General features: G+C 31.8%; 5 protein-coding genes across 8 annotated transcripts in view; 4 read left to right on the top strand and 1 right to left on the bottom strand.

Annotated features, from left to right (window-relative positions):
• The window catches only part of LOC144568484 (U-box domain-containing protein 45-like), a 1817-nt gene extending 1378 nt beyond the window's left edge, over positions 1-439 (bottom strand). Inside the window, exon 1 of the mRNA XM_078318847.1 lies at positions 128-439. Within this exon, the coding sequence (XP_078174973.1) occupies positions 128-357 (230 nt within the window). The 5' untranslated portion in view covers positions 358-439. The remainder of the gene's footprint in view (positions 1-127) is intronic.
• An 8302-nt stretch (positions 440-8741) lies between these two features.
• LOC144568406 (amino-acid permease BAT1 homolog) lies at positions 8742-14749 on the top strand. Its single transcript, XM_078318754.1, has 8 exons — positions 8742-8950; positions 9068-9328; positions 10743-10761; positions 10902-11121; positions 11602-11783; positions 12305-12594; positions 13317-13446; positions 13721-14749. The coding sequence occupies exons 1-8, from the start codon at positions 8865-8867 to the stop codon at positions 14066-14068; spliced, it is 1536 nt and encodes a 511-aa protein (XP_078174880.1). The 5' UTR covers positions 8742-8864; the 3' UTR covers positions 14069-14749.
• A 7401-nt stretch (positions 14750-22150) lies between these two features.
• On the top strand, positions 22151-25230 carry LOC144568594 (WAT1-related protein At3g18200-like). The gene is made up of 7 exons (XM_078318968.1): positions 22151-22442; positions 22765-22827; positions 22940-23056; positions 23341-23587; positions 24028-24186; positions 24465-24616; positions 24940-25230. The coding sequence occupies exons 1-7, from the start codon at positions 22246-22248 to the stop codon at positions 25112-25114; spliced, it is 1110 nt and encodes a 369-aa protein (XP_078175094.1). The 5' UTR covers positions 22151-22245; the 3' UTR covers positions 25115-25230.
• Positions 25231-37862: 12632 nt separating this feature from the next.
• On the top strand, positions 37863-49513 carry LOC144567914 (DExH-box ATP-dependent RNA helicase DExH3-like). 2 transcript variants are annotated; one of them, XM_078318101.1, is made up of 20 exons: positions 37863-38240; positions 38702-38856; positions 39316-39403; positions 39721-39963; positions 40927-41022; positions 41126-41314; positions 41766-41925; positions 42009-42139; positions 42230-42403; positions 42957-43229; positions 43990-44184; positions 44764-44967; positions 45305-45374; positions 45466-45614; positions 46160-46471; positions 47008-47067; positions 47166-47318; positions 47495-47605; positions 48000-48298; positions 48978-49513. In XM_078318101.1, the coding sequence occupies exons 1-20, from the start codon at positions 37875-37877 to the stop codon at positions 49183-49185; spliced, it is 3636 nt and encodes a 1211-aa protein (XP_078174227.1). In that variant the 5' UTR covers positions 37863-37874; the 3' UTR covers positions 49186-49513. The 2 variants fall into 2 exon arrangements, with proteins under 2 accessions (XP_078174227.1, XP_078174228.1); XM_078318102.1 differs by lacking the exon at positions 37863-38240 and adding an exon at positions 39113-39229 and having other exon boundaries at positions 38719-38856.
• A 16935-nt stretch (positions 49514-66448) lies between these two features.
• Positions 66449-72089, top strand: part of PSS1 (phosphatidyl serine synthase family protein) — a 6316-nt gene continuing 675 nt past the window's right edge. Inside the window, exons 1-12 of one of the 3 annotated variants that reach the window (XM_078318183.1) lie at positions 66449-66662; positions 67705-67901; positions 68374-68436; positions 68556-68615; positions 68768-68858; positions 68946-69000; positions 69092-69171; positions 69698-69814; positions 70077-70161; positions 70374-70465; positions 71059-71312; positions 71358-71481. In XM_078318183.1, the coding sequence (XP_078174309.1) occupies positions 67735-67901; positions 68374-68436; positions 68556-68615; positions 68768-68858; positions 68946-69000; positions 69092-69171; positions 69698-69814; positions 70077-70161; positions 70374-70465; positions 71059-71312; positions 71358-71415 (1122 nt within the window). In that variant the 5' untranslated portion in view covers positions 66449-66662; positions 67705-67734 and the 3' untranslated portion in view covers positions 71416-71481. Of the gene's footprint in view, positions 66663-67688; positions 67902-68373; positions 68437-68555; positions 68616-68767; positions 68859-68945; positions 69001-69091; positions 69172-69697; positions 69815-70076; positions 70162-70373; positions 70466-71058; positions 71313-71357; positions 71482-72063 lie in introns of those variants that run through there. The other 2 variants (XM_078318180.1, XM_078318182.1) reach the window with 2 other exon arrangements.

The raw sequence follows: 72089 nt of genomic DNA, 5'->3' as shown, positions 1-72089 counted from the left end.
TCCCGTCACTCGGATCAAATCCCTCTCTACAATTAAACCCATTTCGTTTTCTACTCTCTATTTCTCCTAAACAGATGATAACGAACAATAAAACAAAAAAAAGGAGAATTAAAATACAAATTCATACTTCTCATCTTTAACAGCGAGATTGAGGAGAGCTAGCATAACGGCCAATGCTTCTTCCTCTTCGTCTTCTCTGGAGGAGGCGCAGGATAGCAACTGCACGAGGGGACCCACGGCGCAGGATAGAGCGCGCCTGTGGTCCGACGAGACCCTCGTAAGTCGTCGTATCTCCTTCGCCGCGCCCATCCTCTCCGCCACGTCATCCGACTGTAACCTCTCTGCTAATGTCTCCATTTGATATTTATTTGTTTTCTTGTCCTTTCTGCGCTCTGTGTGTGTGTCTCTCTCTCTCGCTGTGTCTTGAGTGACGCTGAGAGGCGCGGGGTTTTATTGGAGAAAGATTGGGGGAGCGTGGCGGGAGCTGTTTAACTCTGGTCTAGCTGAATTTAGATTCCCTAAAGTAAAACAAATTTTGAGTTTGTATCTGGACTGTTCGATCTTCTCTGGCACGATATTAAAGGGCCGTGCTTTCTATTTCGGATCTGATCGGACGGCCCAAATCAAAACTCAAAATTCGTGTCACTTTAGGGGATCCGTACCCATCTTAGCTTGGGATCGGCGCGCTTAAACTTGGTTCTTCTTTCTCAATTTGTAATTCCTGGAGTAGTCCGTTTACGTACGATTTGGATTTTAGACTGGTATTTTGGTGCTCGAGTTGTGGACAAACCCATAGAAAAGGAATCTTCTTGTTTGATGGAAATGGAGAGGAGTGAGGGAGAGAAAAATACGACCTCGCTTGACCGTGAAGCAACGGCGTCAAAAGGGAACTCTGCCTTGTCTTTACAGTTAGTCCAACACACATATTCTGATATTCTCCCTTCCGTTGCTCCCACACAGTTTCGTATAAGACTTGGCCTACTATTGGAATCTGTACACCATATTCATATTCATGCTTTGACTAGTACAATTATCCCATGTAATTTTTAATATTTATAATTCTTTTTATATTTTGAGGTATATGTATTTTGGATTTATATGTATCATAGGATTAACCTAAGTTTTGACGAGTTTATGTATGTCGATATTTTAACAAACTTAGTAAGTGCATTAATTTTAGATCTGAAAATTATGATTAAAAAAATATCATCTTATGAGTTGAACAATGAAGATGTTTTTTATCCTTGTCAAATGAAAATTGAACAGAGTCCATAAAACCTTACTTTATTTTATGAATGAAATGCTTGAAAGGATATTTTATTTAGCTATTTGCAAAAAAATGCGATTCGTTCAAGTTAATTTTTGTAGCGTTATTTTATGTAGCTCATATGTCAGCAATACACCTGGTCTATTAGATAGTAGAAATCTCTTCATCCACGTCTGTGTATATTTAAGGACCTAGAGAAAAATAATTAAAATGAAAAGAAAAAAAAGGTAAAAGGATAAGAAAAAATAAAAAGAAAAAGAAAGCCGTTACGTATGAGGTCCGTGACTATCATTCAATACTTTGCTTATTTGGCACAAATGCTACATTCCTCTTTTTCATAGCACGTGTCACCTCAATAATTTGATCAAGCGATGTCCGATTTGCCTCGAAAGTTTGCAGAGATGACCTTCAAAATTTAATTAAATTTTTGATCTAGTGGTATGTTTAATGGATAATTTTGTCCCTCCGTATGTAAATGAGGAATTCAATTACACCATTTTTGGTGACATCAGATTACACCCTATATTTACAAAGTTCAGACAGTCGATTTAAACCGTTTAACTTAATGGATATGTTAAAATGTGCTTGCAGATCAAATTTTACATTTTTCTGAATTTTTTTACTATTTATTAAGATGGGTACAAAAATTCAACAGTCTGAATATAGCGATTTTGTTAAATACTTAATAAATAGTAAAAAAATTCCAAAAAATGTAAAATTTGATATGCAAGCACATTTTAACATATCCATCAAGTTGAACGGTTTGGATTGATTGTAATTGGATGGGATAAAAGTATTCTGTATGTCGATACACATTTTTTGTAATTGGATGGAGAATGTAATTAGGTGTCACCAAAAAAGGGTGTAATTGAATCTCTCCTCTACTTGAGGAGGGTTCAAATGTCTCCATTTTGTGTGCCTTCATCATGCCTTCATTTTTAAAAACTTAAAAAACTCAAAGTTTAAAAATTAAACGCCAAAATAAAACCGTTAGATGTGATCTATGTTATTTTCTCTGTGTCTATAAAAAATTATCACATTTTAATTTTGCTTTTATATGAATTAATAAGTTGAAAAATCAACGTCTAGAAATTATTCACATTAGTATACATTTGTATAAACTCAAGATGACAATACCAAAGTTGAAATGTCATAATTTTTTATACGTGCATAGATAAAATGATGTAGTTTATATCCAACGGTTTTATTTTGAATTTTAAGATTTAAATTTTGAGTTATTAAAATTTTTAAAAATAGAGATATGATGGAGGCACAAATAATGGAGGCATCTGAACTCTCTTCATTATACTTTGCTACAATTTAGAACTGAAAAAATAAATAGCGGCTTAGTGTACTGCTTGTGTGGCATAATCTCAGCCGCTTATGATTTTCGCATATGGTGGGGATGTATTAATAGGTACATGTTCTATATGCAAACAAAAATTTACTAAAATTACGCATGATATTTAAATTAAAGGAATTAAATATTAATGGTAATATACGATCATAAATATTAGAAAATTCAACAATCATACATAGGATAATTTCAAAAATCTATATACAAATACGACGGTAAAAATAATTAATTGTCCTTTGGATTATCCTCTAGCAACTAAGAACAAGCTATTTGTGTTTGGTTGTGTTAGAATAGCAAAAGTAGAGAACCAAACTTGCTTATCTTATTAGAACAAACTATTATCACAAAATATTGAAACAAACTATTATAATAAGACAAATGTCAATTTCACTATTCTTACTATTTTAAGATTGCAACCAAACATACTAGGCATTCAAACCCGATTAAATTACAAAAAAACAAATAAGAGAAAAAGTTTCAAACTAAGAAATTAAATCGTGAAATAAAGAGATCACTGATTCAAAAATTGTCTGTAGCTCCCGGTCTCATTTTTCAACTTGCAACGGAGACCTCCGACAACCAAATATTCTGGTCAAAAATCAATCAAAGAAAAAAAGTTTAAATATAAGTACGGTGTGCGGTCTTGAGAAATATTCTTTCCATATGCATGCTTTCCTTGTGCAAAATTACCTCGTGGCTTTAATTTGTTAATTGAGCCTTGTTAATCATATATATATTTTTTTGAGAAAAAATGTGGATCAAGTCCACATTTAATTTCATATATATATTTATTTTCTTTCTTTCTTGATATCACTTGGGTGAATTATATGATATTGGTGGGTTAATTTACTGTTAGGATAGAGTTGTTGGGTACTTTGGCTTAAGAAAATTTCAATAAATAAACTTGAAACAGGACAAGATTTTGTATAATAATTGCTACTTGCAACACCCGTTTTAATCCCTAATTAATAAACATTGCTAAAATATTTCATCAAAGCACAAACTCCCTAACCTGCTTGTAAATAAATGTATTCAGTATTATTATACCTGGCTATTCTAAATGTTGATTAGTGGCGGCTCAGTCACCCTTATAAATTAAAAATTAACAATTTTATCCTTTATATATATTTTATCATGTTTATACTTACTTGTACCTTTTATCTCCTTATAAAATAAAATTACGTAGCAATAATTTATTATGTCACCTCAATCTCAATTTTCTAGTTTTGTTCTTTCCATTATGCGTAAAAGATGTGATTGTATTGTTACGTACATTTAATTGTAAATATATTCATTTAACTTTTAGGTAGCTATTCTACAAATATTAAATAAAATAGTTTAAATCACAATGCAAAATATTTAATGTGTCTTATGTAGTTATACCTTATCCTCGTGTTATAAAAAGGGGAATAATGATATTGTAAATATTTTTCATTAAACTTTTAGGTAGCTATTCTAAAGACAAAATATTAATAAAATAGTTTAAAGCACAATGCAGAATATTTAAATGTAAATGTGTTATACCTTATCCTCGTGCTATAAAAAGGGGAATAATGACGAAGAAAACACATGCAAAATTTATTATTCATGAGAAACTTGTTTGGTAGGTTTGTTGGTGGCTCTTTCTAACTACCGATAACAAAATAGGGGCTTAAATGCAAAACTTGTGGTGCTCTTTCCTCACGAGTGCATATCCTCTGAGATATCTCAACTTTTGCGTGACTGACGTGTCCGGTGCCTATTCGGGGGTGATGTAGGGGGTCAGTATTCTCTGCTTTGAGATTCGTGCTGAACGTAGTTAAACGGTTGGGATTTTCCATAAAGTCACGCAAAGTTTGACATATCTCAGAGGATATGAATTCCTTTCCTCACAACCTCCCTTTCGGATTTCACTAGAATTTCATTCCCGAAATTTCAGTCGACCTTGGTTTAAGCAACGGTAATTACTAAATGTCAAGTTATGAAAGTAGTGAAATGAAGCCTAATTTGCATCCAGCTGAAATTAAAGAAGAATTATAATAAATCAAATTTATGTTATCGTAAATATGTGAAACTGTTGTAGTTATTGGCAGATTTGAAAAAAAAAAAAAAATATTAGTCTGGTCCAGTGCCTACCTCTTTGTTTATCTCTGACTCAATATTGTGCATAACCCTAGTTCAGAAGAAAAAAAAAATAATAACAAGGCTCTAATTGTAGCCTGATATTTTATGTCCCTGGTTCAACTAATCTCTTGAACTGCTTCGCTAATTGCTGGAGAGGAACTCAGACAAAAAAATATTATTATATATTAAAAAAATATTTTGCACTCTTATTAGCATTTTGTGTCTATTTCTGACTGAAGTTCTAGATCCGCCCCTACATATTTACTACTCTTTAAGCGAAATTTCAGTGGTTTCGCACCCAAAACCGAAAAAAGGTAAAGAAATTGGTGAACTTTTTGTAGCTCAGTTAGGAGCAATGCAAGTTATCTACCAACCTAATTATAACACACACTTTCATCTTTTTGTTTCTTCCCACATTTATATTGGTATCTTGGAACTGTATTGCACCTTTTTCTCTCATCATTAAATCATGAGCTACACATTTGTTTAGCTATTCATGTGATTTTGTAAAACAAATAAATGCATAAATGAATAAATGAGAAAAAAGAATTAAGTTTGGGTTGGCCTAGACAAGCCCAAATCATTTGGTAGATGGTGAATTAAAGAATATTTTGCTGAAGCCCAATCCATGAAAAATGTATAATTTGTATTGACCATTAGGCATTAGTTGGTTGGTTTTGACAGAAAATGAAATGCTGATATTTGGAAGTTGGAAGAAAAGGCAATGTATAATTTCTTGTTTGGTTGGTATTCACCATGTTATGAATTGACAGTTTGAATTATTTGCCTATGTAACATTGACAGCTTGAATTTTCGTGCACAAAAACACCAATAAATCACTCCTAACAGTCAACAGAATAATTAATAGAACCAATTATTACCCTGTTCATTCATTACTCGTATTAATTTGAAAAGTTTTATCAAAAACATTAAAATCGGAAATAGGTTTGAACTACGTTCATAATTATATGCCTCATTATGCTTTTATTTTAAAACTTTAATATGTATAATTTAAAATTAAATATCAAAATAAAATTATTAAATATGATCTATATCATTTATTCACGTACATATAAAAAATTATAACATTTTAACTTTGTTTTAATTGTTATTAAGAACTTGTAAAATACATTGATGTATATAATTTCTGAATGTTAATTAATTTTGTAACTTATTGATTCATATAAAGATAGAATTGAAAAGTAATTATATTTTTATGCTTGTAGAAAAATGATATAGATTATATTTAACGATTTAACATATAAATTGTGAAGATTATGTAATTAAAAAAATAATAATAAATATAATGAAATAAAGATATTTTAACCCTCTCAGTCTAAAAACATAGTTTATATATTTAAGAAATAAATTGTAGTTTATAACAAGGGAGCCGCCTGTATATTTGGGGCCGACTTCAATATTTTATATTTATAAGCATTCATTTCACATGCTGACAACTATGACATATATTATTATAATCGTGTATATATATATGAGTGTGACTATCTGTCGGTGAGATTTCAACTTTACTATTACTAACTCTAAAAAATTATCAAATTAATTAAAAATATTCAAATTGTTTAAATCAATCAACTTTATAAGTAGTGTACTTACATGCAAAGTTTCTAAGTTTTTTAATTAATTTAGTATTAAATCGAACGGTCAAATATATGAATTTTTTAATTAATTTTAATATATTTATTTATTAGTTTTTAACTGCTTTAATTTTACATGTAAATACATTTACAAAGTAAATTAATTTAAACGGTTTGAATGTATTGTATGAATTATATCTGATAAATTTTGAAGTTGATTAAATAGTACTGATATCACGCTAAACTGAGTCTATATAAGTAGTATATAATTAGTCTAGAGTATGGCTACGGTGCTATGGGTTGCATAGAGAGCTACGGTGTTACGGCTCAATATTTGAGTTTTCAAAATCTTAACGGTCGATCCGAACCGTTCATCTTGTTCTCCATATTAATATGTGTTTGAAGACCAAATTTTACATTTTTTGAAAATTTTTTACTATTTGTTTAGATAGGTAGAAAATCACTTGATCTAAAAAATTCTGCACCATTTAGATATTTGATTTTCTACCTATCTAAAAAAATAGTAAATTTTTTTTCAAAAAATGTAAAATTTGGTCTCCAAACACATATTAATATAGAGAACAAGATAAACGGTTCGGATTGACTGTTAAAATTTAAAAAACTCAAATATTAAGCCGTAGCACCGTAACCCTCTATGCAACCCATAGCACCGTAGCCTTACTCATTAGCCTGTGCATATACTTGTGGCTAAGGGTGCAAACAGATCGGATACGGATCGGATAGTGGTAAAACCATATCTGTATCCGTTTTTATTTTCCGGATACGGATACAGATCGGATATTAACCGGATACGGATACAGATATCCTCTTTTTATAATAGTGAATAACATAATTTTTTTTCATAATTCATATTAAATTATATAATATATATCTACTATTCGGATACGGATAATTAAAATTCAAAACCATATCCGTATCCGCACGGATATTCAGATATCGGATGTCAGTATTAAATTTTCAGATTCGGTCGGATAATATCCAACCCGTTTGCACCCCTACTTGTGGCAGACAAGCGGAGATATGATAACACGATTCACCATACATATATTATTATAAATCATATAAATAATAGTTGTTGCTCATTTTGGTTCGAAGATTTTATATAAAACCTGTCTTAAAAAATCCAAAAAGTTAACCTCCATTCATATTCATTTATAATTGTATTTCGAATTGTTTGCTGACACGGACAAAGTAAGAGAAAACCTCTGAAATCCTTTTCTACCTTTTTTTTGTCTTATAGCCTACTGATCCGAGACAAGTCATCGCATGCTGCACAGACTCCCAACTAAAATGCAATTAATATTCAAAAGATCCTCCTCCTTTCCATCAAAATCAAAAATAATATTTCAAAGGACAGAAATGCTGCTGCGTGTAACTTACGGAATTTTAATTTTGAGATTAGTCACTTATTAGGGAATCTTTGAAAAATCTTTTACTTTTACCATTCTAACAAAGAATCCCGACTAAAATAGAATGTCATCTGATGCATCTGATCTTGGTTTTTAGAATTGTAGCTGTAATGACCAAAAAACAAATCAATTGTTACATTGTAGCTGCATGATTTGTGAAATAAAAAAACAGAGATGCTGGTAACATATGCAAAGTCAAGATGTAGCTGTCAGAGCTACTAGCCGTTAGCACACCAATCTAGACTTGGAAACATGAATATTTATTATACCCAATCGGAATTGGAAATAAATGTGCTGTGATTCTTTATCACAGAGTCCTGTTATTCTGTTATTCCAAATCCAGCCCTCTATTTTTTTGAATGCACCAATCTCAAAGACAGTTATTTTTTATGCACAAATCATAAAACATAAGAAGAGATGGATGTGGAATAACAGGACCCTGTGATTCTTTGAGAATCACAGCAGATTTGTTTCCATCCGAATTCGAACAGGAGTGTCAATAACTACGGAACAGAATGGAAGTATTTTTATATTCTTATTCGTTAAGTTAACAAAAAAAGGTTTTACTTTTATCTTTATCTGATAAACTAAGAAAAAACATTTATTCATATTTATTTTATTGAATACGATACAAACCAGATAAATACATAAAAAAAGTGCCATTGAATAAATCTATACATGATATAAATAAAATTATATTATATTATACATCATCTTCATATAAATAATATAAATATATATTTATTTAATTAATTTATAGTTTTTATTTTCAACAATTACTTTATAGCAAACAAATACGAAATAATCTTTATCTTTACTTTTAATAAAAAGAAACTTAATTTTTACTTATACCCAATAAACTAATAAAAAAAAGCTTATTCGTACTCATCTTATCAAATACAACACTGATTGAATAAACTGATAAAAGGATGCCATTGACGCCTCTATCTTTGAACCGATTACCTCTTAACCTAATTAACTATGCTATCCACGTCAATAACAACTATATTATAAAAAATTATTCCTAGTTCCTCATGTATCCATATAAAACCGGTTCAATCACACCTGATGCCACTGCTTGAGCAGTGAAGAATTAATGCCAAATTGTGATAATGACTATATTGCCCATATCAGAAGATGCTGATCAGCGCCGGCTCCATGAATTGGGCTACAAGCAGGAGCTCAAGCGCGGCCTCTCGTAAGTTTTTTTTTTTTTTTTTCTTTTTCTTTTTCTTTTTTAGCAAAAGACTTGTGAATTTATTTTTTATCTCGAGTCTCAGTTAGTAATTAACATGTACCGATTTGGTTTCCACAGGGTTGTATCTAATTTTGCATTCTCTTTTGCAATCATATCCGTATTAACGGGTGTCACCACGACATACAACACGGGACTCCGGTATGGCGGTCCCATGTCAGCCACAATTGGATGGATTGTGGTGGCACTGTTCAATGCTTGCGTTGCACTGTCAATGGCCGAGATCTGCTCGGCATATCCTACTTCCGGTGGTCTCTACTATTGGAGCGCCATGTTGGCCGGCAAGGATTGGGCGCCGCTTGCTTCCTGGATTACTGGCTGGTAAATAAACATTTTTATTATATTCTCTATCAACAATTCAACATCCATTCATGGGTAATCTATTAAATTGAGGTTTCATAGTTTAATTGTTTTTTGCTGAGCTCGATTAATTAGAATTGTACATATTCTGTAGGAGGCCAATACAACACTGGATGAAATTTTAATTTTCTTTTTACATTTTTTTTTCCTTTTTCTTTTGCGTTGAAGTATTGCCAATATTTAGTTTTTATCAGTACTAGTACATGATCTTGATCTTAAGTTCTTAACCACTGTTTTAAAATGCGGCCGCATATGCGTATGCGGTCGGCAGCCGTGCTCAGAATGCCCATGCGGTTTTTTCATGCGGTTTTTCTATGCGGCCGCATATGCGGTCCGAATATGCGGTCATGCGGATTAAAAATGTGGCCATGCGGTCTGAATATGCGGACATGCAGTTTTGATAATTTGATTTTATTTTAATTAAAATTTATATTAAAAAAATCAAAAATTTATTGTTGGTTATGTTAATATGTTAAAATAAATTCAAATATATGAATATGAATATATATATACATGAATTTTTATTTTAAAATCCGCATATATAAATACACATATGCGTCCGCATACCGCATATGCGGTATGCAGTGGCCTTCCGCATGCATGAACAAAACCGCATTTTAAAACACTGTTCTTAACAGAGGACAAGCATAATAAGTACACACACGTGTCAAACTAATATTTAAGCGTGCACAGCTAGACACTTTTATTGTAGTTTCTAGAGTGAGTCTATGGTGCTTTGCAATGTACACCTAATTAGTGTGCTAGATATAGCATCGAATTTGTGATGCGCGCTGGAAAAAAATCGAAGCACATCCAACGATTGTTGTATCGAAGCACACTAGGTAGGTGTGCAAGCACCATATCTTCACTTTAGTTTCTGTTGAATATAAATATAAATATGAATGTTGGAGAAGCAACTCTTGGGGGATACCTAGCATAGTGTGTGGGAAATTTACGGATTACACCCTCATGCGCTTTTTCCTTCCTCTTAAGATAGTTACCATTTACAGATAATTTTCTCAACGGCTCTACATATTTTTTGTTATTAATTCTAACAGCTATATATCCTCAATATGTATAAATCGAATAGAATTGTACATTGTAATTCCTGACAAATAATCAATAAAGCAATTATTCTATCAAATTTGTCAATTTTATTAGTTTTCCTTGGTTAAAATCCTTTTCCATTTGTTTTGGGGATTAAAGTGGAGTACAGTATAAAACTTCTGGCTCCTATACTTGGATTCATGCTAAATTAATAGTTGAAGTACCAAATCACTTGGTAACAGTTTATCATTGTAATTAAATGGATAATTGATTCTACCATATTTTCTCTTTCAAATTATTATATATAACTATTTTGTTTATTTTTCAGGTTCAACATCGTCGGATTGGTACCCTTGCTCTCTCAATGATGTTTTTCTATCATTATTCAGAGTTAAAATTTCAAATTACAATAAGTGATCCATCAATGTGGCAAAAATACTCAAAAGTCTTTCTATTTACTTTTGTTTTTCATAATTTATGCACATAGTGGGCATGCACAACGAGTGTCGATTTTTCATTAGCACAGCTACTTCAGGTGATAATCTTACTTAGCACCGGAGGAGTCAATGGCGGCGGCTACTCGGCCTCCAAGTACGTTGTTCTTGGATTTCATGCTGCCATTTTGGTCTCCCATGGAATTATCAACAGCCTTCCTATTCAACTGCTAGCATTTTTCGGAAAGCTCGGAGCGCTCTGGAACGTCTTAGGTGAGTCTCTAGCTACTGGTAACATGCTATTTTGCGAGCCTAACTAGTAACAATGAAGAATGAGGCTATGGTACTATGCATAGTGCAGATTGGTCCGTACTATGTATCAAAATCTTTATTTTCAAAGTCAAAACAGTTCAACGTGATCTTCATATTAAAATGTACTTTCAATTTTTTTAACTTTGCTATTTTTTTAGATATGTATCACTACTTTTGAATGGTCTAAAATCTTTAGAAAATAGCAAAAATATTCTAAAAAATATATAATTTGATCTCCAATTAAATTTTTATATGGAGATCATGTTGAACGGTTCACATCGACTGTTTAAACTTTAAAACCGAAGATATTGATTCATAGTTCAAATCAATATGCGGTATGCATAATACCATGCCTCACTCAACTATGAATCATATAAGATTATTATTTTTGTCGGTACATGCTAGTACTTGCATTAATTGATTATTCTGTTGTGCTTTTAGGGGTTTTTGTGTTGATGGCGTTGATTCCTGCTGTAGCGACTGAACGAGCGAGCGCAAAATTTGTGTTCACGCACTTCAACACCGACAATGGCGAGGGGATCCACAGCACTGTTTATATTTTAGTCGTGGGGCTTCTTATGAGCACTTACTCCATGGTGGGCTACGATGCATCTGCTCATCTGGTATCTTCTCCTTTCTCTGTACTTGATTCAAGAGTAGGGTTAAAATAGCTCATTGTTTTCATGCTCCAATCATGCCTCACATTCTTAATTCCATTTTTAAAGTCCAAACAATCGATCTGAACCGCTTAACACAATGTTTATATTAAAATGTGCTTGGAGACAAAATTTTATATTTTTTTTAGAATTCTTTTTTTTTTTACTAAATTTTAAATAGTTACAAAATCACGTTTTTTTTTTTTGGTCCAGAATCTTTTGAAAACAGTGATTTTGCACCTACTAAAAAATAGAAAAATTTTGCAAAAATATAAATTTTGGTCGCCAAGCACATTATAATATGAATGTCGGAGATAAAGATGTGAGGAATGATTGGGGCACAAAAATAATGAGGCATTTTAACCCAATAATCCAGTGATTTCCTGACATGTAAAGATGTTATTTGAGAATCAACATCAGATTTCTCAGTGTAACAGAACTACCAAAGAGCTATTTATTTTTACTATTAACTATGAAATTTTATACAGACAGAGGAGACGAAAAAAGCAGACAAAAGTGGCCCGATGGGGATATTATCGTCCGTTTTTCTCTCAAATTTATTCGGATGGGCATATCTAGTGGCTGTTACATTTGCAGTGACTGACATAGGATATCTTTTAGATGCAAACAATGATGCCGGTGGGTATGCAATTGCCGAGGTGTTCTATCTAGTCTTCAAAAGGAGATATGGAACCGGGACTGGTGGCATCATCTGCCTTGGTGTTGTGGCTGGTGCTGTCTATCTCTGTGGAATCAGTGTTGTTACCAGCAATTCTAGGTGAGTTGATGGGAATTTATCTTTTCTTCCCCTGTTTGATCTTACATAACCTATGGCTTTGTAGTTCTTATCTAAATCTTCTTACACTTTATTATTGTTTCTTGAGTGAGTCTATGGTAATTTTCATAGCGCATATTGGTCCGTACTGTGGATCAATATCTCAGTTTTTTAAGTCCAAACAGTTGATCTGAACAATTCAGCACGATCTTCATATAAAAATGTATCAATTTTTACACTTTTTAGAATTTGTTTACTATTTATTTAGATTGAAAATTACCAGATCTAAAATTTTTATACCATTCAAAATAGCGATTTTCTATCAATCTAAAAAAATGTAAATTTAGTCAATCAATCATATCACATCTTAACTGGGTATATATATATTTTTAGGTTTTCCCAGTTGCAAGTACATTCTTATGTTGAACTGTTCAGATCAAAAGTTTGTACATTGAAAACGATATTTTTTTTCATAGAACGGACCAATTATCCATAGCACCATAGCCTCACTCTTTATTTTTTTCCTTTTAATCTGACATAACCTCTGGTTTTGTAGTTATTAATTACATCTGCTTAATTATCATTTATTATTGTTTCTTTGCATACTGTTTTCTTTTTTCAATTTAAGATGGCGTATGCTTTCTCAAGAGATGGCGCCATGCCATCTGCTTAATTATCATTTATTATTGTTTCTTTGCATACTGTTTTTTTTTTTTTCAATTTAGGATGGCATATGCTTTCTCAAGAGATGGCGCCATGCCATTTTCAAATGTCTGGCACAAAGTTAACAAACAGGAGGTCCCAGTCAATGCGGTTTGGCTTGCTGTGGTGATAGCATTTTGCATGGCTCTCACGGTATATATATTAATTTACACTAGTACGGCATAATGATTAATTTTCCATTAACTTACAAAATTAAGAATGATATCACAAGACCCTGTACCAAATTAGGAAGTAAAACTGTAAAAGTCAAGCAAGAAAGTAAATTCAAAATGCATCGGAGGATAACAGATCTAAGAGATTTACTAAAGAATTATTCAAATGTAACATTGTTCAGTTAATTATTTTCTCTATATTACAGTTAATTACTAAAATGTCATATATAATTTTTAATTTTGTTGTTGTGCAGTCGTTGGGTAGCGAAGTAGCTTTCCAAGCCATGGTCTCGATTGCAACAATCGGGCTCTACATCTCCTATGCATTACCCATCTTCTTCAGAGTAACACTTGGCAGGAAATCGTTTGTGCCAGGCCCGTTCCATCTCGGTAAATTCAGCTTTCTCGTTGGATGGATTGCTGTTCTCTGGGTGGCAACAATCACTGTTCTCTTTTCTCTGCCAGTGGCATATCCAGTAAACAAGAACACTCTCAATTACACTCCCGTTGCGGTTGGAGGTTTGCTGGTTCTTTGCCTCGGCTCGTGGGCAGTAAATGCACGGTTTTGGTTTCGTGGTCCCATAACTAATATTGAGAAATGAACTATATAAATAGGCCATGGTACTTTGCAAAGCGCACATTGATCCGTACGATGGATTTATATCTTTGCTTTCACAATTCATATAGTTGATCCAAACCATTCAACATGATCTTTATATGAAAATGTATTTGCATACTATATTTTTTTATTTTTTAGATAGGTAGAAAATCAGTACTTTTGAGTGGTCTAGGATTTTTAGATCAAGTGATTTCTCCTATCTAAAAAATAGAAAAAAATTGTAAAATTTGATCTACAAGTACATTTTCACGTGGATATCATATTGAACAGTTTAGATTTACGGCTTGAACGTTACAAATAGAGATATTGATATATAGTACAGACCAATCAGCGCTATGCATAGTACCATAGCATCACTCATATAAATATATGGTACAAAGTTGATATGCATTGATATATACTCTGGCTGTGCACAAAGTTTGTCACACTTATAAACCCTTCAAAAAGAGTTCTTACAAGGTTGAATATCAAGGAATCTGTTATACTTTTACTGTCCTGTGTTTTGAAGGGTGTTTTGAGATAAATGGCAGAATACTTTTATTGTATTGTATCAGTTATTAGTCTGAGGCATGATGTAAAAAGAAATCTTTTGTTCTTGGGAGTGTAATCCTGTAGTTTGTAAGTGAGGATTGGTACCAGTTTTGAAAATGTTGATTTCCAAAGAGATCGGTGGTTTTCCCAACTTTTAGCAAATAGATAAAAAATAAGGCGATGAGATTTTGATTTTTTTTAATACAAGAAATAAAAATTAGAAAGAAAGAACCACTCCAAGTCTCCAGATATGAATCTGATGGGCTTCCATAATATTTGTATGGCCGGAGCAAATGAGAAATCCATAATTGTTATGGGCTATATAATAAATTCATAATATAAGCCCATTTAAGTTAATTGTCTCTATTTGTATGGACTTTTGTTTCGTGAAACCAATTATTTTTACTTCAAAGACATGTTGATTGTCTTTTATTTAAAAAATAAATAAAGATTAAGTCTTATTTATATATTGATATTTACGAGGGAGAGTTTTATTGGATGTCTTGTTAAACAAAGAAGCTAGTTATCTTGTAAACATGTGAAGAAAAACTTGGCCTTTTTAATTTCCCTTGGAGCAAGTAAAGAAACAGATGCCATGCCGGCTCTTCTATCAAATATATTATTGATTTTTTTTTTTTCTGTTTTTAACACACCAAATTGATTTCAGTGATTTTCCTACAATTAATTGACCGCTTTAACTTTGTGAGCAAAATATATATCGTGTCAAAAAATATGGCACCCATTCGGTGGATATCTCTATTTCTCAATTCTATTATTAAGCACGTTGGGTTTCCGATCCGCCAACGGCTACGATTGAAAGATGAAATTTCATATTTAATCTCAATCTTCCAATCACATAATCTGTCTCTTTTGATTAAATACATTTATTTTATATGTAGAAGTTTAAATTTAATTAAAATAAGATTCGTCACACGTACAGTCACACTATGTGTTACAATCAAATTTAAGCCGATTCGATATTTTAGTGAGATTTTCCTACATAAAATATGTTTCCTTATTTTCTTTCTTCAATTGAGCAAACTTCTCATATATGTTTCCTTATTTTTCTTTGTTAGTTGAGCATGGAAATCCATATTTTTTTTCCTTATATTTCCTTGTTTGCTTCTATACAAATTCCCATACAAATCATCATTCCTTGTATAGCATCCTAATTAATTATCTATAATTTTTTTGGTTATATTGATCACTGTTATTAAAACCGGAATGGACCGGTGGATGAACCGAAAAAAACCGGATCCGAATTCAAGTCCAATTCGGTTTAAATTAAAGACCGACCAAGTAATTAGACTGAAAATAAATAAATAAGTAAATAACTCGGCCGGTTTTTCCAAAAATCCAAACCGATTCTTTCGTTTTTTTTCTGATTCCTAAGTCTAAAATAGCGGGGTCGGTTTAGCAGAGAAAGGTAAAAGTAGCTCCATGTGTTATTATGTGAGCAACTCCATGTTGTCTTTTTGTGTAGCTACAACAAACTTTTTTCTAAATAATTATGTATTTGAACCTGGACAGTCATCATAATATAAATTTTTTCTAAGTTGCAGAAAATTTAATATGGATCTGTTATTTTCTATCATAAAAATATGGAGTTGAGAATTTAGTTATTCAATTATATAAAAAAAATTAAGTTGAAAATTTTAAAAGCTTCACATCTTAACTATTGGTAATTTTCTTTCAGCTTTGTGGTTGAATTTTTTCTCCGTCATTAGACAAATTATACTTTTATTTGATATATTAGTTGGTTAATTTTAGTTAAGTGCAAGAGCTAAGAGCTAATACTTTTGTTTTATTTGGAGAATAACCTTTCTATTTATTAATAAATTGTGTTATTAGAAAATCAACGGTTGAACCAGTTGACCCACTGGTCCAATCAGTAAACCATTGAACCAGAGTATTGCCGAGTTGATATCCGATCTGGTTCTGATAACATTAATATTGATATCAGGTTTTGTTGAGCCTTATATACAAGTTTTAATTCTCTATAGTGAGAATGCAAGGAATGTATTTCAAAGGATTAGAGAGACTATTTAAAGTAGACGAGAAAAATAAGTTGGGATAATACTATGTAAAGCTTAATAGTGTTCTGTGATAATTGCATATCATCCTAGCAAGGGAGGATCTCAAGGATGTAATTATAAATAGAGAACAACTTGAGTACTTGGTCATAGAAGCAGTACGAGGTAGATGTAAGGTTCTTTCCATCAAGCTCTTTTGAATCTCGACACTAATTAGTAAAAATGTTGTAAAAATGTTATAAAAATTATAAAAGTGTATATAAGACATAGGAAAAGGTATCTACATAACTTATATACACCCTCCATAGATAAAAATATGAATTGAATATGAAATGACACAGATCAAGGCTGGTGGCACATGTGCTATGCATTTCCAGTAAGAATCATTTGATCCAATGAGCAAATCCAGAGTCAAGAACCCTTTGAACAAATGCTTAGGCATCATAATTAAACTTTGCCAATCATTGAAACCCCTTAAGTTATGTTAAAACACCAGAAAGCTCCAAGTTCAAAGCCCTGATATGCACCAAACCTCACCAATCTCCCTGGACATGCTTATTTACCAAAACAAAGGATCAAAATCGAAGAAGAACTTGCTTTGTAATATTATATGAGGTTTTCATTTCAATACATAATTTATATGAAATGAAATTCATTTTCTACTTGGTAAAAATTTAATTATCTTTGTTTTCATGGGATGTAACAGTAACTTCAAAATAACAATGTATGAACCATATTAATTTAATATTTCTAATTTTATTATATGTTTTCATTGTAGCAATTATAATCTATTTTTCACGTTTTGTTTGTTCATTTTCAGAAATATTGGATTACATCAAAGAGGATCGCACTAGCAATGATACTTCGAGAATTTTTTCAAGTTATATATTTTTTTTATTTGTTATTGTTTCTTTTATTATTATTTATTATTTTTCTCTCTTATAATTTGTCTCTATTGCAACGGACATGCATGATACTAGTTAGTTATTATAAAAGAATATCTTGAAGAATTAATCATCATTGTATTATGGATTCATAAGACAGAAGTCCTTTGTTAATCATGAAATGAACAATAATAAAATCTGTGCTTCAAAAGTTCATAAATGTCATGATTACAACTTACAAGGCATTCAATGATATTTATCCATGTGCATGACGTATATATAACACTCATGGAATGGGCCTCTTAAGCCGAAATTTTTTTAATAGAAAAATAGATAAATAAATATTGCCGATGGAGAAGAAATTATTTTTTATTACATCTAGAAAAAATGTGATTGTCTGGATATTATAAACTAACACGACCTATTTAGCGAAATCTAATTGCAATCTAACTAAACCTTGAAAAAAAAAATTCTGGCCTTCATAGACAATCACGGCCAGAGCTTGGCCTTCAGAGACGATCAAGACCGGAGCTTCTGGACTTCATATAACGCCCTCTAACTAAATAAAAAAGTGTTAGGCTTCATATATAAGAAAATTATCTCCCTAACCGTGATAGTCTATGAAGGCCAGAACTTTTTCGGCCGTGATGGTCTATGAAAGCCAGAATTTTTTTTTTTTCGCGGTTTAGTTAAATTGTAATTAGATTTTGCTAAGCAAATTGTGATAGTTTATAACATCAACAATTACGTTATTTCTAGATGTCAAAAAAACACAATTTTATTTTCCATTGTCGATATTTATTTATTTAGTTTCCTATTAATAAAAATTTGGTTTCCCTAAACTAGAGAACAGTCAAGGTGAGAATGACTTGGCAAATTTGATGTCTTTGGGATCACATCTCATAATATTTCCCAATTTCATTTCTTAAGACTTAATTAAGACCCATACATTTCTACGTCATCAGTGAGACCATCACATAATATATACCTAATACTGTGAAATAAAAAAAATAGACGTACATTACCAGTTCCATCACTGCACGTTACGGATACAGTACGTCATGTCACGACTCACGAGATGTGACTCACGTAAATTAAATTTGTCATGCCACGTGACCAGTTTTTTCAATATTTTTCTTTATTTTAGTTTATCTTGCAATTTTTCGTACTTTTTAGCATTTTTTTATCTTATTTTCCAACAAACTAACTTGAAAAAAGAAGAAGATAAACGTGACCATTTAGGTAACATAATTATTATTTACCATTTTAGTCATATTCAAGAAGATACCAAGAAGCATGAAATTACTGGTATAGTAACTTCCCACTCTTTTGAACTGAAGATAAACTTTTTTTTTTTTCCTGAGAGAAGTATTTAGAGTTGAGATCTCGTTGAAGTTTACTTGGTAGGTCCAGTTGCCAACTCTACATGGAGAAGAATTGTTATTTCTCATAATTAAGGGGAGAAACAAGATAAGGGAAAGAAATGAATAATACAGGTGTACTTTATATCCTCAAAAGAAATACAGATGTACTCTCTAGAAGTATAAAATTAATAGAATACACATCTATCAATTGTCATGTCACATCAAGGTTCATTCTGTACGTCTTCTGTCTTGGCAACCATTTAATTGTATATATATATATATACAGATTTTTGTATTTTAGTTTTGAAATACTTTCACTCTGCATAATTTACTAAAAGTGTATAATTTCAGTGCAGAAATTCTGCATAGTACTGGAAGTACATCAATTAAATGAAATGAATTGTACAGAGTGAAGAAATTCCCATTTCTGGTATATTTTCTTCTTCTATTGTTTCATGAATTATTTCAAAAATAAAAATAAAGTAAGTTATTTTCATATTTATTGCAAGATATGGCAGGCTGTTATATGGCCACCATGCTCTCTGCCATGTCCCTAGCAAGTACATCTGTACATGTACCTCAATGCCCTTCGCGTGTGCATACACTATTTATTTTTTAATACAATATAATTAATTTGTACTATTAGGAATTATTTCATATACCCAATAAATTGCTTGATGTAAATTAAAGGAAACAATTTCATGACCTGGATCTCATCTTCTCAGTTCTTAATTTTTGCAATCAGTGCAAAATTGCCCCTCAATATGTATTGTAATGTCTGTAATACATGATCAAAATCAGTATTTCTTTTGTACTTTTTATTTTTTTTATATATAACGCTTTTTTTTGCATGGAACAAAAGAATTTTCGAAAGATAAATATAGAATATCTTATAATATGAAAAATTAAAGTTGACTGTACATATACTAATATATGTGTTTCCTGCAAATTTCTAACTAGATGAAAATAACTAACTTTACAGGGAGAAAATGTAAGAGTCCGGTTTTATAGGCTTGTCGGATAAAAAGTCCCACATGAACTTTCAGAAGCGCAAAAAAGTAAACCTGTTTCTATATAATGCCCTGGACACATGGAGAAATACTGCCAGATTGGAGGTAAACCCAAGGTGATATTCTGCGGCAAGATGTATGAATCAACATAATTTTTTTTTGATATTGTTATAGTACATGTTCTGGGTTAGAATTTGAATTATACATTTGGTTGGTACAAATAATAGACACTCTTTTTTCATGCATAGTAGCATTACCCATATATTGGTACCATCAAGTTAGTAAAAGTCGGACCAAAGTATTTCGGATCTATTTAAAATATAGGGATCCGTTTTATAATTTGTGCATATTTAAATTAAACTGACCGGATCTATTTGGACCCTGTCAGGTATCTTACCTGATCCGAATTCGCAAACTAGTAGAGACTCAAAACTATGTTTGATAAGAGGATAAGATGTGGAGAGAGGGAATTCTCTTTTATTCTCACTCTTAGTAGAGGCCAGAATTAATTTTATCTTCACTTTTTTTTTATCGAAATATCAATTTACCAAACCTAATGTTTCCAGAAAATAAGATCCAAAAGTTGGTGGAGAAACACTCTGGTTCAGATCTGATTTATTAATTATTTAAGAAATCTAGAAATATCACTCAGAACCACAGGGTCAAAAGCTGCTACCCTATCTCACACGTAGGGCTGGCAAAAAAATTCGAGGTTCGTGATTCGATTCGGGTTTGATTCGAGTTTGATTCGAGTTTAATTCGATTCGAAATGGGTTCGAATTGAAACGAACCAAACCAGGTTCGGTTCGGAATTAATTCAAACCAAACTCAAACCTAGCCTGGTTTGATCGAAATATGTTCGTGATTTTTTTGTGGTTCGAATCTCATGAAATCTCCGGCCATCCATTTACCTGATGAAATTAAAATTCAAGATAGAGAGTCATAATTTAACTTAGCCGACACTCCCTCGCTCTCAAATCTCAATAACCTAGTTCTCTCTCCACCTCTCCCTAACTCACTCTCCCTCTAGCTCTAAAATCTAGCCGATGTTCTCGGCGACTGGCTGTCACTCCTTTCTCCGGCCTAGATGACTGTCTCTCCTCTCTCTTCGATCGTCTCTCATAGTTCATACCAGGAAAGCCGTCTCTGATGTATTTTTTCATGAATAATTTTTCAACTTAAAAACATTTTTTTCATAGTTCATACCAGTAAAAGGAAGTCATGTAAATTTTGTCCCGCGAGAAAAAATTAATGTATAAACTACCGGTATAACTAGGGCTGCTAAAAAATAATTTAGTTCGTGATTCGATTCGGGTTCGATTCGAAAAATGTGTAGTTCGCAATTAATTCGATTCGAAATTGGTTCGGTTTGAAATGAATCAAACCAGGTTCGGTTCGAAATTAATTCAAACCAAACTCAAACCTAAGATAAGTTCGGTTCGGTTCGGTTCGTTGCCACCCCTACTCACACGTCACTTGTTGAATTTTATTAACAAAACTTGTTTAATAATAGATGCTTTTTATTTAGTCTTTTTGACTTTTTCTTTTTTCATTTTTGGAAAGCTAGGAGAGACATGCAAATTTCATAATTAGAAAGTAAATGATTACAGGAACATAAGTTAGATAAATAAATTGCATGCCAGAAAGGTAATTTGTACTGGTACCAGTTTCTGCTACCAGCACCTGACTACCAACTGGTATACTGTTAGTTGAGTGAGGCTACGGTACTATGCATGGTTTGGATTGGTCTCTACTATGGATTAATATCTTTGTTGTCAAAATAGTCGATCTGAACTATTCAACTTTATTTCCAAATGAAAATGTACTTGCAGACTAAATTTTACATTTCTTAGAATTATTTTACTATTTATTTAAATAGGTAGAAATCACTACTGTTGAATGGTCTAGAATTTTTAGATTAAGTGATTTTCTACCTATATAAAAAAACAGTAAAAAAATATAAATTTTGGTCAACAAGTACTTTTTTAATTTGTCTGTTTTCAGCAACAGCATATGTAGTTCGATGCTTATCTGGACAGTAGCATTAGTTCTATTGTGTCCCAGATCCTTACCAAGACAACTGTGCTAATTAATGTGTATGATTTCTTGTATTTCACCAAAAATCCTAAAGCAGGAAAGACATAACAACAAAGTAAGAGAAGATAGAGAAGCATGTCACAATCAAGGATCTATTCTATTAGAGACAACAAAGAGACAGTATGATTCCAAGTTGCGAGAAGTAACACTGGTGACTTAGTGTTTGTGTATATATACACATCTCAGATAACCCATTTCCTCAGAGAAAAAGATAAAGAGTGATCTCTAGAGAGAGAGAGAAATGGGAAGAGAGGTAACAGAGATGAGAGAGAAAGTGAAGCTCCTAGTTGGAGTGATAGCTTTGCAACTATGTATGGCAGGGTTTCACATAGTATCAAGAGCTGCTCTAAATATTGGAATAAGCCAGCTTGTGTTCATTGTGTATAGAAATTGCATTGCCTTGCTACTCTTGGCCCCTTGTGCCTACTTTCTAGAGAAGTATGCATTTATAATCCTTCTTTTTCTTTGGTTTAATAATCTGAGTATTCCTATTATCTAAAATGTTTGAATTCTAAATTCTAATTACAGTTTCTTCAAATCTTAACCGATTATTAGTATTTCATGTCAAAATTATGCCAATTAGTTTTCGGTTTCTTGCAAATTTTAACCTAATTAGGATTTATGAAAATTTAAATTTTTTTAGGGCATTGATACATTACATAATCAATTGAAACGGATAAATCTTTTGGGATTAATGTTTATGATTTCTTTTTTGTTGGAAAGAAGAAGTATAAAAATTTGGATATTTTCTTGGTTTTAGGGGCCATAGGCCACCTCTCACTTTCTCATTGCTGGTCCAATTCTTCCTTCTGGCAATATTAGGGTAAGTTACTAAGTTTTATTGCATAATTCAAAAAAATAATTTCAAATTTCCTGCTAATATTTTTCTTATTATTCCATGAACTTGTGCTGTATTTTGCTATTGATTTTTATAGGATTCTGGCAAACCAAGGATTCTATCTTTTGGGGCTATATTATCTGTCTCCAACTTATGCATCTGCTATACAAAATGCAATACCGGCAATCACATTTGCCATGGCTGCTGCTCTGAGGTATCCTTTCACCTGCTTCTGTATCAGTGATATACCGATTTATCTGAATAATTAAAAAATAATAAATTTACAATTTTGTTTTACCACAACCACTGAATATAAGGGAGTCAGTTTTTCTTAAAATGATAACGCAGATTTCAATTGCTGATAAAACGAAATTATTCGAAATCGATGTTATGGGTAAAGTTTTGTTGTTCTTTTATGCTACCAATAAAAAAATCGGCTGATATAGTCTTCCAAAATATAATAATAATAATGATATCAATGTTACTTTTATCTGGTAGGCTAGAGGAGGTGAACCTAAAGAAGAGGTATGGTGTGGCAAAGGTGGTGGGCACAGTTGTCAGCATAGGTGGGGCCACTGTCATAACTCTCTACAAGGGCCACCCTTTGCTGAGTCAGCAACCCAAAATATTCATCCAACAGCAGCATCTCTCCATTCTCAGTTCAACTCAGATCTTGAATTGGACCTTGGGTTGTGTTTACATCCTTACTCACATCACCTCTTGGTCTGCTTGGATTGTGCTCCAGGTCAGCTGACCTCTCATTATTTTTTTTTTTAATGAATGCATTTTTAATTCCTTTAGCTAGGGATGTAAATTCATGTTGTGCCATGACTAAATTCAGAGGAACAGTTATTCTATGCAATAATTTTGTACTCCCTAGTACTAGAGACCTTTTTTTTTATTTTTTTTTATTTTTTTATACTTCCTAGTACTAGAGACCTATTTCTATGCAATAATTTTGTTTGTCTTTTGTGTAATTATCATCGCAACTGTTATTCTGGATTATATATATGGTGCATTTTTAGTAACATGCCTAGAATGCTACAGGAAATCTGACATTCCTTCAATTATTGATTGCCTAATGCATTTCAGATGAGTCTTTGTTATATAGTTAATTATTGACAGATTATGTATGTACTTTTTAACTTCTTTTGGGATGAAATTGAATGCCACATGTTTAAACAGGTACCAGTATTGAAGAAATATCCAGCAAGGCTATCAGTGCTCACATTGACAATATTTTTTGGGCTTGTACAATTTCTGATCATAGCTGCTTTCACCGAAAATGACATCGACAAGTGGAAAATACACTCTGGAATGGAACTCTTCACCATCCTATATGCTGTAATTCAATTCCTATGCATTTTATAATATTCTTAAAAATTCAAACATGATCAAATAATTAATTGTAATTTTTGTGCATAGTTGAAACTTCTGAAAAGATCCTATTCATAGATAATTAATTAATTGTAATTTGTGGACAGTACACATCAATTTCTCCATCCCCTTTTTCTTTTATAATAAAGAAATGGATCAACAAAATTGTTGAACAAGTATTGATCAAGACAGAAAAACTAAATTAACAAGTTCCTGTTCATAATTAATTAATTAATAAATCACAGGGATTGGTGGCATCAGGACTGGCACTGTCACTGCAGATTTGGTGCATAGACAGGGGAGGCCCCCTGTTTGCGTCGGTATTTCAACCGGTACAGACTGTCGCTGTTGCTATCATGGCCGCTCTCATCCTCGGCGACCAACTCTACACTGGCGGGTATGCACATTTAATTAATTAACTGGTTATATACTCATTCTGTTACATATAATTGTAGCATAAGTTCCAAGTGCTTCTTATGCTATTTTTGCATAAACATTTTGACAAAGCAGTTTTTGATTCATGCAACGCATGAGTCATATGCAATACTATTTTGTTTATTATTTGTGCTCTGCATGAATTAAAAAACTGCTCGGTCCAAATCTTCAGCTATGTTTGACGATATTGATACAAATATCTGAAGGGATGTTATAGAATTTTTGTTAGATAATAAAAAGCGAGATTCTTATTTGATTAAATTTTGGCTGATTTGTTTTTTATAGGATTATTGGTGCCATTTTGATTATGATTGGTCTCTACTCAGTAATTTGGGGGAAAAGTGAAGAAATAAAGGCAAGAGGAGAGCAAGGAATTGAACCAAATATGACAAGGCATCTTTTAAGCAACCAAGACACCTTAAACAAGGAACATGAAGCGCCAATTATTGATATAGCTTGAGAGAGATATTCAAATGAAAAGAAAAAAAAGATCAAACTAAATTATATGGAGTTGTTTTTATTATTGAAATATTGTATATTTATGGTTGAAGAAATGGTGTTTCTAAATAGAATTAATTTTCTAATTTTTATAGATTGATCAAAGTGAAAATTATGTATCCTCCTTTTTCTGAACTAAAATGTGAAATATCAGAATGTGTACTGGTATACTGTGTATTATTTCGATCAGTCAAAACAGGTTTAAGACTCCGCCTTATAATTGTTTTTCGTATTATTATTTTAACTAAAATTTAAAATTAGGTGGATGTTTAAGTCATTTAACTAAACATTAATACATATCAAGCTGAACACTAATTAAAGATGATAATAATGATATTGATATATCAATTCCCTTTTTATCATGTGCAAATTATTCTCGGTCCAATTAGGAAATCCTAGTAGGCTTTAAACGGAAGTATCTAAACAAAAATCAGAAGTTTATTTTACACTACCTTTCATGAATTTAACAAGTCCAAATTTAAGCAGGTGTAAAAGTGCAAGCATGAAACGATCTCGATTTAGAATTTTCTTATTGTTTTTGGGACAAAAAAAACAGCAAACTTATTTTCCTTCTATTGAGCAGGAAATTATGGATTATATCTAACAATGAAATTGTTGATGATATCTAACAATACCTCCACGGCATTACAAAAAGTTTTTGCATCATATAAAATTTTTAACGTTCTGCTTCGGTTTTAAATATTATGAAATTTTAAATTTACATAGGACTGGATTAATTATGAAAAGCGTCAACGGTCAGATCATTCAAACTGTTATTTCACAAGCCAAAATTTATATTTTGGAAAGATGTCAGCTGCCAGAGATTTAAATGTATGCTCGTAGTTTTAAAATTAGTGTCCAGAATTTCAATTTGCTCATCTTTGATTTGATGATTTATTCTATTAAATTAAATTTTGTTAAATTTGGTGAGTTTTATTAAAATCGAAATTTTCCAAATTAATTCGGTGATTTTTTTTAAACACAAAAATAATTTCAAATAGGATGGTCCTTGCAGGGAAAGGAACCCCATCATCTTCATCATCTTTGGTCCCTAATTGTTCATACAAAACTCAGAAAAATTGACATATATTTATCTGTTTTAACTTTTAAACATCAATTCCTTTATCCATGCATGTCGCAAAACAATTTCAAAGAAAATATAAGTTGAAAGTGAGGCTATGTTACTATGCATAGTGCGGATTGGTTTATACTATAGATCAATATTTTTGTTATCAAAATTCTACTTGTCGATTTAAAACTTTCAACATAGTTTATATATGAATATGTACTTGTAAACTCAATTTTATATTTTTTTATAATTTTTTTTACTTTTTTTTAGATGGATAGAAATCACTATTTTTGGATGGTCCAGAATTAACAATTTTTCTACCCATCTAAAAATAATAATAAAAAGGTTCTAAAAATATAAATTTTAATTTATAAGTACATATTCATTTGAAAACTATATTGAACGGTTCGAATCAATTGTTGAATTTTCAAACCAACAAATATTTAAGTCCATAGCACAGATAAATACAAGGCCATAGCATAGCCTCAGTCGTTAAGTTGGACCTTAAATTTTTATTTGCTCAAGACTAATACTTGAACTTCTAAAAACAACTAAATTCATCCATGAACTTATCCAATAAATCAAGTTACGCCTTCCAAGTCTAATCCGTCTTTTCTTTTTTCTTTTTTCTTTTTTAGGCCAAGGATGTTAAGGTGACGTTGGATCAAAACAAATTTGTCCCTTTTGTTCCAACGGTAAGGGTGATATAGTAAAAAAAGGATGTGCTAAGCTTAATTAGTCTTAGAATAATTTTCTTTTAAAAAAAGATAGTAAATTGTCTTGCAAGAGTGCTCAATATTAATATCTCCTAAGGTACCGCATCTACCTGAGTGAATCTCAACCGAGCGAATTTAACTCAAACATGCCTTAGATTATTCTAATGATATCATGCGGTAGTTGCGTCATATTTAACGACTCAAGAGGCAAAGATGGTACTGACTAGGCAGGAGAATTTGTTTCACTGTTGATGGTCCTAGATGCTAGTTAGAGATTATTCTAAATATGACATGATATGTAAATAATTTACTTTTCATCTTTTTACATTTTTGTGTATACACTTTTTTTTTTATTAATATATGTTGACTTTCAGCCAACCTACAAAACAAAAACTCAAACATGCCTTAGATTTGTGTCAGATTAAAATAAAGGGCATGCATATCGTTCTATCAGATGAGGTACCTGACTACATCTGAATTCACTCAATGTATGTAACTACTTACAATAATGTTGTTTATAGGACACTAACTACTACATTAGGTACGGAAGCAAATCTGCTCATTTTCTTGAGAAAAGGACTCTTCTATTCTCTAATTTGAAATGTTCAAAATCGATCAAACGGCTTCAATTACCTTTTTCTTTTATATCCATATAATCTATTAAAACGAATCAATTATAATTGAAGCCGTTTGATCGATTTTGAACGGTCGAATTGGAGAATAGGAGGGTACTCCTTTTCTAGCAAATTTCATTCCTATTAGGTACAAGTATAGGAGTAGAACTAGGGTGTTCTTAAGTTCACCAAGCCTCTTAATGAACTCAAGTCTAAAACTTATCGAATCAGTTTCAAACGACTAATCTGAACCATTGAAACCCACTTACCTTACGAGTGATGTGTCTACATGTAAAAAAAAAAAAAAAAAAAAATTAATTTTGCATAGAGTCAAGTAGTCAAAAAAGATTCAAAAAATGAATGCATTTAAATTAATTTATTAACCTTCTACATGACTTTATACTAAATTAATTCGAATGCTTAAAATTTTCACATGTAGACACATCACTCATAAGATAAGCGGGTTTCAACGTTCATTATTTAAAACCAATTCGATGAGTTTTAGACTGAAGTTTACTAAAGAATTTGATGAATTAAGAACACCCTAGTTCTACTCCAAATATAGAACTAGGTTTTGTAGCTCATGACATAATTTGGAAAGATCTATATAGATATTTTGTTTTAAATGCAAATATGTACTAATGTATATATGAGACCACCTAATTGACACACTAAATGTCCTGTTGTTCTACTGGAGAGCACTGCTTGGTTTAGTCTTGATCAAATTAATGGTAATATTGACTACACCTAATTAAGCACTGTTTGTGGGACCCTCATTTGTCTAATGTTCGTGCAATGAACAATAAAATAAATTGGACCATATGTTGTTGCAAACATAAGGGGTCCGCTATGTTATTACTATCTGCTTTGTACGATTGCATTTGGGTCTTCAAAATTTTTTTTTAAGAAAATTAACGAAAACATAAATTCTATTAATCGTTTAATTAGAGGTAGCGGTAAGGGATCATTCAGTGTTTACAGATTTAACGACAACATCAATGGATGATAAATCATAATAATTGCATGTCTTTTATGTCCATTTTTTTTATATTTTATGTACTATCAATTATGAACATGATGTCAACTACTTTAAATAACATATAGAGCATATCGATTGCATTATTATGAGCTTTTAATATAAGAAACTCATTGGAAAAAATAGACCCTTTATAAGGATTTTGTATTCCATTTTTTTTATTACTAAGATGAAATAGAAGATAACCAATATTACTAATTGATGGGGCCAATAAAAATCCTAGTATTATTTGGGGCTTAAAAATATTGAGTATAAGAGAGTCTAAGCTAAGGTAAAAAAATCCCTTATATTTCTCTATATCAGCAAAAATTGTTGATATTCGAATTTGTATATATTTCGAGTGAGAGAGAAAAATGAAGGCCCCTTCAAATTTCATTCATGAGGGACACCGAATATATTAATTTTACAAAAAAAAAATTAACAGATAAAGAAACACTAGTGTAAAAACTGGAATCAGGATCGGCCTATTTGGATCGGTTCTATGAGCCAACCGATCCTAAAAGGTATTTGAATCGGTTTTCTTAAAAAAACCGATCTTAAAAACTATTCAGATCGGGTTTTATTGTCAACCGATCTTGATTTATGAACTATCAGGATCGGTTTTTTGTTAGAACTGATCCTGATACTATCAGGATCAGTTATTCTAAATAACCGATCTTAATAATTCAACTATCAGGGTCGGTTGTTTATAAAACCCGATGATCCTGATAGTATCAGGATCGGTTCTAACAAAAAACCGATCCTGATAATTGAAATATCTCAAATAAATCTTATATATTATTTTTATCTCAAATAAATCTTATTAATTGAAATATATCAGAAAATAGCATCTGGATCGGGTCTATACATAATAACCGATCCAGATAACTTAAATACATCTAACAAATTAAAATATATTAGAAAATAGCATCTGGATCGGTTCTGTACATAATAACCGATCCTGATACTTTTTTTTCAAAGTTGGTTCTGCAAAAAAAAAAAAGTATCAAGATCGGTTTTTTTATAAAAAACCGATCCTGATACCTTTTTTTTTTTTTTTTTTTTTGCAGAACCAACTTTGTGTGGTGCGCTGTATGTAGTCTAAAATGCTCTGTTCGGATTGAAAGCAAATTGGCATAGTGACAGCTTCAAAATTGAGATAGCAAATTTCATTTTATAATTAGTTTTTTTTTTCAATATTTTAAAATATTTATGTTTGTAATTTTAATATTGAGAAGTATATGTAATTACTAATTAGGCATTTGTGTTATATGCAATTAGTGTGGTGATTAATAGTATATATATATATATATATATATGGTTGTTGTATATGGCATATGGTTCAATTATAAATTTTTTTTGATGAAAATTAATGTAATTTATATTATTAAAATTTATGTGATAATATAATTAATTATTTGACATTGATATTTCATTTTGAAGTCATTTTGACTATTGAATTTTTTTATACAATCATGCATGATGCATTAATGACTTGTGCCATATAATAATATACATAGGACTTGAACCCTTGTTGTGTGGGGTTGTGAAGGAACGGATACGAACATCAGCATTTGGTCGATCGAAACCGTTAAAATGAAAGAATGTCATATTAATTTCACCATTATAAAATTTGATACAATTCGGGATTCATTTACTAGTTCATCAAAGCAAAACAATATAGCAACATCGCACGGCCGTAAATAGTTTACGTTGGATCACGGCTTACAGTTGTCGGGCCTTCGGCACTTTTATGTTATTAATGTTCTATATTATATCTTGATCATTTTAAAAATTATTACATGTCATTTAATTACAGACCCACCGTTGGATGATCATGCAGAAATGAACGGTCTGCATTCCATTTAACAATTTGATGCCATTAATAATAATAAAATTGTACAAAATTGATCATGGTAGAGTTGATTTGGCCATACAAACACAAATAAATAATTTTTATATTTTTCACATTTTTCTTAATATTTATCCGTGTACATGCATTACCAAACAGAAAAGAAAATAAATGGTAGCCGTTTGATGGTTGATAGACCATCAATATGAGTGGGGTTTACCTTAGTGATTTTTCTCATATATAGTATCAGGATCGGTTTTTTATAAAAAACCGATCCTGATACTATTAACTCCCTATATAACCTGCTTAGGGTTCTTCTTATTTTCATTTCGCGCCTCTCATTTTCAACTTAGCGTCTCTCTCTCTGTGTCTCCGTATCTCCCTCTCAAATCCTCAGTACTCTTTGTGTCTCTCTCTCTGTCTCCGTCTCTCCCTCTCCTCCGTGTCTCTCTCTCTCTTTCTCTCCGTCTCTTCCTCTCAAAGCCGAGCCTCTCGCACCTCCGTCTCAATTGTGTCAGTTTTTAATTTTTTTTTATTGTTTCAAAAATTAATTAATGGTGTTTGTATATTGTTTTACAGTCTTGAGGACATCTCGCTCAAGTTACTTAATCATCCGGCCGATCAACTATCACGGTATTAGCTTTATCTAATTTTCTCATTATTATACTTTAAAAACACATTTTTTTTGCATTTTTTATTGTAAAATGTTTTTCCATCTAATTGTTACCTTTGTTTTTATTTTTATGATCTTTTTTAATCTCAAGTGATGTGATTGCAAAAGAGGTAATTATTGATTTTTTTTATTGTTGTGCTTTACATTAATTGCATAAATGTGTGTTAATTGAAGAAATAGCTCAATTAGTCACTTGTATGTTTGTTAATTAATTTTTTTTTGGATTTAAATTTCTTGTTATAATATGTAATGCTTCACAAAACTTTGTATGAACATGAATTTTTTGTAATAATTTAAGATGTGTATGATATTTAATTTAGGATGTGTATATATTTGATTATTGCTTCTTACTGTGCCAAAAAAAAAAAATTTAGGATGCTGGCCATTCAAATATATATGGAAGCTGGTCAAATAAATAATTTTTTTTTTAGCTTCAATAAAACATTAGGATCGGTTTTTTATAACCGATCCTAAAAGTTTTTTTTTCCAGATCCTAATTCCAAAAAAAAAAAAAAATAGTATTAGGATCGGTTTTTTATAAAAAACCGACCTTGATACTATTTATTTATTTTTTTTTTTTTTGCTACAGAACCAACTTTGAAAAAAAAATAGTATCAGGATCAGTTTTTTATAAAAAACCGATCCTAATACTATTTATTTTCAAAGTTGGTTCTGCAAAAAAAAAAATAGTATTAGGATCGGTTTTTTATAAACAACCGATCCTAATACTATTTATTTTCAAAGTTGGTTCTGCAAAAAAAAAAATAGTATCAGGATCGGTTTTTTATAAAAAAACCGATCCTAATACTATTTATTTTCAAAGTTGGTATAAAAAAAATAGTATCGGTTAACCTAAGGAACCGATCCTAATAGGTATTAATTTGGATCGGTTATTTTAAAGAACCGATCCAGAATATAACTATTAGGATCGGTTCGTTAAGAAAAACCGATCCAGATAACTGCTATTAAGATCGGTTATAATAAACAACCGATCCTAATAGTTGCTATTTGGATCGGTTCTTTAAAAAATAAAAAACTGATCCTAATAGTATCAGTATCGCCTTCATCAGGATCGGTTGTATTCCGATACTGATATGCGTATATAACCGATCCTGATTCCATATTTTCCACATAGTGAAAACAAAAGAATATAAATCTAACTTTTATTCACTAATTAGTCAAGCGTGTGTATTCTATGATTGAATGTGGGTCTTATAAAATAGTTGCATCATTTATGTCTAAATTGCCGAGACTCTCCAACAATCAAAGCATTTAATAAACCAAATGGCAGTTTTCTTTCTGTCACCGATTTCTATCCACCAAATTCCGGTCTATTATTATAAGAATTTAGATCCATTCAGGTACCTGATCTGGTATAATGAGATCCGAAACTGTTTATTTAAACTGGTACAAATTTCAAATACTTTCGTGCATCTAATGCAAGTCCGAAAATCATCGATCGACTCAAATTTTTGAGTGAGTCTATGGTACTATGCATATTTGAGTTTTCAAATTCTAACGGTCGATCCGAACCGTTCATCTTGTTCTCCATATTAATATGTGTTTGGAGACCAAATTTTACATTTTTTGAAATTTTTTTACTATTTTTTTAGATTTATTGAAAATCACTGTTTTTGGATGGTCCAGAATTTTCAGATCAAGTGATTTTCTAAATATCTAAACAAATAGTAAATTTTTTTCAAAAAATGTAAAATTTGGTCTCCAAACACATATTAATATGGAGAACAAGATGAACGGTTCGGATCGACCGTTAGGATTTGAAAACTTGAATATAGAGCCGTGATATGCATAGTACCATAGACTCACTCCAAATTTTTTTCAGATACATGCGGTACCTGAGGGGATACTCATTCTTATTATAATGTCTAGATTTTTATCCTTGATAGTATTTATGGAATTTTTTTCAATCCAACCCATTTTTTTTAAATAGCAACAAAATTTATATCATGAAATGAATGCCAAAATTATGAAATCATAATCTTCAGTATGTAATTATTTGACTAGAGCATAATTGTAATATTTTCCAGTAGAAAGAATTTGATCAAGACTAATAAAGCTAGCCAAAGATGGGACACAACAAGTAATGATAATAAGAAAATATACACTATCATTTGGATCCAATGTTGTGGTTCATTAATTAAATTTAGAGATTTCGATGAATTCATCAAATATTCTATGGTATATATGTACATACATATACATGTTTTGTATTGGTATCGGGTACAAATCCAATAGCCTATTATATATATGACTAGGGAGTAGGGACACGCAACTAACAGGTTGGCAACACCAAACGAATTAATAGTTGGTATGCGTAGCCATGTTACTTGTTTTTACATATTTTGTATTGTTTTTATGAGTTACGGTCCTGATTATGACGCTACATTGTCTTTCTCTTTCACTCGTGCACACCTTAATTTAATTTGTTTGTACTGCTGTAGGGCTGTGAATTTATTAAAATTTGACAATATATATGCTAATTTATATCTAACAAAAATATGAGGATCAAAATACAGGTCCACGTTCATTATCGTAATGGATTTCCGATAAAAGTTGGATTGTATTAGATTTTTTTTTTGTTAAAAGACATAAAACAGTAAAATTATGAATAACGTAATTAACATGAGTGGATATTTTTATTTTATATATAAATGGAGATTGGCTCCCCTATGCTATCAATTGGTTTTCTGATTTTCAAAGTTTAAACAATCAATTCAAATCGTTAAATGTGATATTTATAATATAATGTGTTTGGAGACCAAATTTTATATTTTTTGAAATTTGGTTACTATTTATTAAGTCAGTTTCAAAATCACTGATTTCAATAAACATTGGATTATCATATTATGTACATATTATAATAAATACTATATTTCAAAGGAAATTTATCAATGACAATGCATCGGTTCGGATCAGGTCCGAACCTATTTCCCCCCTCCGTGCGGTAACAACGGAGGCCGATGGTTCTTGCCAGTTGCCATTATCACGCTTCCATGCTAAATCCTTACTTTTTTTTTATTTCTTCTTGAATTTTGTATAATACAAAATATCTCAACTTTAAAAAAAAGAAAAAGAAAAGAGGCATAAGCCCATTTCATATTACTGAAATTGTATAATTACAAAAAAAAACTAGTGTCAGTGTATCAACCCAGGGGAAATACCTCGACTAGGAATCAGAAAATCTCAAACCACAAAAATAGCAATAAGTTCATACATCAGCTATAATAAAACTAGAGCTAAGTTCCAAAAGTAATCCAGATTAGCTAATACTAAGCCACTCATAATGGGGCTAGGGTAGATTAGGTAGTCAGAGCAAAATGGTGAGGCTTTCTTCGTCATCCATCAAGGGGCCTCAGAGTCCTCATCTATGTCAGTATGCTGGTGTATCACCATATGTAAAGGCATGAACTGGCTAATAGGAATCGTATCCTCCACTACTGGCATTCACTCTCCAACAGAGTCTTTGGTCTTCCTTTTTAGCACACCTATCCAATACAAACAAAGAGATTTTATCATAGTAATCAATGTTCTAGCTGTTTTAACTTGAGCATTATTAAAGCACATATCATTTCGATTTTTTCAAATTTCGATTTTTTCAAAGTGTTCAAGCGACAACACTTATGACAAAATATCTCAACTACTGCCTCACTTTAATAGCTAGTGAAAAAATGCTAGATTTTAGACTGTACTGACCAGATCGTCCCACAATTTCCCATCTAAAATTGAGATCACAGATTAATCACAATTGCAGTTTTGATTTATCAATTTCCTGCATGGTATTTTGATCATCGTTTTGAAAATTTGATAATTTGTTGACATCTGTGTAAATTTCCTACATGGGGATAGAGATATTGACAAAACTAGTTTGATTTCATACAGCACATCAGTCATATATTTTTTCATTTTGTCTCTATTGATCATTATTTACTGTTATTTTCCATATTAGCGTGTACATGTTTATTTTCTTAAGATGTACTCTTTAACAACATGATCAAATAAATAGGTACAGACCAATGGAGAAGCGTGAAATTCACTAATAAACCTGTATAATTAATTGACAAATAATAATAATGCACCTTTAACGGATAATTAATACGTGTAATTAACAATTGAAAAGTTATGACAAATTTTTATATATTTAAAGAATGAACACATAGAGAAATCAACAATTTACACCTTATCTATACATGTTTTTCAATCAAGATACAAGACCAAAAATGTCAACAACATTCCAAATCCATGATCAACCATAAAAAAAATTAACAAAATTAAATTTTGAAGTTGGACTACAATAAAGAGAGAAACAAATATGAAGTCAGAAATTTTCTTCTCTTCATATATTTGGAGGAAGAGGAACAAAAAAAGAAAAGGAAAAAAATAAAAATAAGCAATTGTAAAACTTTAGGAAAAAGTTTCAAAGGGTTACATGAATTTTTAGAAGAGGTAAAGTAGACAAAGGAAGTAACAATAACGATGTCATGAGTAGGATAAACAGGTTAATTAATTACTACGTACATGTGTGGAAAAGAAGATAGGAAAATAATGCAATACATATTTTCTATTGATTGAAGGCACAAAAAATAACCAAAACAAATTCATGACTTAGTCTAACAAAACATCTGTCAATACCACTGGAGCTACATGGAGCTCTATAATAAAAGTAATACAAATTAAATAGAGTCGATTTGATTGAAATCTTGCTAGTCTATTTCATGCACTATAAAATTAAGGACCAATTTCAGCTTTCTTCAAGAATGCCATGCCATCCATTCAGCTTCTCTAACACAGGAGCAGTGTTCATAATTAATGAACTTTGCAACTTTCAAAATAGAAAGCTACTAGCAGTTTCCGAACACTAATTTTCGGATTATTTTCGAATTTAATTGAAAAGTATCTGTAAACTTCTTCACGAGATTCTGCAAACTTCAATACTAAAATTTGTAAACCGATTCAACAAATTTTGCAAACATAATAACTTTTCATTACCGTGTGATCCCCCAATAAACCTCCACTTTGACCTCCAGTTTAACAATTTTAACCGTTTTGAGAGGGACCACTTGTAGACCTTTGACCACGATCACTGGAACCACATCTAGAAGAAATAACAACTTTTAAAAACTAGAAACTAACTGGAACCACTTTAAAATTATGTAAACAGATACATGTAAATTTTTGTTTAAAAAAAATAATAATTCAAAATTTAAAACTTAAAAGTCAAAATAAAATCGTTGGAATGATCTATATCATTTTATCTATGCACGTGTAAAAAATTATAATATTTTAATTTTGTTTTGGTTGTCATCAAGAGCTTGTAAAAAATATACTAATGTGGATAATTTCTAGATGTTGATTTTTCAACTTATTTATTCACATTTAAACAAAATTAAAATGTGATAATTTTTTATGAGCACATAGAGAAAATAACATAGATCACATCTAACGGTTTTATTTTGATTTTTAAGTTTTAAATTTTTAATTATTAAAGTTCTAAAAATGGAAGCATGTTAGAGACAAAAAATGGAGGCATTTGAACCCTCCTCGTTAACTTTTCTCTTTAAAATAATATACGTTCACATTTTGAAGGCAATTATACAAGTTAGATTTATCTGTTCCATTCTCCTCGAAGAAGATTGTAAAAGTGATGCTGAAGGCTTGTCCAAAGGCAGCCGTTTTGCCGATGTTCACAATTTGAAGGCTCTTGTACCAATAATACCAGTAACACAATTCCAGTATTATTGAATTTTGGGTTCTAAACCAAAATTGAAATAAAATTGTTAATACAAGCTCTTTACTGATCTAGTCCTCTTGGTGAAAGTTTTGGTACTTGTACCAGTAATACTAGTGAAGTTAATTTGACACCTCGTGACAGTTCAAAGCCAAACAATTAATTCACTGAAAAAAATGAAGAATAAACACAATTAAGTTTGACACTCCACAATTACATACCATACTAGTATAGCATGTATATGTTGGTTACAGAGTTTGACAGAACAATTTTTAATTTATGTACCGCACAAATAATAGAATCAAAATAATGTTGCATATGACTTGTGCGTTGCATGATTAAAATTTGCTCTGTCGAAAAGTGTACCCATGTGTTGCTATATATATTCATAATTTCATATCTGGTTGATTAATTAAGTTCTTTTTTCAATTTGCCAATATATGCGGAGTGTGTGCAATAAATTAAATATCTTGCATGCAGTAAACTAAACTATAACAATTACATAAATGTGCTTTTGTTTTGAGAAAAAGAAAAAAAAAAAGAGAACCTGAGCTTGAACTGTTTGGTAAAGGCAAGAGATTGCGCTAACCTGTACCGTCAACCAAGTAGGCGAGCAGTGTTCGCTAAAATTTCCTCCTGATGTGCAACTATTCACCATGATGATGAACGGCAAAGAAATGTGGTCTACGACTGTTTAATGGACTTATAAGCACATTTGAAATTATCTTATTTTATTTTATTTCTATGTTTTCGTTCTTCTTTCTCATGGGGCCTGATATTGGGCCGAGCTCAATATTGTTGGCAAGAGAACCCAACTCTATATATATGCAAACCTGAAATAGCATGCAAATATTGAAATATTAAAAACGAGCAAAGTTTTACATATATCAAGCCCATTACAAAGTGTCCATTCTCAGGCATCTTTCACATTACCACCCTGTAAAATCCAATATCATAATATTATGTCACAAAAGTTGGAATTAGAATTATATCCCCTAGAAGGCTAGAACGAACCACAAAGAGACGGGGATGTTACAATGCCCTTTCTCCTCCTCCGACGCCCCTTCATGCCTCTCCGTTCCTTCATCTTCCCAAACCCTAAACCTTACATTTACCCCTTTCGACTCTTTTCAAACCCTAGCCCCTCACTCGCCATGTCCGCTACTAACATTTCAGGCGGGGTTTATGTGCCTCCAATGCGCCGTCTCCGTTCGGTCATTGAGGTGCCTTCCTCTAACGGAGCTCGACCTATGACGGCCTCGGCAGTGTCTAATGGAGGTTGGAGAGACTCTGCGGCGGGGCCCAGTTGGCAGCAGAGTGCCGGGTACTCCAGGCGTGCCTATGATGATTGGTCAGATGATGATTCTGATATAGAAAGGGATCGATCACCGGTCTCCAGCAAGGTTTAATATTCATCTCTCTCCTTCTCTCTCTTTTACTGTACCACTAGCAAGAAAGTTCGTTTTTTTTTTTTTTAACATTCCCTCTATGATGGTTTAAGCCATTTATGTTTCATGGAAGGTGCTTATAATTTAGAAATATTTCCCATCTGATTAGTTCCAATTTGCCCCTTTCATGCTACAATTATAGTTATAACATGGGAAAATTGAGCGTGTTATTTTACTGTTTCATCTCTCTCTCTCTCTCTTACTGTTTCACCACTAGCAGTAAGTTTCTTTCTTTGTTTTTATTTTTTACCTTCCATCTAGGATTGTTCAAGTCATTTCTCCTTCCATGTTTCATGGAGGATGCTTATAAATTAGAACAATTCAAATTGTGTTCCATCTGATTAGTTCCAATTTGCCCTGTTCATCCTAAAATTATAGTTGAAACATGAAAAAAAATGGTGGGTGTTATTTTTCAGGGAGGATCGAACTCAGATAATGTGGAAGAGTGGAGATGGCGACTTGGCATGCTCTTGAAAAATGAGAGAGAGCAAGAGATTGTCACTAGAGAAAGAAAGGATAGACGTGAGTTTGACCAGCTTTCGCAATTGGCTGATCGAATGGGCCTTTACTGGTACTCTCTCTCTCTCTCTCTTTATCTCTTTCTCTCACTCCTTCACTCCCTCACTGATACCAAAGTGGACTGTACCTGTATGATTTTCAGTACTGTACGGTACTTAAATCTACTGATGAATTGGTTACTGGTTCTTGCTTTTTTGTAATGGAAATAATAGCAACAGCACAACAAATGCCCTGACACATGGCCGGATTCTATTGCTGATCTAAAAATAGAAATCATAAAACCAATAGAATTTCTTTCCATGTGTCAGGGCATCTTCTTTAAAAAATCGCAAGACTCAAAGCTTCCCCTTCTAGCACATATGCTCTCTATCGACCCAAGTGCATGCCATGTCTTATGTTAAGGAATGGGAGTCAACTAAGAGATGGTAAAATCTTTCATATCAAAGTGATATTCTCTTTTTAACTAAGTGTCAGACATTATAATTTGATATTATTTCTTTTGAAATTTCAGCCGTCAATACGAAAGAGTGGTTGTGTTTAGCAAGGTACCACTTCCCAATTACCGACCAGATCTCGATGATAAAAAACCTTTAAGAGAGGTACTGTACTTTTTTATAACTTTAAAATTGCCCTTAGTCTGAGAGGCATTGTAAAAAGGTAATTTTACCTATAGCTTTCAAACCATTAAATTTAAGTTATAAACTATACATAATCTATATGTTGTTATTTTAGGGAATAATGATTAATATGTGGAGACTTTTAAGGGCATTATTATGATTTTTTTCCAAATTTTTTGGATATTGATTAGCACCTTACTATTTTGAGCCTGTGTTACTTCTGATCTTTTGAGGCCACAATTGCAATATCCGTATTGGATCGCAAAATGGTAGTTTTACATTAATTTGATGGTATCTAGGTGTCGATACCATTTGATTTGCAAAGAGAGGTGGACAATCTATTAGCGGACCACCTTCAGAGAAAACGACGCACAAGAGGTGTTTTGCCAGGACCCGCATTCTCTAGGTCGAGCAGCTCTGACAGCTTTGGTGCTGATGAGGGTCCTGATCAGCAGTCTGACATGGCGCATCCAAGTGCTGTCATGGAGAAAATTCTCCGAAGAAGAAGCTTAAATATCTGCAACCAGCAGCGGATTTGGCAGGTATTTGCATTTATCTAGGTGTTAGGGTTATGAATACATTGTTCTTTGTTTGTTTTATGAGTGAGGCTACTGTAATATGCATATTACGGATTGACCTGTGCTACAGATTCATATTCCTATTTTCAAAGTTCAAACAGTCGATCCGAAACATTAAACATGATTTCTATATGAAAATGTACTTGGAGGTTGAATTTTACAACTTTTAGAATCTTTTTACTATATTTTTAGATAGGTAGAAAATCACTGCATTTTGGTTGGTCCAGAAATTTTAGATCAAGTGATTTTCTACCTATCTAAAAATTACAACAACAACCAAGCTTTTAGTCCCAACCAAGCCTATCTAAAAGTTAGTAAAATATTTCTAAAAAATGTAAAATTTGTTATCCAAGTAAATTTTCATATGGATATCATTTTTAATGGTTCAGATCTACTGTTTGAACTTTGAAAATGGAGGTATGGATCCATAGCATGGATCAATCTGTAATATGAATCTTATCCTAGCCTCACACTTGTTTTATTTACGTGTAATTTGGGTTCAGGTAATAATAATAAAAAATATTATTTTTATAATTATTAAGATAATCAATATTATTACAAAAAAGATCAAAAACTTTTTTGATTAACGGAATACTTATATTTGGAAAAGGCTCATTGGATTCAATTGTACCACATAATCTTTTAAAAGGTGTTCTTAGTGAATTGTCGACGTTCCACGGTATCTTTCCTTTGAATCTAAATGAAAACAAAAAGAAAGTTCAATCCAATTTTTTCTATCCAATTTGAATGGATATAGATGGGAAAGAACCAGAGAGTTTTTTTAATATTTTGAATACAAAAAAATTTGATAAACTAGATGACCAAATTACTTGAATAGACTAGAATATTCAGTGAGTTTTAAATGATGTTTCAAGTTGCTTCTAGTTATACTCTGTCAAATGTAAATACATATTTGCTATTGTTTAGGAATCATCTGCAGGCCAAAAGATGCTAGAATTTCGCAAAAGTTTACCATCTTACAAGGAGAAAGATACACTCTTAGCCGAAATATCTCAAAATCAGGTCTTCAATTTCTTTTCAATCAATTTTTTTTTTTTGTAAACAAGAAAACTCAGACGTGACAAGGTGGAGAATGATTAAAGCTGTTTGGTTGTTGGGTGAATAGGTTGTTGTAATATCTGGCGAAACGGGTTGCGGTAAGACAACACAAATCCCGCAATACATTCTAGAATCTGAGATAGAAGCTATACGGGGGGCCACATGCAGCATAATTTGCACCCAGCCACGGCGAATCTCTGCTATGGCCGTCTCTGAGAGGGTCGCCACTGAAAGAGGCGAGAAGATAGGGGAATCGGTTAGTATTACCTTTTGTAGGTTATACATAGTTTGGGTTAATTTCTCATGTACCCTTAAAAAGTTCTTCAATTTCTTATTTACCCATTTACTATTTATTATATCTAATATGCCCCTTAACTTTTACTTCCTTTCTTATTTGCCTACAAAAATTAATTATCCATAGTTAATGAGTCATTTAAATCAATTATTTTAAATAATAGTCTCATTTTCTTCTCTCCTTCATAATTTGTGAAGGAGAGACGAAAATGAGGGCATTATTGAAAATGACAGACTTAAATGACTCATTAACCCTGGATAGTTAAGGGACATATTAGATAGAACTCTTTCAGGATAGATTACAAATAAACCCTACATATTTATAGTAAAATTTTGGATATGGATGTGCATCAGTTGTGTAGTATATTGTAGGTCATATATTATTTTTTATATAAATTTGTTACGATTTGTAGGTGGGGTATAAGGTGAGATTGGAAGGAATGAAAGGCCGGGACACAAGACTACTGTTCTGTACCACTGGTATTCTCCTAAGGAGGCTGTTAGTTGATCCAAGTTTGAAAGGTGTTACACATGTTATAGTGGATGAGATACATGAGCGTGGCATGAATGAAGGTCCGTGTGTGTGTGTGTGTTTTCACTTTGTATCATCTGTAAATTACATGCTTAGTGCTGAGGGGTACTTTAATTTTGTTCAGATTTTTTGTTGATTGTACTAAAAGAGTTGCTTGTGAGACGACCTGAGTTGAGGCTAATACTGATGAGTGCAACTCTCAATGCCGAGCTCTTCTCCTCTTATTTTGGTGGGGCCCCCATGATCCATATTCCAGTAAGTAATCATATTCTTTATGACCTGTTCTCACACGTATAAATGTTTTTCCAATATCTAATTTTTTTTTTTGTAAAATTTTAAATTCAGGGATTCACTTATCCAGTGAATACTCATTATTTAGAGGATGTACTAGAAATGACGGGTTACAGACTGACACCTTACAATCAAATTGACGACTATGGCCAGGATAAGTCTTGGAAAATGCAAAGGCAGTCTCAAGCTTTTAAAAAGAGAAAAAGCCAGATTGCCTCTTCCATCGAGGTAAAAGAAAAAATAGAATAATGTTCTAGCAGTTGTGCCATCCTCCGGTTCAGTGCTTCATATAAGCCCATATTTTTCATTAACTTCTAACTTCCACACCAACAAGTATTTTTGTGGGGTATCCTACCTGAGGTATTTGAGATTTGCGAGATTACTACTCTTGTTTGAAGGTCCATTTAAGTTTCATTAGTAGGTACATATTCTGTGACTTAAAACATAATTGAAGTTTACCGTAGAGATTGGGATACATGTGCTTGATCTGTCTCTGTATCTGTGTCTGTGTCTGTGTCTGTGTCTGTGTCTGTGTCTGTGTCTGTGTCTGTGTCTGTGTCATTAATAATTAATTGAAAATACTGATTATACTTTGATACATACACAAAAGATACAATGTTTCAATATCTATTATCCTATCCAATGCTACTCATGTGAGCACCTATACAATCTTCTCTACAATATTACCCCCGTAGAATTACATACAATTTTGTTAAAGGTTATTATACTATTTACAATATATATATATTCTCTAACATTAATTTCATACTAATGTTGCCAGGAAGCGTTAGAAGCAGCTGATTTCAGAAATTACAACCCAAGGACGAGAGATTCTCTCTCATGCTGGAACCCAGACTCGATTGGGTTTAATTTAATAGAAAATGTTTTGTGCCACATCTGTCAGAATGGGAGACCCGGTGCTATTTTGGTTTTCATGACTGGTTGGGATGACATTAATTGCCTGAAAGAACAGTTACAGGCGAATCCACTTTTAGGTGATCCTTCCAGGGTTTTACTTCTTGCTTGCCATGGTTCCATGGCCAGTTCAGAACAGGTATTTTCATATATATTCTCATTTTAGGTGTAATGGTATATATGTACATGTTTCATACAAGAATTCGGATCCCCCCAGGTACCTGAGGTGCAATAATTGAATATGGAGTGTTCTTTTAGCTTGGCACGTATCTCAAAACAAACCCCTATAGTTTCCATAGGCACCGGATTGAATTTGGCTTGGCTGGGATTAATCTGAGCTGTCCTTTTGTTATTGCACCCTTCAGATATTTGAGGGGACACTCTTCATACAAGATGATACTTCCTTCATTGTCTATATATTTTGCTTATAGCATGTTAGGAGGTGGGCTATCATGCTTTGGGAAATAAAGCCCGTATTTTACTTTCCTCCCATATTTTGCGATTTCAATGTTCCAACAATCGATCCGAACCATTCAACATGATCTCCATACCAAATTTTACATTTTCTGGATCTTTTTATTATTGTTTTAGAATTTTTGAAAATCACTGTTTTTGATGGTCCTGAATTTTCTGAAAAACAGTGATTTTAAAAAATTCTAAAAAAAATACTAAATAACTTCCCAAAAAAAATGTAAAATTTGGTCTCCAATAATAGTTTTATATGGAGATCATGTTAAATGGTTCGAATCGATTGTTTGAATTTTGAAAACAAAGATATGGGTGGGAGGTAAAACAGGGGCTTTGCTCCCAAAAGCACCGTAGCCCACCTCTATTAGTACCATCTGTGACCTGTCATGCATAGTTGTTTGTCCCTTTACTAATAACTGTTTCGGTTTCAGAAATTAATTTTTGAGATGCCAGAAGAAGGGATCAGGAAAATTGTACTTGCCACAAATTTGGCAGAGACCAGCATTACTATAAATGATGTCGTATTTGTGGTAGACTGTGGAAAGGCAAAGGAGACATCTTATGATGCTTTGAATAATACCCCATGCTTGCTTCCAACTTGGATCTCTAAGGCCTCTGCGAGACAGGTACTTCATAATTTGTTCCTTTTTATCTTAAATTCCGTCATCCTTTTAGTTTGTAAATGGACTACATGCTATTGTTGAAAAGGAGAAGCAACTGATATTCCTACACAGAACTGTTTTAATGCCAGACAGGTACCAATCCCTATGCATAGCATGGATTGGTCTGTACTATGGATCAATAGTACGGACCAAGCAAAATCACTAATTTTGAATGTTCTAGAATCTTTGGATCAAGTGATTTTCTACCTATCTAAAAAAATAGTAATTTTTTTTTTTTTTTTTGTAAAAAATGTGAATTTTGATCTACATGTACATTTCATATAGTGATCATGTTGAACGGTTCAGATCGACTATTTGGAATTTGTAAACGAAGATATTGATCCATAGTACGGACCAATCTGCATTATGCATAGTACCATAGCCTCACTCAGGTTATATATCAAATATGCTGCTTTGTTTTCTTTACAGAAGCGTTATTTCATCACTGTTTCCAATTTGGTTGGGCACTCGTGCTGTTTCTCATTTTTACTTCTATTCTTTTTGTTTTTTAAATCATTAATGATGATGCTCGGTAAAATGCAGAGGAGAGGAAGAGCGGGTCGGGTGCAACCTGGAGAGTGCTATTACCTCTACCCTCGGTGTGTCTACGACTCATTTGCTGATTACCAACTTCCCGAGCTTTTAAGGACACCTCTTCAATCCCTTTGCCTCCAAATTAAGAGCTTGCGTCTCGGAAGCATCTCTCAGTTTCTCTCAAAGGCTTTACAATCCCCCGAATCCTTGTCGGTAATGTTTTAAAGCTTATTGCCACGCAGAGTACTTTATAGTTACTATAAGAAACTGTAACACCTGGTACTTATTGCCATGTGCATCAAACTTTAATAAAAAAAATTATTAGAATTACTGGGTGTTATAGAAACCAATGTACTGGAGAAGAAACACAAAAAGGAGAAATTGCCATGCGCATCAAATATTCAAAAGCGGCAGTGATAAGCTATGGCAATAATTTATGCACCAGTTTTGAATTTTACTGGTGGTGCACTGAGAATTTTGTTTTATGCATCTGAAGTTTGTTATACATAATTTATATTTTTGCTGTTACTGAATATATTATATTGTGCAGGTGCAAAATGCCATTGACTATTTAAAAATGATCGGAGCCTTAGATGGAAATGAGGAATTAACTCTTCTAGGTGCTTATTTTATTTAATAGCTACCATTGTGTGGCAATAAAATCTCCTTATTTTCTTTAATACAACATTTTGTTTCCTTTTATTTTATCAGGTCGGCACCTTGCAGTGCTGCCAGTTGAGCCGAAATTAGGCAAGATGCTTATTTTAGGGGCTATTTTTAATTGCCTCGACCCAATACTAACAATTGTTGCTGGGCTTAGTGTGAGAGATCCATTTCTGACCCCATTTGAAAAGAAAGAGGTAAGAATTACTATTTTGTTGTGCTTTCCAAAGATATTTGTGAGGCATTTTCGAATAAGTGAGGCTAGGGCACTTTGCAAAGTGCAAGTTGATCTGTACTATGGATTCATATTTTCATTTCCAAATCTAAATTGTTGATCCAAACTGCTCAAAATGATCTCCATTTAAAATATACTTGGTGACCAAATTTTATTTAATTTTTTTTGTTAATTTTTTTACTATTTTTTTATTTAGTAGAAAATCACCCAATTTAAAGATTCAGCACCATCCGAAAATAGTGAAATTTTGCCTATCTAAAAAAATATAAAATTTGGTCTCCTAGAAGATCATGTGTGTGGTTTTGATCAACTATTTGAATTTTGAAAATGTATATATGGATCCATAGTAAGGACCAATCTGTGATTTGCAAAGTACCATAGCCTCACACTTTTTGAATTATGATGCACAACTAAAATCTATTTAATTGTTGAACTTTCTTAACATATCCTTAGTCGAGCAAAAGAGATATATTTTTATATATGCATGTCATGGTGTTGCAAATGCAGCAAGCTGACTCAGCGAAGCTCCAATTCTCGTGCCGGGATTATAGTGACCACCTGACGCTGATGCGAGCCTACGAAGGATGGAAGGAGGCCGAGAGAACGGAAGGTTCCGGATATGACTTCTGTTGGAAGAACTTCCTCTCCTTCCAAACACTCAGAGCAATTGAATCTCTCAAGAAGCAATTTTTCTCTCTCTTGAAAGACACTGGCCTCATCAATGGAACCCTAGATAAGTGCAACCGGTGGAGCAGGGATGAGAGCCTCGTACGAGCTGTTATTTGTGCCGGATTGTACCCTGGTGTTTCTTCTGTTGTGGTACGTTTTTTTCCTTCTAAGGGGAAATTTCATGTATACTCCTAAAAAAACTTAAAATTACTTACTCCCCCCTCTAAAATTCATAATATTATATTTACCCAATCTTGCAATCACATTTTTAAAAAATGATACATGCTTTGTCTTTTTCATAGAGTAAAATGGGTACTTTGTAAATTTAAAATGAGTTTTAACAAAAAAAAAAAAATTGGGTAAATGTGTGAGTTTTTGAAATTTAGAGGGGTAAATATGATATTATGAATTTTAGAGGGGGGGAATTTGTAATTTCAAAGTTTTTGAGGGGTATACATGAAATTGCCCCTTCTAAGAAAATATGAGGGAGGAAAGAAGCAAGTTCAGATTTGTTTATTCATATTTAGTTTTTTTTTTCTGGAGAAAAGTTCAAATGCTACAGATTTTTGAGTGATTTTTTGGCAACTTCACAGGTTTATTATGAAATAATATATTAAATCATTTTTTATTATGTATTTTGTTGCTGTGATGAAATTAATTGCTTGCATTTTTGTGGCTGTGTATAGAACAAGGAAAAATCGATTTCACTAAAGACAATGGAGGATGGGCAAGTGATGCTTTATATGGTAAGTAAACAAGTTGAATTGGATGTACTTTTCTGATTCGCTTTACCTTTGTTGGTATTCTCTAACAAAAATTTTATATTCTTTTTTATTTTTTGAAGAATTCTGTGAATGGCCGTGAGTCTAGAATACCGTATCCATGGTTGGTATTTAATGAGAAGGTGAAGGTCAATTCGGTGTTTCTACGGGACTCCACTGGTGTATCTGATTCTGTGCTTCTACTTTTTGGCGGCAATATTTCGCAGGGTCCACTCGTATGTTTTTTTTTTTTTTCTATTTTAAATTGTTGTCCATTATTTGGCAAGACGTACCAGTTGGTGCAGTTCTTGTCCCCCACTAACTTAGTTTGGAACTTTTTTTTACAAAAATAAATAAATAAATAAAAAGGTAATTTGATAACTGAATGTTTTCTTCCATGTGAGAATTACAGGATGGGCATTTAAAAATGTTAGGAGGCTATTTGGAGTTCTTTATGAAACCTGATCTTGCATCATTATATCTACACCTGAAGAAAGAGCTTGACGAACTAATTCAAACCAAAGTAAGTGTTAACTCTCTCTCTCCCCCTCCCCCTCTCATGAAAAAAAAAGAAAGTCTGAAGGGAAAAAATAATTTGATTCTGGACTTTGGTTTTATGTGCCGGTACTACAGTGCTACAGTGGGCTTCAGTTAAAAGCGAATGGGCCTAATAAGATAGATAATTGGGCTTTAGATCGGTAATTGTAGCAAAATAAAGATCACTGTGTTTAGGCCCTTTATAAATAACTTGACTCAAAAAGTTAAAATAAACTCAGTTCAGTTCTGTCTTAAAATACAGACGAATGAGCTAATCACGAGATATTTCTGAAATTGGATTCTCTTTTAATAACAACAATTTTTAGGAGCTAAAATTTAATTTCTTTCCCCAATATAATTTGATTACTTGTTTACTGCAGCTACAAAACCCAAAAATGGATCTGCAACTTGGGGATGAGCTCTTATCTGCAATACGTCTACTAGTAACGGAAGACCCATGTAATGGGCGGTTTGTCTACGGCCGACAAGAGAAACCAAAATCGAGTCCAAAACCCACAAAAACGCCAGCTATGAAGAGACCAAACAGCAAGAACCCGCTTCCAACAAGCTCAGGAGGCGGCGGCGACAATGCAAAGAGTCAATTGCAAATTATGGTCGTCCGTGCAGGACACAATAACCCTGTTTACAAGACCAAGCAGCTTAGCACCGGCCTCTTTAGGTAAACTTTCATGTTCCAACTGTCAAGTCTTTTTGTCAGTAACTTGAAAGTGAATGTGTAGTCTATGGATCATATATATGTTTTTGAAGTTCAAACAGTCAATCTGAATCTGAACCACTCGACATGATTTCTATATGAAAATGTAGTTGGAGTCGCCATTTTACATTTTTTTAGATTTTTTTTTTTACTATTTTTTTTTATGAATATTGAAAATCACTACAAAGGTCCAGAATTTTTAAATTAGGTGATTTTCTAAATTTAAAAAAAAATAGTAAAAAAATTCTATGTACATTTTCATATGGAGTCATATTGCACAGTTCAGATCACTTGTTTGGACTTTGAAAATGAAAACATTGATCCATAATACGGACCAATCCATGCTATGCAGAGTACCATAGCCTCACTCATTTTCCTGTTATAAGAAGCTTTTCCAAAGATTGCAGCTTTGGTATTGCTGATGACTGCTACGTGAATGTCAAATTTTAGAAAGAAAAAAAAAAAAAAACAGATCCAAATATAGCTGTGATCTGGTACTGACCAGTACTTGCATATTATACATAACCCTGTACAGTACATGCTCTTCAACGCTGTGATTAGCACAGTAAATCCAAGAGAAATCCTTGTTTGACCCAAACTAAAAGGCAACGAATTATATATAATCTGCTTTTATTTTTTCTAGGTCAACAGTGGAGTTCAATGGTATGCAATTTGTGGGAGAGACCTGTGGGAGTAAAAAACTAGCAGAGAAGGAAGCGGCATCTGAAGCGCTTAACTGGTTATTAGGTGGTTGGTCTGGGTCAGGAAACGGGGCCCAGGGACAAGACCTAGATCACATTTGTATGATGCTCAAATCCCGTAAACCCAGCAAACAACACCGCCGTAATTAAAACCGTTATTTAGATTACAACTTAGTCCCTGAAACCTGACATGATTAGAATTTCAAAGTTTCAGGGGTGGATTTGAGATATTAGTCAGGCTTCAAGGTTTAAATTTTCTAATTTATTGGGGTTTTATAATATTTGTTTCCTTCTCTAATTAGATAGATAAGGTGGGGGGATCCCATAGATGAAATAGATAACAATTAGCTACAGATACCTCACAGTTTACTAATAATTTATTGGTGCCCAAGAAGTATTTAATGGGCAGTACAATCTGGGCATTTTGTAGTGAATGAACCTCTAGAAAATAGAAAAATAGGCATGTTATGTTTTAAAAGCGGATCGGGCGTTATTGGAGCCCATCAATGCCTACTCATCTCTTGTGTGAGAGAGATTCATGCTCTCTATTCTCCGTGTGGTGGATTACATGCTCTTCTGTGGCAATCTATTGCCTTCCTCTTTTTTTTTTTTTTAATATACTTGTTTTTGCATTCTGATTTTTCATATGGCCCCCTTTAGTTCTAGAGTGAGGCTGCAGTACTATGCTAGTGCACATCGGTCGGTGTTATGGATTCATGTCTTCATTTTAAAAGTTTAACAGTCAATAGGAACTGTTCATTACAATCTCCATATGAAAATGTACATCAGTGCCAAATTTTACATTCTTTTTTTAGAAGTTTTTGACTATTTTTCAGACAGCTAGAAAATAGCTAATTTCGGATGGATCAGAATCTTTAGATTGAGTGATTTTCTATAAAGTGAGAGAGATTCATGCATGCTCTCTCTACTCCATGTAGATTTCATGATCATCTGTGACATTCTATTGCCACACTTTTCATTATGTTTTCTTTTATGCATTCCGATTTTTCGTATACCATACTTTGGTACTCTAAGTTCTCTAAACGGCTAAACCCCAACTTTTTATGCATTGTACTTTAGTTTGAGATGGGCATTGCGAATTAAAGCTCATGTTTTACTTTGCGTTAATATTTTAGATTGTAGGGTTCAAGCAGTTGATTTGACCCATTCAAAATTGTTGTTTTTCAGAAAATTCTGGATCATAAAAAAGAAAAAATGCAATTTTGTATATTTTCTTTTTGTTGTTGTAAAATTTGATCTCCAAGAACAATTTAATATGGAAATCATATTAAGCTGGTCGGATTGGCTGTTAGAATCTTAAAATTGCAAAATATGGGCAAATTAAATAGAGCTTTAATTCGCAATTTTAATTAGTCCATCTCCTTTATTTTTACTTCTAATCTGCCTAGTATATTCCCATCAACACACAATGTACTCGAAATAGTGCTACGGGGAAATAGGAGTATATTCTCTTTTAACTTCTGATATTGAGTGACGTAATCACTTTTGGGCAGAGAACAGATCTATCACAACTTAAAAATTTCGTTGTATGCCTACGGGTTAAAAAAAAAAAAAAATCAATTTTTTTTTGTGGTTTATCTTAGCGGCATCTCCGCCTACTGTAGTGGGTCAGAACAGAGGCTCCAGGTTCCATTTTTATTTTGACTATTCATTCTAGGGGTGCTAATGATATTTTTTATTTATTTATTGACTCGTGCATGTATCTGATAAAACAGGTACGGGTAAAAAAAAATCATTAGCTTATCAGATACTGATAAGAATAATATTTTTTTTTGTTAAAATAACGAGTAAGAGTATTGTAAAGATTATTTTCTATATGTTATCATATACAGGTATATATAGAGATGATGTATGATATGATATACTTTTATTCGTGGTTAATATATATCTATTTAATAACACTATTTTATTTGTTTATATGATCCGTACCATATTTGATAAGACGAAAATAGTTAAAAAAAAAAAAATTGTAAGCTTATCAGATACGAATAAGTATACAATTCTTTTGTTAATTTAACGGATAAAGATATTAATATACTTCCACCCAATCCATTTCATTGCCGTTGACACTCCTAATCCAATGTGAGGAAATTGTACATGGTATGATTTGCTCAAAACAATTCCCTTGATTAGAGGTCTCTTGATTTTGATGCCTGGTTAATTGCAAAATTAAAATGGTCGGTTCTTTGCCTACATCAGCTTGGGGCTAAAATTCCCAGTTGTACAATAAATAAATAGAAATGTTTCAAAACGCTTTTTTCAAGAATAAATAAATAAATAAACAACAGAGAACCGATATTTCCTTTTTTTTGCACGCTGTAACCTTTTTTGGTATTAGTGCTTTTTGTATAGTGCTCCTTTTCAGCACTGGAAAGTTGAAAGTCTCGCTGATTGGTACATCAAACTGTTTCTTTGTCTTCTTTGTTTGTTCTTTCTTTTCTTTCTTTCTTTTCATTTTGATTGTATATAACTATATATCATAATGTTTTTATTTTTAACTTTTCTAATAATAAAAATTTTAAATTTTATATATTAAAAAAAACTAATTAAATTTGATTTATATTATTTTCTATGCATGCACAAACTCTTTTCTATTAATTTTCAAGTTTTAGGAAGCGTTTAATTGTCCACAGCCTTTTGTCCACCATTTGTCCACAGCTTTAACTTGCGCGAATACTGTAAAATTACTTCTACATGCTGTATAATTATACAATATATCACATAAAATATATCAGTTAATCACAAAACATCCAACAACTATTTGAAGTGGTCCCATGATAGTTAGAAAAAAATTGCAACTTGCACAACAGGACAAAATAAATGTACTTTCAAATTGTACTTTCAGAAATTACAGTTATAGGAAGTTATTGGCAGTTAGAGTTAGTTATTAGCAGTTATTAGCGGTTATTGGCAGTTAGAGTTAATTATTAGCTTCCGCACTGGGTTGAATCTTGTATACTGTAAAATTGAATCTTGTATACTGTAAAATTGAATCTTGTATACAGTAAAATTTTCAATTGAATATTGTATACTGTAAAATTGAATCTTCTACACAGTAAAATTTACAATTGAATCTTGTATACTGTAAAATTGAATCAGCGGAACTGTAAAATTGAATATTGTATACAGTAGAATTTTCAATTGAATCTTGTATACTGTAAAATTGAATCTTGTATACAGTAGAATTTTCCATTGAATCTTGTATATTGTAAAATATATACTGTAAAATTGAATCTTGTATATTGTAAAATTTTCAAATAATATTGTAAATTTTCAATTGAATCTTGTATACTGTAAAATTTTCACATAATACTGTAACTTTTCAATTGATTCTTGTATATTGTAAAATTTCTAAAACTAAACCATAAAATAATACCATCTATTATGTAAGATAAAGTGTAACAAATTCTACATTTCAGTTTAAACTACAACCTACAAAGAATCATGTATACTGTAAAATTTCAAAATATAAACCATAAAATAATACCATGTATACTCTAAAATTGGTAAATCTATACATACATCCATCATCACACAAAAAATATGTTCACCACAAAACAACATATGTTCACCACAAACAAAATTTGTTCAACACAAGATAAAAATATTCACCGCAACATTCATAATAGCATAATAGCAACAAAAAAACTATGGACAAATAACTTTTACATTAAAAACCTCATGTGTTCATTGTTCGGATGAGTAAAAAGCATCATCACAAGAACAACACGTTCTTTTGAGATGTCATCCTGCATAATAATAAAATAAACAATGAAACAAATTCGATTTATAACAAATAAGAATTACAAAATAATATTACAAGTTATTTACCTGACTGAAAATCATAGGAGTGCCTGTAATATGAAAACATTTCAATATGCACCAATACTGTAAAATTCATCATTCAATGCTGTAATTTAAATAACAAATCCTACAAAAAACATACTTCACATTTTCAAACATCCAGAAACTTTCATAACAGTTCGATATCCTGTAAAATGAGACATATATATTGTAAAATTAACAGATCAATACTCCATATTGCCTCTCTATCATCTATTTTCTCCAGATTTTCACAAGATGAATATTGTAAAATGACAAGATGAATACTGTAAAATTAACGGGGCAATACAGTAAAATTAACAGATCAATACTCCATATCGCATCTCTATCATCTCTTTCCTTCAGATTTCATTTGAAATGCTAGATCTGTTACTTCATACAACGAAAACAACAAATTCAACATAAATAACTTACTAGATTTTAATTTTGTTGTGCTCTTCAACAAAAACAACTTCTATTCGATCGCGCTCCACGATTGAAGGTTCCATTGCGATCATGTATAAAAAACAAGATCGAGTCAGTAATCTCAATTAAAATCGACATTGCAAAGGAAAAATGAATCAGAGAAGGTAAATACAAAAAAATAACAATTTCGATTTCGTTCAAAAAATATGGTGACAGATCTTGTATTATATATGCTGAGAAATTCCTTGAAAAATTGGCCGTGGCTGTCCATCCTTTTCATTATTCCCAAATGTAAATTAAGGATAAAGACAAGGCAAGCTATGCAATTAAGCACAAGAAGGCACAGAAAAAAGCAAAGGCAAATTTTAATCGCTGCTTTCAAGTAAGATGCGATCTAATCAAATACGTACATCTTCGTGAGAAATCAAGATCAGAACCTAAACCTTGCGATTTCTGCCTCTCCAAATCATACTGACCTCGCGATTTCTGCCTCTCCAAATCGAACTGACTGATTTCACTAGATCTGAAATGGAGGAGACAAGTTCGTCGGAGAAAGAGCGGGAGGTGGAGATATAGATGGGGTTAGAGAGGCGAGGGGAAGGAGACGATGAGATCATTTTTTTTATTTGGAAGTCCTTTGAAAAAGTTGGAGGCAGACGTTTTAAATTAAGAAAGTTAGAGGCGGACAGTTAAAAAAGGAAGTTAGTGACAGTTTAAATCTTATCCAATCAGTGCTGTGGACAGATGGTGGACAAAACAGGATGGACAAAAACCTTTTTCCTTAATTTAATACTTAGAGTTTTAAAAATAAAAGCATAAAAATAGAGGCATTAATCCCTCCTCTTGAAATAAAGAACATATAAATGGACAAATTTTTGTATGAGCTGTCAAATAAATTAAAATTCCATGTATTTCTCATTTCCTTTCTGTTACTTTTGATAAGTCTCATAAGTGAAGGTCAAAATTAATATTTATGTTCCATCAAAGGTGCCGATTCATAGGTATTGTCACAGGTCATAAATGTTATATACCATCAAATTAAATCAGGTCAACCCACTTTCATTAATGCGTTGAACCCTGACCATATTTAAATGAACTATTTCTCTGATATATTATCCTGTATTATGCTTGGTTCTTTTTTTGGTCTAAATTGACCCATGTAATAACAATTTTTTACAATTCCAAACTGTTAAAATGTTTTTACAACATCAGAAGATAATTAGCATGAAAAAATGGGTTTTATTTCACGGATATGAACTAACTCTTAACAAAGCATATTAAAAAAAATTAAAATTTGAGTTACATAAGTTATTGTAATGTAATTTTATTTTTTGAGAGAAATTAAAAAAATATATATTAGCTCTTGCATATTTACAAGAAAAACTTAGTCATCCATCCACCACATTTTTTTAATTGTTTGTTGAGCACAGGGCATATATTTATGAGATGCTAATCTTTTTCAAGATACACATGCATGCGTAGAGTTATAAAAACTAAGCATTTATGACAACAAAACAATAATACAAAAAAGTGTTGCTAGCGTGGTGATGACAATAATGCGACATGGACACGGGATTTGATGATTGAGGCTTGACCGATCCATTTCATACATATATCATATTCATTCAAAGGTTGTTGATTGGTTTGATTTTATAATTTTGTGGGGGCCATAATGCAAAAGTGCACAGATGCAGAGCTGTGCTGTGCTGTACTGTAGGTTAAGGAAGAGGTAATAGAACAGAACAGGTGCCATTGTCTCTGCCTTTCTTCCAGGCTGTGTCTGTCTGTTGGTTTCCTCTCATGCATCTCTCTAACCTAATTACTATTTTGTATTTGTTCTCTCTTTCTCTCTCTCTCATTGTTTAAATAAATAAATTAGGATAAGAATCCAATCATTTTCTGCTAATCGCGTCATCATGCTTCTAACAATATCAACTAATCTATTATTAAGGTACTTTTATAAATGTAAAAAAAAGGATTAAAGAAGTCGCACATTTTCATAAAATGGGGAAGTTGCTTTTGTAGTTTCTTCATAAATATGTATTTAATATTTCTCCTTCATATATGCAATATAACAATGACATGAAATAAGTATTACGTTTTTTTTTTCTTCTTTCAGTTCCTTTTTCTTTTTGTTCTTCTTCATCTGCTATTAAATATGGATTGCTATAAATTTTCTGTCACTTGATACAAAAATAGATTATATTTTACTTACTATTTTGTTTTCTCTCTCTAACCTAATTACTATTTTGTATTCTCTCTCATTGTTTAAATAATAATTAAGTTGAGGATAAGGAATTAAGGATCTAATCATTTGCTGCTAATTGTGTCATCATGTTTCAAAGAATATCAACTAATCTATTATTAAGGTACTTTTAAAAAAGTATTGGTTCATGGTACCTTTCTTCTGAGATATTGAAAAAAGAACAGAGAGAGAGAGAAAGAGAGAGAGAGAAAGAGAGAGAGAGAGCAAGAATAAAAAATATGCCACTTTAAAAAAAAAGAATAAAAAATATGCTATTTCTTTTTAAGAAAATGGTGGTCCTGCAAAAATAAAGAGAAAGTCTCACATTTCCATAAAATGGGGAAGCTGCTTTTATAGTTAAACATGTTGTTTTTTTTATAGATCAGTTACGTATTAATTTTCATGCAATTTAAATATCACTCATATTTCATCATATGCTATTAAATACATACCGTTGTATATTTTATGTCACTTGATACAAAAATATATTACATTTTACTTGTCAGATTTCCAAAATATAAGTTATTCTTAACGGTTGTGAAGATGGCCAAACAAATTTGTAAACACCCATTAGATATATATACCAAACCTTTTTTAAAAGTACAATAGAAATCTATCATTGAATTTTAGAAAGGAAAAAAAAAAACTATGGACGGTAAACAGACAGAATTAATTGCATTCAAATCCTCCCTTGGGTAGCACCTTTTTAAGTTTGCCCTTAAGTTTTGAGTTATTACCAAGCTACAACTGATATTTTCTTGACTACATATTGCAAAACAAACAAAAAATAAATAAATAAATATGTTAACCATTAACCAACTAGGACAAGAGTTCATGAAACTTGCAAATTTAATGAACAAATTGGTTGATGACAATAATTATTTTTCACCTTCTGATATTTGTCTTTTAAGTTCACTAGCTTCTCTTGTCAATTAGGCATAATTCATTGTGACAAAAAAAATGCTGTTGGTACTTGGTACATGCCAGAAAAACATTAAGGCTCTGTTCGGCTGTGTTACTGTTTTCGTGGGGAAAAAAAATTCAGTTCAACTGAAATTTTTTTTTTCCCACGAAAACAGTACTTTTTAGTTCAATTTCTGTATCCATGCCCATTCTCAATTGAAGGTCGAACAAGACCTAATATACATACAATGTGCTATCAGATGGAGGTATATATAAAATATGGACAATGATGCTCACTATTATTGTTTGAGTTGAATCATTGCATAAATTAGTGGCCTCTATGTTATCAATTGTCGTGTAGTAGTATTTTTCTAATAAAATATTTAATACTACCTTATTGGTCGGATTTGGTTTTGGAATGTGCTCCGTTAATCGAGTTAGTATTATTGTATAGTAAGCTAAGATAGGAGTTAAGATTTTTGCCCTTTAAATCCGGACCGTCAAATTTCAACGCAAATTTATATTTCTGTCTAATTCAAAAGAATAATTATTTCTGTACCCGCGCTACAGTACTCGCGCTACAGTACCGCATTTAGAGGAATAATGTATTATGGTCCCCACTAATTATATTGTGTCCACTAATTATTATTCTTAAAAGATATTATATAGTCTCAACTAATTATTATTCTAAAATTCCAGCAGCACTCTTTCAAAGCCTTGGCACTAATTCCGCGTCAATATTTCTCTAACAAAAATAGTTGACCTCATAAAAATAAATACTTCAGTGCATAGATATAAATACTTTCAATACTTAGATATTGATACTTCCAGTGTCATATGTAAAAAGAGGAGGGATCTAATTACAATATTATGGCAGTTTAGGTCCTCACAAGCAGTTATGTAAAAATTACAACATTGTTTACTATATAGATATAAATACTTGTGTTCTTTGAACTATATACTTCAAGATTTGACTATTAATATTAAAAAGAAAAGTTATAGATCTGGAACGATTGCAGTCCCCACAAGCAATTATGGCAGTTTAGGTGCGGGTACGATTATTTAAAAATAATTAATTTATCATTTACATTGTTTACTGTATAGATATAAATACTTGTGTTCTTTGAACTATATACTTCAAAATTTGACTATTAATATTTTAAAATAAAGTTACAGATCTGGAACAGTTGCGGTGCGGTCCCCACAAGTAATTATGACAGTTTAGGTGCGGGTACAACATCATAAATTTAAAAAAAAAGTGCGGGTACGATTATTTAAAAATAATTAATTTATCATTTTATATTGTTTACTATATAGATATAAATACTTGTGTTCTTTGGACTACATGCTTCAAAATTTGACTATTAATATTAAAAAAAAAGTTACAGATCTGAAGTGTAGTTATGGCAGTTTGGTCCCCACAAACAGCTATGACAGTTTAGATGCGGATACTGTGCGGGTACTCATATTAGCTTCCAATTCAAAAATATATGATTAATCTGGAATTCTGGATTCCAGAAAGAAAAAAATGGGGTTTAAACCAGTTATTGGATACGGGCATAAGGGACGGGCTTAAAAGATCCGCGAAGGAGACACCTGCCAAGTGGAGCCAGGGGCCCAGGAAAGTAGGTGTCGCTGTCGAAGAACTCCAAAAGTGGGGCCCGCGAGGAGAGAAACGCATGCTATCTTTAAAAAAAAAAAAATGTACTGCAGATAATGGAATAGAGATATTTGTCCTGTAGCTAATTTTTCTATTATTTTGTTTTTGCTATTAATCAGGATTTTATTATACAGTGGGTTTGTGCTGGCAAATAAATATATGACACCAATATCTTGGACTCTTGCGAGGGACCACTTATTTTGTCTAATATTTATTTTATTTAATTAATGTGCTATCATATAATTAATGAATTTAATTTTCGCGAGGGATTATAACATAAAAAATTTCTTTATAATTAGCCAATATTAGTTTAGGAATACATATCGGGAGGATTACATGAGTATTTTTATTTTATTATCAAATCAATATTTGACCAACTAATTAAAAATTTAGAAGCTCTGAAATCTTTTATCTGTTTTAGATGGTCCATTGATTTGAAAAATCTTATGGACATTTTATTTAAATAATTTACTTAAGAGTGAATTAAAACGCTTTCACACTTAATTTGCTGCCATCTATTCAATTTGAAAATTAACTCACAAAAGTTATTTCTTTTTTGAAATAAATATATCATAATTTTCTCTTCAACTATATATAAAATTCTTATAAATTGTAAATTGTAGTTATTTCTGTATTTATCATTCTTTTAAGTTCTATACTATAGATTTTTTTTTTATTATTTCTGTGTATTTCCGAGAAAGATGTGTGTAGGTGTTGGAGGAATTTCAAATTACTAATTTAAAATTTGAGTTTAAATTCAAATCCGTATTTACGAATAGTGTGAATCTTAAAGTTGTATGCTTTTTATTAAAGCTGATTTGTGAATTTCAATTATGTCCAATTTTTTAAACAGTTTGACTTTAGACAAATTCAAAAATTGAGTTACCAAAGAGGATTCAACCCTGGGGAGATAATAGTAAAAAAGTTAAAAATGTAGCAAAAGGGGCATTCAAGTTTGCAATAATTAACTGGTTGCTGTAAGAAACTCCAATGATTGCATGAAAATTGGAATAACGTCACATGTATTTGTATGGAGCACAGTCAACATTTAACAACACACAAGTTAAATGCACCAAGGTACATGGCATATTCGTAAATATTTTTTTGAGCAATACTTACAGCCGAAATTTTCTTAGTTACCATCTCAATATAAAATTTTGACTTAATTACTGATTCTTGCAAAATTAAAAACTTAGCATGTGCACACCTCAGTACTTTTTTGACATTATTTCATAGGCGCACACACTCTAAATCCTGCTAGCTAGGATCGAACCTAAGAACTCCCACATGGGGGGCATATGCCTCAGCCACTGTGCTACACAGTGCTTGGCGTATGAGTTTCTTTTGTGCTACAACTTCTTGATGTTGCGTATGAATTTCTTTTGTTTTACCATCGATTTGAGTTAAATTTGAAGCTTTTCATATGGTGAGACTCACTCACAATATTATGCGCAGCACCAAGTTGTGCATGACCTCTTGGTCATACGCAACACCAAAAATGTACGTGTGGCAACATATAAATTTTGGATAAATAAATAGTAAAATCAAAATTTTAAAATATTAAAGTGGTAACTAATTTTTTTTTGACCTAATAACTGATTCTTGTAAAATTAAAAACTTACTACGTGCACGTATGAGTTTCCTCTATTTCACCATCGATTTGAGAAAAATTTGAAGCTTTTCATATGGTGAGACTCACTCACAACATCATACATAACACCAAACTATGCATGACCCGTTGATCATACGCAACACCAAAATATACACGTGGTAACATATGAATTTTGCATAAATCAATAGTAAAATCAAAATTTTAAAATATTGTAGTGGTAACTAAAAAAAATTCAACACTTACAGTATGCTCAATTGTGTTACTCCAGTAAATTGAAAGGTAGTTGAATATCATAAATGAAGAGAGGATTCAAATATACTTTGTTTTTTTATTAATAATTTTTTATTAAATGTTCAAACAAAACTGTTAGATTTAATTTTTTTTTTTAAAAGGCAAAATGGCCCATTTCATTTCTGAAATATAATAAATACAATGACTAGTTTTTAGTTATCCATTAGGCTGGAGTTCATTATCACTCCTTACAGACCAAAAGTTTAGTAAAAGGCAATACATTTGCCAAAGTTTGCTATTAGCAAGACACCAAAAGTATGTTAAATTTGCTAAAACTAAGCCACAAAGTATTGGGCTAAGGCTAAGTATAACTATTTGACAAAATTGGTTGAGCATCTTCATTTTTCACTAGGGTAACACATCGACAGCAGCAGCACCTTGCTGTCCAGAGACCTCTACTCCTGGGTGGAACGACACTATCTCCATCGGCATATACTGGTTGAAGGGAATTGCATCTTCTATGACTGGTAGTCAATCTCCAACTGCATTTTTGACTTTCTTGCCCAATAAGAACAAAGAGATTTAATTAATAAAATCAAATTCCTAGCACTTATAATAGTACAAGCATTAAAGCAAACCTCATTTCTATATTTCCACAAACTCAAACTAACTGTACTAAGGATAATTAAGAACCGTGTTCTATTTATGGCATTAAGAGAATATGCAAATTCAAGTATACTATCCCAAGTTGTCAATGATTGCATTATAAATTGACTTTTTTCTAACCAAAATCAGATTTGTTGAGCTAATATAAAGAGATGGTCAATAGATTCAGGATGCAAACAGAAATGACATTTGAGGTCTCCAACCCACCCTTTAATGGCTAGATTGTCTTTGGTTAAGATGGTATTATGCGAAACTAATCACATGAAAACTCTAATTTGTGGTGGTACCGGCTGGCAAGTTCCACCATATCATTGAATGTTTAGGTTGATAACCTCCAAAGTTAAGAATTTTATAAATCTAATGAGTTGAAAACTTTTCTGAGACTTCCTATTTTCACTCAATTTTGTCGTGTGAGCAAGTGAATGAAGTGGAGTTGTTAGATGTAGTAATTTTGTCCATTCTTAAAAATCTATAGGAGTATATTTGAGTTTGTACATTGAGTAAACAAGGTGTAGTACATAGTAGCTAGTGTGCAATTTTAATACCATTGGTCAACCCATAACTTAATTTGCGAATTTATCCTTGGTTCATAAGATACCCTCATTTCCCCTGTATGATTAATTTTCAGCATGGCATTCGAAAATGCATAATGTAGTGGATGGTGATGTGTCACTTTTAGATTTAATTGATATTATTTTATCTACATGTATATAAAAAAATATTATTTTTATTCGAATCAATAAGTTCAGAAAAAACAATGCCGTTTTTTGACAAGCTATCGTTGCCAATCAAAACAAAATCAAGATATTACAATATTTTACATGAATATACAAAAAGTGATATCATATCTACCATTTTTACTCTGACATTTGAATTCTGAACTCAAAATTAAAAAAATGTTAAACATAAATACATAATAAAGATCCAAAAAATCAAGACATTTCAATTCCCATCATAAATTATGTACCCAAAAAACTATTAATGAGAAGAACTTCATTAAAATTTTGAATTATTCAAACTGTACCCAGCTCCTATTCCTACTCCTGTGTTTGGATTTTTGAGATTTAAAGTTTGTACTGTTTGTGGATTCTCATCATTCCAAAGGACCCCTAACCCTAAGTGTGTGATTGCACATTAATTGTGAATCAGTCAAAGAGAATTTTATAGCAAAAATTATACTCTTCTCAATCAACCAAAACACAACCTCACGGTTTCTCAACCTTTTTAATAATTCTACCACAAATACATTTTTCTTTGCAATTATGACTACTATTTGGCAATATTAGATAGAGTGAGTCTATGGCACTATGCATATCACGGATTGTTACCATGCTACGGCTCTATATTCGAGTTTTCAAATCCTAACGGTCGATCCGAACCGTTCATCTTGTTCTCCATATTAATATGTGTTTGGAGACCAAATTTTACATTTTTTGAAAATTTTTTACTATTATTTTAGATATTTAGAAAATCACTTGATCTGAAAATTCTGGACCATCCAAAAACAGTGATTTTCAATAAATCTAAAAAAATAGTAAAAAAAATTCAAAAAATATAAAATTTGGTCTCCAAACACATATTAATATGGAGAACAAGATGAATGGTTCGGATCGACCATTAAAATTTGAAAACTCAAAATATAGAGCCGTAGTACGATAAGACTCACTCATAGATAACTCTAGAAAGAAAATTCAAGATTCTTTAGATTTCTCGGAAACCAAAGCTGGTCAATTTTATTTAATTTTTTTTTTTTTTTTAAGGGTGGGGGTGGGGGTTGACGGTTGAGTTTACCGGATTGGTTGTGTACTTTTGGCATCCGTATAATTTTTTTTTCTATTTATGGGTATTGCCGTATTGTCCTTGCTTTTTATTTGTTTCCATTTATTGCTTTTCCTGTTTAACAGAGCGCATCATATAGCTCTTGACTTTGGACCATGTAGTATGTACCCCCCTCTCAGAATTCTGAAACACAAATAAATAATTAAGTTCATGAACAAATATTAAAATAATAGCTGCACTTTTGTCGCAATACCCCTTGAAGTAATTGTTACTTACAGATTGGCCCTTTTAAACAACGGAATTTTGAGTGTTGTACTTAATTATTTATAATTTTATATAAAGGAAAAAATGGGCAAAAGAAAAAAGATAAATGAAACACGTGCTACCAGTTTGTTGTCTTTTAATTAAAATATTTTTTATTTGTTCGGATTGGTAACTATAGAATTTGCTTCTGGTTATAAATTAAAGCAATAGAAAGTTATTCTGTTATTTTTTCTTGAATTTTTTTTAATAATCACTCTATTTCGACTGAAACTAAAATATTGTGACGCTTCTCGTATGGTAATATGTATTGTACTATGCCGAGATGTGCCAGCAAGGGGCCATAAAATTAGTGTTCAATGAATATTAAGTTCGTGTTTAGCTTCATTTAAATGGAGGAATAAACGGTTTATTTTTTACTAGCTGTCAAATAAAAATAATATTAAGTCTGCAGAATCTGTTGTCGAAGAAAATATCTTATTTTTCAATTTCTCTACCACTTAATCGATATTTTAATTTTTACGTCATGACTTAAACAATAAATCGTAATCAAATTAAAATGGTCAAAGCACCTTAACTTGAAAAGTAAACAACTGAATCGTTCTTAACTTTAGCTTCAAGTAATAATCAAACAAACATGGACTAAAAGTGTAAAGTGGAGCATATATATAACTGGAGTAAGCAACAAAAACATTAATTGCACGGATATATCGCAAGCAGATTCCGTACACGTAATTTTCATTACGTGAGAAGAAAATTTGAGAAGATAAGTTTAGCATCTACCTTAAGAAAGAAAATTTGAAGTCTAATTCTGACATATATATGTTCAGTGCTCAACTCTCTTTTTTCTTCTACATATTTCTCCAAAGTGGCAAGGTGGCAATACACGGCGGAAGAAGATTTATAAACAGATTCAAAATTTTATAAATTTTATAAATTTTGCATATAAATCCATTATTTGTAAAATAAATTAGTATGAAATGTTTAAGTTTGTCGAAGTTTAACTAATATATTTTGAAAATAGTTGGCACTTCGATTAAAATGTCATTGTTGATATAATAGTCATACTTAATTATTATTATATAAAAACTTGAGTAAGACTATGGTAATTTTAAAAATAAAAAAACCCGATCCGAGAATTCATATCCTCTCTAGTACCATAAAAGATTCTAAATTACAGTTACTAAAGAATGGTCCAGATTACTTTCCAGCTGGTGCCTATTCGGAATAACACATGAAAGTTCTTTGAGATTCATGCAAAGTTAAAATAACAATTCAGATTTACTAATTCTAAAAGATTTCTTTTTACAGTACCGGAGAGGATCCGAACTGTTAAAAATAATCTACACATAATTAGAAATCAAATTTTATATCTTTTTAAAATAACTACTTTTTAATAGGTAGAAAATAACTTGATTAGAAAATTTTAGGTCATCAACCCATGGTTACCTACCTATCTATATATTAGTAAAAAATCTAAAATAAAAAAAATAGTATGTAAATATATTTTCAAATGAAGATCATATTTAATAATCCAACTTTAATGTTTAAATTTTAAAAATGAAAAAAATAGATCATAGAACAAAACGATCTCTAATATACACATTATCATAGTCTCACTCTATTTTTTTTTTAATATAAATTATACTAATGACAGAGTGTCACATAATGGAACAAATTTGATGGACTAAGTTGGGAGATTATTCAGTTTGGCGTGACATGCCCAACAAATTTACAGCAGCTGAAATGGTTGGCTTTGGTTGTACACTTGTACTCAGTCTTGCTGACACTAATTTGTCCTTTGTGTTTTAGCCTCAATTACCCCCATAAAATTATTCAACAAACAAGACAAGTACAAAATTAACTTCGAAAATAAATAAATGCAGGGACCATGTTAAAAATTAAAAAGAAAAAAAAATGAAGATGCGCGTAATGGAACAGGTGAAAGTTTATAGGGGCAAAAAAGTAAAATCAGCACAAAGCAGTAAAAAGAGGAAGGGACTATTGCGTGTCAGATAGCGCCATAGCGGGGAAAGATAGGACCATCTCCTTTGCTTTTCCAACGCATTTTGCTTGTCTTTATTTGTACCGCCTCCTTCATTTTCCCAAAATACCCTCCATGTGGTGTCAACAGATACTATACGGATCGGATGGGAGAATATACGTTAACTCAAAATGTTCCTTTCTTGTATCTAGGGCGACTTACACTAATTTGAATTTGATTTGAATAAGATTCGAAACAAATCAAATTTGATTTGAATAAGATTCGAATCGAACTGAATTTGATTTGTTTCGAATTGAATTAATTTCGAATTGAATTAATTGCGAACTATATATTTTTCGAATTGAAGTCGAATCGAATTACGAACTAAATTTTTTTAGTAGCCCTAATTATACTGGTAGTTTATACATTAATTTTCTTTTTGCGGGACAAAATTCACACGACTTCCTTTTACCAGTATGAAATGAGTGTTTTTAAGTTGAAAAATTATTCATAAAAAAATACATCATAACAAATAATCGTAAAAAAAGGATTAAGTATAAGAACTATAATATGCAGTAAAACAAGTAATCGTACCTCAAATGCTCACTCGATCAAACTCTCGATCGGACCATCTAATAAAGTGAGAATCCGAAAGGTAGAGAAGGCGGAGGAGAGACGACCGAAGAGAGAGTAGAGACAATCGTCTAGGCCGGAGAGAGGAGCGATGGAAGGAGAGACAGCCAGTCGCCGAGAGCGTTGGCTAGGTTTTAGAGCGAAGGGAGAGCGAGTTAGGGAGAGGCGGAGAGAGAACTAGGTTATTGAGATTTGAGAACAAGGGAGCATCAGCTAAGTTAAATTATGACTCTCTATTTTGGATTTTAATTTAGGTTGAATTAATTTCGAACTGAACCTGGTTTGATTTGTTTCAATTCGAACTTATTTCGAATCGAATTAACTCGAATCAAATCTGAATCAAAATCAAATCAATCACAAACTACAAATTTTTTTTTGCCAGCCCTATTTGTATCCTATAGAAGTTAACTCATATTTATCTTATTGAGTACATTATGAATCGAATAAACAAATAAAAAAATACAGGTAAATAAATATATGAACCATACATAAAACTATACATATCATATCAATGTATATAATTTTGTTCTTAATAATTACTTTATAGAATAACATATGAGAAATAGTTATCATTGTGTTAACAATTTTTTTTTTTAATTTATCTGTACTTGATAAGTTAATAAAAAAAACTTTTATCAATACTTATCTTATTAAAGTGATATCGGGTAAACGAATAAAGGATGCTATAAATCATAGTCACAAAATTCGTGAATTATTTGTAAAAAAATCACTTTTGTAATGGAAAACTGAACGTCGAATTATTCGGTTAACATAACTTTAACATAATTATTCGCAAATTTTACAAACTCTTCTCGAATGTATTTTTTTATTTTTCTTTTCTTCTTTATAGGAATGTGATATCTAGTCCAGATAATTCCAAATAATTTTAAAATTATATTCAAATTATTTTTGAATTACGAATTACGAATTTTTGATCCGCCAAACTAAATCCAAATAATTCATTTGTTACTGTGCTATGGAAACTCCTATCCCTTGACTTCCACACAGAGTATACGCCGCAGGGGATCCATAGAAGATGACATCAGCAAAAATATTGCGAAGAATTGAATGTAAATATAAATGTAAGAAAGGGCCATCTGGCACTTTCCCCTTTTCTCTTGATCTCTTTGACCGCCGTACTCTCTCTCTCTCTCTCGCGTTCTCTCTTATAAGATTCGCTCTGACTATCTTCTCTTCCTACAACAAACAAAGAAGAGAAAATAAAGGCAAAATTCGAGGGGGAAAAGGCGAAAATTAAAAAGGGAAGAAGAGCTAAAAGGGAGGCGCCGTTTTGTTCGTGGTTCTCTTAATCTACGGTCGGGATCTCGTCTTAGCCTCCATCGAACGGTTGCTACTTCTCTATCGCCTCCTTCCTTCCCCGTGAGTAAAATTACTTTCGATCAAAGTTTACTGTTTTGGTTTGTAATTTAAGAATATGAATTGAAGAAACATGATTCAAATTGATACTTTTTATTACGACGGATGTATTTCTTGTTCTCATTCTTTTCTCTTTTTTCCCCCATGAAAAATGGTTTTCGAATTCATGCGTTATTCGTTTTCTGCGTATTTATTTATTATATCATTTAATATTTGTTTACGATGGGGATAGGTGTAAATAAACAGCTTAAGATTTATTCTCGTTGCTTCTCTTCTCATAATATTCTACTTTTTATATTTTTAATGTTTGCTTAACTACTAATTCAAGCAATTAATTTATTAGATACTACTTTTGTTGCATGCATTTATTGGATTTATTTGGAGGTGAAATACAGCTTCACTTCTGAATAGTTTTCATATCATGTGACAGATAACAAATCTTCGGTAATTTTTTTGATTCGTTCTAATAAGGTTTAGTCTGTACAAGACGCATATACAGTATACTTTTTAAATATGAATTATTGTTATTCTATAATATTTCTAAGTGGATAATTTTTTTTTATTTTTGCCTGATAATGCCCGTAGGCTCACTAAGTGGGTATTTTGTTATTCATTCCAAGTATTTTTGTTGTTTTATGGATTTGTTTGTTTAATTTTTTTTTTTTAAATAGGCTCTCAATTTTGGACAAAATAGTATTGTATTGTTTATACGTATACCATCTATTATATTATTAAACCTTATTGAATTCCTTTTGGCATAATTGTTCAATTACCCTGCATAAGTTGCTAATATTTGTTAGGCCCTTTTTTGAGTAAATAATATAATATTTCATATGCTATGGTAATACCAGGAACCAATTCCAGTAAATGTCACATATACAATATAACCCTACAAAATTGTGCAAGTTAAATATGTCATACTATATAAATGAATTTACAAGTTTTGTACTGGTATTTTGAGAAAATAAAAAAAATAGGCCGATACCAATATTTAACTAACCAATGTTTAATTGTACTGATTTGATTTGCTCAGATATTTTTTTTGTCAGGGTGATCGAAAAAACAGAGATTGTTCAGAGATGAATGGAATAGCAAAGTCAAAAAGAGAAAATATACAAAATTGTCAGAATCATAACAGTAATAATAATGAAAATAATACTAATATCGGAGATGTCGATCCATGGACAGCATGGATGTATAAACCGCGTACCATATCTCTTCTATTATGTGGCACTTGCCTTTTAATGTGAGTCTACCACACTATGGTACTATGCATAGTGCGTAGATTAGTCCTAACTATGGATCAATCTTTCTTTTGATCTTTTCAAATGTAAGTCGACCCGAACAGTTCAACATGTTCTCAATGTGAAAATGTACTTGTTGACTAAATTTTACATTTTTTTAGAATTTTTTTACTATTTTTTAGATAGGTAGAAATCACTACTTTTGAATGGTTTAGTTACTTTAGATTAAGTGATTTTCTACCTATCTAAAAAAATATTAAAAAAATTCTAAAAAATGTAAAATTTGATTTACATGCACATTTTCATTTCGAGATCATGTTGAACAGTTTGTTTGAAATTTAAAAATGAAGATATTGATCCATATTACAGACCAATATGCGCTATGCATATTAGTGTCCTTACTCTAATTTATTTATCATTTTTAATTATTTCTAATGATGCAAAAATATAAGTTTTTGTATTTTTTTTTGTTAGTTGGGCTAGTGGTGCTCTTGATCCGGAAAGTAGCTCTATAGATAGTGTTTCTTCTGTTAGAAGGTTTGTGCACTTTGTTTTTCTTTTCTTTCCCAGATATGCCCCTATGGCCCTATGTGCTTCTCATTTTTTATCAGAGACCAGTATTTGCTAATGTGCATTGCAATTTCTGATAATTACAGGGGCTTATGGGCAATGATTGCTGTATTTCTAGTTTATTCTTGGCTTCAAGCACCTTCAACGTAACTTCCAATTCTACCTTTATCTCCATTTATACCTCTTAAGGTTTAAGTACCAGTCAGCTGTGCCATTTTAAGAAAAAAAGGAAATTGTAAATATTACATAACTCAAGTTAAAGAACCCAATTTTGTTTTATTTGGTTATTTCATTCCAGGGTACTTATAAGGCCACACCCGGCAATATGGCGTCTTGTACATGGGGTTGCTGTAGTGTACCTTGTTGCTCTCACATTTTTGCTTTTTCAGGTACATATATTGTTTACTCTATAATTTATATATGGATCTAAAGTTTATGTTTACTAATTTCTCACAATTAAATGAATTTTAATTCAGAGCCGTGATGATGCAAGACAGTACATGAAATTTTTGCATCCAGATCTTGGTGTTGGTAATGAACCCGAATTTATTTTGTTGATTTCATGTAAGCAAAGATTTTTAAATTGTGCAAGTTAAATTTGATTTCATTATTTTCCATGTAGAGTTACCGGAAAGATCATATGGAGCAGATTGTCGAATTTATGTGCCAGAGAATCCAAAGAATAAGTTTATCAATGTCTATGTATGGCACCTTCATTTGAAGATATTATTTTCTTCTTCTTTCTTTTGCTTATTTAAAGAAAGTTCTTTGAGTGAGTCTATGGTACTATGCGTAGTGTAGATTGGTCCATACTACGGATCAAAGTCCAAATAGTGGTTCCAAACTATTCAACGTGATCTCCATATGAAATGCACTTGCGGACTAAATATTACATTTTTTAGAATTTTGTACTGTTTTTTAGATAGGTAGAAAATCACTACTTTTGAATGGTCTAGAATTTGTAGATCATGTGATTTTCTACCTATCTAAAAAAATAGTAACAAAGTTTGAAAAAATGTAAAATTTGATCTACAAGTACATTTTTATATAGAAATCATGTTGAATGGTTCAGATTGATTGTTTGGACTAATATTACGGACCATTATTTGCTATGCATCGTAACATAGCCCTGCTCAAATCTTGTTATTATTTTTCAAGCTCCTTCAAAGAATGTGAAATTCTTTTATTATTTTTCAAGCTACTCATTTTGAAAATTAGGTTTTCTTAGGAGACTCTGTTTGATGAATTTGTTGTGGCGCACATTTTGGGATGGTGGGGCAAAGCAATTATGATAAGAAACCAACCCCTTTTGTGGGTCCTATCTTTTGGTTTTGAGCTAATGGAGGTGATGCTTCATTTACTTTGTTTTTTGGGGGAATTTCATTTAGACCCCTCAAAAGCTACAAAATTATGCATTTCCTCTAAAATTTGCGAGTTTTTGAAATTTAGAAGGGTAAATATGGTACCATGAATTTTAGAGGGGGAAATACATAATTTTGAAGTTTTTGAGGGGTATACATGAAATTTCCCCTTGTTTTTTTACATCATCTTTGCTTGTCCATTGATTGCATGAACATCTGTACTGACATTTATTTACTAATATGCAGTTCACATTTCGTCATATGCTGCCTAACTTCAATGAATGCTGGTGGGATAGCATAATTCTTGATATATTAATCTGCAATTGGTTCGGTGAGTATTTTTTTATTTATTAAAGTTTCGAAGTATTATCTAACAGCTGTGAAATGCAGAGTATTTTTGTCTATAACTGATCTGTATAATGCTCAAAATCATGCGCCAACAAAAGAAAATTGTTTTAAAAGTTTAAACATAAATGTTTCTATATAATATTCATCTTGCACAGAGACTTAACGGGTTTTTGTTACTTTATCTTAATGAATTAGGTATTTGGGCTGGCATGAAAACAGTAAGGTACTTTGATGCGAAAACTTACGAGTGGGTCGGTTTAAGTCGCCAACCCAATATATTAGGCAAGGTATGCTTCTTCTTTTCCTCCGCTATTAGTCCTTTAATTTTGCTGAATTTATATTAGTCCTCGTACTTTGCTTGTTTCTGATGCTTGCTAGTTGATATATGGGTCAAAAACATAAAGAAGCAGTGACAAATAAACTGAAAACAAAATTCTGTGAGACAAGCCCATAAAGCATACATCAAATACAGATATGGGGTTGAACAAATAAATACAAGGCAGTATCAATAAATAATCACTTGTACCGTTACTAATTAGGACCACAAGTTCTCTGTAGTTACCATACAAAATGATAGTACTATACAGCGTGTTATAATGCTGTTCTCTTGCTTGTATGTACCAGCCTGTGTTGTACCTGTTTCAGACTTCGGTACTTGCTGAAGGCAATTCATTCCCTTTATCTGTGTATGTGTTTTCTCTTGCACAGGAATTGTAAAAAAAAAGGAAAAGAAAAAAAGAAACAATGAATGGAAAAAAAAAATTGAATGTTACTGTCTGTAAATGCAACCCTTGATGTAATCATATCCATAAAATAAGATAATTTTAAGGCAACTTTCAAATTTATTTTTTAAATTAGATATTTGTGATATTTGATTTAGGTGAAGCGAACATTGGGGCAATTCACACCGGCACAGTGGGACAAGGACCAATGGTACCCATTGCTTGGCCCTTGGCGATTCATCCAGGTCATCAGCCTATGTGTCATTTTCATGACCGTCGAATTAAATACATTTTTCCTCAAATTTTGTTTATGGATCCCTCCCCGTAATCCACTCATAATCTACCGCTTGGTACTCTGGTGGCTTGTTGCCATTCCCACCATTCGCGAGTATAATACTTACTTACAGGACAGGTATATCCATTTTTCCTATTTTTATAATACTTACTTACAGGACAGGTATATACATTTTTTTTTTTTTAATAGGAAAGATGTTATTACTCCCTTTGTGAAATAACACCAAACCCAGAATTTTACAATTTTTTGCTAAAAGAAACAAAGTTATCCGTCCTTAGCAACTGGTTTGAGAAATTTCTATTGTTATTTGCGCTATGGATCAGTATCTTCATTTTCAAAGTTCAACATTATCTTCATATGAAAATGTACTTGTACTTTAGATATTTTTTACTATTTTGATTATATAGGACCATTCAAAAGTAGTGATTTTCTGCGTTACAAAAAAAGTAGTAAAAAATATTTTAAAAAATGTAAATTTAATTTGCAGGTACATTTTTGAAAGAAAATCATGTTGGACGGTTTAGATTGATTATTTGGACTTTGAAAACGATAATATTGATATGTAGTATGGACCAATATAGTTCAATTTTGGTATAATTTACTAGAGGCCCCTGAATTTTATTTGCATAGTAATGCATTTTTGATATAAATTAAAAAATAATGAGTTAGTCTAAAGGCTGAAATATATAATGGACTGTCCTATGGTGTGTACTCATCTGAGTGGTATCCTGACTTTGTAAGCTTTTATTTTGTACCATCTGATGCAACACCTTTTTTATTTAATACAACTTTGAAGAAGAGTCATACGCACTGTTTATTCAAACATGGTTTTTTTATGCAGTTTAATGAGGCAATAAATATTTTGCAGGAAACCAGTGAAAAAAGTAGGGGCGT

This window comes from Carex rostrata, chromosome 17 (genome assembly GCF_964058835.1).
Source record: "Carex rostrata chromosome 17, lpCarRost1.2, whole genome shotgun sequence".
NCBI classification, from domain to species: Eukaryota; Viridiplantae; Streptophyta; class Magnoliopsida; order Poales; family Cyperaceae; genus Carex; species Carex rostrata.
This window is presented reverse-complemented; position numbering and strand designations above follow the sequence as displayed.

Coding starts and splice junctions, on each gene's coding strand:
- LOC144568406 (XM_078318754.1), top strand. CDS start 8,865: ATGACTATATTGCCCATATCAGAAGATGCTGATCAGCGCCGGCTCCAT. Junction 12,595..13,316: donor GTTGTTACCAGCAATTCTAG/GTGAGTTGATGG, acceptor TTTTCAATTTAG/GATGGCATATGCTTTCTCAA. Junction 13,447..13,720: donor CATTTTGCATGGCTCTCACG/GTATATATATTA, acceptor GTTGTTGTGCAG/TCGTTGGGTAGCGAAGTAGC.
- LOC144568594 (XM_078318968.1), top strand. CDS start 22,246: ATGGGAAGAGAGGTAACAGAGATGAGAGAGAAAGTGAAGCTCCTAGTT. Junction 22,828..22,939: donor TTCCTTCTGGCAATATTAGG/GTAAGTTACTAA, acceptor TGATTTTTATAG/GATTCTGGCAAACCAAGGAT. Junction 23,588..24,027: donor CTGCTTGGATTGTGCTCCAG/GTCAGCTGACCT, acceptor ATGTTTAAACAG/GTACCAGTATTGAAGAAATA.
- LOC144567914 (XM_078318101.1), top strand. CDS start 37,875: ATGCCCTTTCTCCTCCTCCGACGCCCCTTCATGCCTCTCCGTTCCTTC. Junction 44,185..44,763: donor CTAAGGCCTCTGCGAGACAG/GTACTTCATAAT, acceptor GGTAAAATGCAG/AGGAGAGGAAGAGCGGGTCG. Junction 45,615..46,159: donor CCCCATTTGAAAAGAAAGAG/GTAAGAATTACT, acceptor TTGCAAATGCAG/CAAGCTGACTCAGCGAAGCT.